Here is a 60,813-nt window from a genome sequence, read left to right on the forward strand (position 1 = left end):
GACACTGGGCATCTCCATTTTGGCAAAACTTTGAAGTTTATATGACCAATTTTTTAAATTTTTTAAAATTTTTCGATTTTTTTATGTTTTTTAATTATTTCAAAAACTTGGAAAAATCACCCTACCCCCTCAAAAAATCCCGTGTTGTCCTCAACACGATGTAAGAGCAATTCGCGACCCGAACTTCCCCACACTTGTTTCGAACACGGACTTCGAGGAACTATGGCAATTATGCACTATACAAACAAAACAAAACTACTATGTACACTATCACCAAACCTGGGCCTCTTACGATTGTTCCTCCTCAACCGGGCGTAGGATGTAGCCCGCTTTGTCAAGCTCCAAGTTGTTGATGTCATTGCCATCCAAATACGGCTTTAACCGGTGACCGTTCACCGTTTGTTGTTTCAATGTTCGCTCGTCTTGAATGTCAACATCTCCGAACCTTCCCACTCGTCGGACAACATAAGGGCCCATCCACTTGCTCTTTAGTTTCCCCGCGAACATTTTCAACCTTGAATTGTATAACCACACTTTTTGACCCACTTCAAAGTTCTTCTTCTTTATCTTCGCATCATGAACCTTTTTCAATTTGTCTTTGTATGCGGATGCACACTCATACGCTTGGTCCCTTATCTCTTCAATTTCATTCAGTTGAAGCTTCCTCGCCCGACCCGCTTCATCATAGTCCGCATTCACTGTTTTAATTGCCCAATATGCCCTATGTGCCAACTCCATAGGCAAATGACATCCTTTCCCGTAAACCATTCGATACGGAGTGGTATCAAGTGGGGTTTTGAAAGCCGTGCGATATGCCCACAATGCATCATCAAGCTTGCTTGACCAATCTTTCCTATCCGTTCTAACCGTTTTCATTAGAATTTCTTTGATTTGCCGGTTAGATACCTCCACTTGACCACTTGTTTGTGGGTGGTACGGTGTAGCCACACGGTGATTCACACTATATCTCTTCAACAACTTTCCAAAATTGAAATTTTTAAAATGTGAACCACCATCACTTATTATCACCCGAGGTACACCGAAACGAGAAAAAATGTTGGATTGCACAAACTTACATACAACGGAATGATCGTTGGTCCTTGTGGCAATAGCTTCAATCCATTTCGACACATAATCAACCGCAACCAATATGTATAAAAACCCATTTGAGTTTGGGAAAGGACCCATGAAGTCTATTCCCCAAACATCAAATACCTCCACTACCAAAATTGGTTGCAACGGCATTTCATCACGTTTCGAAATGCTTCCCATTCTTTGACAATTGATGCAATTTCGGGCATACTCACGAGCATCCTTGAAAATCGTGGGCCAATAAAACCCACTCGATAACACCCGATAGCCTGTCTTATTCCCACTAAAATGGCCCCCACATGCGGATGAATGAGCATGGGTCAATATCTCTAAAACTTCGGTTTCGGGAACACATCTTCTTATCACTTGATCAGCCCCGATTTTGAACAAGTCGGGTTCGTCCCATATATATTGCTTCACTTGACTAGAAAACTGTTGTCGTCTCTTCTTAGTCCAATGATTTGGAATCGCACCCTTGGCCAAATAGTTAACATAATGAGCATACCAAGGGGCAACATAAGTAGAAACGGCCAACAATTGTTCATCGGGGAACCGTTCATTGATTTCACTTGCATCATCTACACCTTCCAACGGGATTCGGGACAAATGATCCGCGACAACATTCTCACATCCCTTTTTGTCTCGGATCTCAAGATCAAACTCTTGTAACAATAAGACCCACCGAATCAACCGCGGCTTTGCATCCTTTTTCTCCATCAAGTACCGAACCGCACTATGATCCGAGTAAACCACTACCTTGCTTCCCCAAATATACGAGCGAAACTTATCCAAAGCATACACCACTGCTAGTAACTCCTTCTCGGTTGTGGTGTAGTTAAGTTGCGCTTCGGATAAAGTTTTGCTTGCATAGTAGATAACCACCGGCTTCTTGTCAACCCGTTGACCCAAAACTGCACCAATAGTGGTATCACTGGCATCACACATTATCTCGAACGGCTTTGACCAATCAGGTGGTTGCAAGATAGGCGCCTTGACCAAATGTTCCTTCAAAACAGTAAACGCTTGCATACATTCATTAGTAAAGTCAAACGGGACATCTTTTAATAACAAATTGCATAAGGGTTTGGTGATAACACTAAAACCCTTAATGAAACGTCGATAAAAACCCACGTGTCCCAAGAATGACCGTACACCCTTAACATTTTTAGGAGGTGGCAATGATGAAATTACCCGTATCTTTGCCTTATCCACCTCCATCCCCCTTTCCGAAATCACGTGTCCCAACACAATGCCCTCTTGCACCATGAAGTGACTTTTCTCCCAACTTAGCACCAAATTTTTCTCAACACACCTTTTTAAAACCTTTTCCAATTCGTTGAGACAAGCATCAAAAGTGGTGCCAAAAATGGAAAAATCATCCATGAACACTTCAAGCGACTCTCCAACCATGTCCGAGAAAATACTCATCATACATCGTTGAAAAGTTGCTGGAGCATTACACAACCCAAACGGCATTCGCCTAAAGGCAAAAGTGCCGTATGGGCATGTGAAGGTGGTCTTGTGTTGGTCATCCGGGTGTATGGCAATTTGATTATAACCCGAATACCCATCTAAGAAGCAATAATATTTTTGACCCGACAATTTTTCAATAATTTGGTCAATAAAAGGTAGCGGGAAATGGTCCTTAGAAGTGGCGGCATTCAGTTTTCTGTAATCAATACACACCCGCCATCCGGTAACCGGTCGGGTGGCAATTTGTTCACCACTTTCGTCCTTGACTACTTGAATGCCGGCCTTCTTAGGCACAACTTGGGTGGGACTCACCCAAGCACTATCCGAAATCGGATAGATGATTCCCGCATCCAACCATTTAATTACCTCCTTTTTTACTACCTCCCTTAGGTTCGGGTTCAACCGCCTTTGAGCTTCTCGTGTCGGTTTGGCATCTTCGGTTGTGATAATCTTGTGCATGACGATGGATGGACTAATTCCTTTAAGATCGGCAATCGTCCATCCAATAGCACCCTTGTTCGCTTTTAACACCTCCATCAAGGCTTGCTCTTGTGCCACTTCCAAATTAGAGGCAATAATGACCGGCAAAGTGTCATTATCCCCTAAAAATACATACTTCAAGTGGCCCGGCAAGTCCTTAAGCTCTAACTTTGGTGGTTCCTCCAACGATGGTTTTGTACCCGAATCGATTTCCACCGGTAGACCCTCGAATTGATGAGTCCATGGTGGTCTACCTTCTTTCATCGCCATCACATCTTGTGCCTCCTCTTCAACCCGTAGTGCATAAGCATGTACCTGTTCAGAAAAGTCGCACAGGCAAATATCCAAACCATCCTCCTCATACTCATGCGGGTTGCATCCATCTACTATGTCTGCCATAAAACACTCATCAACACCATTAGCATTAGAATTGTTAGTGAAAACATTCAAACGCATTTTTCGATTTCCGAATGCCATATCAACCGTACCAAATCTACAGTCGATAATAGCATGTGCGGTGCTTAAAAATGGCCGACCCAAAATTATGTTCTGTTGTTGTTTAGGGTCCGCCGATGAGTAGTCCAAAACCAAAAAGTCCACCGGGTAGTAAAACTCATCAATTTTAACAATAACATTTTGAACCATACCCCGGGGCAACTTATGAGACAAATCGGCCAAAACAACCGTCGTCTCCACCCTTGCTAATGGACCAAAGTCATATTGGTCGTATAATCCCCCCGGTAAAATGCTAACTCCGGCTCCGAGATCTAGCAACGCCTTAGCCATTTGAAAATTACCAACTTGTACATTAATCAATGGCGTGCCCGGATCTTGGAGCTTAGGAGGAAGCTCCCCATTCAACACCGCACTCACTTGCCCGGTCAAATCTACCCGCTTAGGCACTTTTTTCTTGTTTTGCCTCTTTTGTGTGCATAATTCTTTTAAAAATTTTGCATAAGCGGGAACTTGTTTTATTGCATCAAGAAGTGGGAGATTTATTTTAACTTGTTTGAACATATCCCACATTTCCTCTTTTTGAGGACCCCTTGACACAATAACATTTTTCTTTCCCGGGTCAAGTAAAGCCGATGGGAATGGAACTTCACTCGGTTCACCCTCTATTTTTTCATTCTTTTCATTTTTACTTTTTTCACTCTCACCCAACCCCGGTTTTTTAATAGTTGTTTCTTTTGGTTTAACCGGTGCAAGTTCATCATCACTTTCCATTCCCGTGATGTCCTCAACCACCCCCTCGACCAATTCGGGTGACAAATTGGCCTTAAACTCTTTCCCACTTCTTAACACACTAACATGGTTAATATTAACATTACCTCGTGATGAACCATGTGAAGGGTTTACCTTTGTATCGCTTGGAAGTTGACCCTTACCTTTCTTTAGTTCCGCCACATCGGTTGCTAATTGCCCCATTTGAGTCGTTAGTGACTGGATGCTTTTATCGCGAACCTCATCTTTTTGCATCCGCACTTCATCAAGTTGATTCCGCTTTTGCATTTCCAATTGCATGCTTTTAAGCATCTCCATCACCTCATTTCCACCCGAAGATCCCCTTTGATCTTGACCCGTTTGGTATTGTTTTTGATACCCTTGGTTATTTCCGCCCCGGTACCCACCTTGGTTATTATAGGATGGCCGTGAACCAAAATTACCTTGGCTACCTTGAAAATTTGGGTTCGCTTGATTTGACGGGTTCCCATATCTAAAGTTCGGGTGATTCCTCAACCCGGGATGGTAGGTATTAGAATTCATGTTGTTGTAGTTCCTACCACCTCCTCCTTGGCCTTGACCTTGGACCGCATGAACTTCCTCGTATTGCCCTTCCAACATTCCTTGGCAATTTTCAGCCGCGTGACCTATTTCATTACACAAAGCACACACATCATAAATTTGATTAGTAGTTTGAACATTACCTTCATCTATGGCATGCACTTGTGGTCGGTTAGTTGTTGGTCGAGCTCTCCTCGAAGCTTGGGCTTTCCTTTTTGATGTAGTTGCCATACTCTCCAAAAACTCCCAATCTTCATTCTCATAATTCGTTCCAAATGTCCCTCCGGTGATAGACATTAAATCCCGTGCATCTTCGGCACTTAACCCCTCATGAAAAGCGTTCATTAACTCCCATAACTCAATCCCATGATGAGGGCAGTTTTTAATCATCATGTTAAAACGCTCGAACGCCTCATGGAACATCTCACCGTGTTGTTGTTGAAAGCTTCTCAACCCCTTCCGCGCATCATTAGTCTTTTGGGCGGTGTAGAATTCATCCAAAAAGGTTTGTTGCATCTCCCCCCATGTATAAATTGATGCTGAAGGTAATGTATAGAACCATTTCTTAGCTTTCTCTTCCAACGAAAACTGAAATAAGACTAACTTGACTTCATCGGCCGAAAAACCTTGACTCCCAAAAGTGTTGCAAATTGAGTCATAGGCCTCTAGATGAAAGTACGGCTCCTCCGTTGCTAACCCTTTATACTTCGGTAAACTTTGCAACGAGTTTGTTCTTACTTCAAAAGTTCTCCCTTGGTTGTTGTGAGGGATAACCACCGGTGAGGGGTTTTGAGTAATGATTGGCCTGAAATGTGCCTCTATTCCCCTTGCTTGTTCTCTAAGATGTCTTCGTGGCACACCATACCTACCTCTCGGAATAATCGGCCCATTCGGTCTTGGTACTTGCCCTTGTGGTGCGATCGGTTGTTGAAACTGTTGTGGTCGCATCGGTGGGCGCTGAGGCGGTCTTTGAAATGGTTGTTGGTGTACATGTTGTGGCCGGACCTGTTGCAATGGAATCGGTTGTGGCATTGGTGGCCCTTGTGGTCTTGGCCGAATATGTTGTGGTATAAGTTGTTGATGTTGCATTCCACCAACACTCGCCATCCCTTGAGATTGACTTTGAACGTACCCAAAATCCCCTTGATCACCATAATCTCCATAACCGTACCCATCATCTTCATACCCCTCAAAGTCTTCAAATCCCTCATCATAATCACCCCCTTGCATTCCCGAGGTTTGCCCAAATGGAATGTTTGAATACTGAAAACCCGATTGTTGTGGTCTAAAGGATGGGGTAGTATGCACAATAGTTGAATTGGGTGCAATTGTGAAGGTAGATGATGATTGACCCGTAGTTGGGGGAAAGAAGTGAGATAATGGTGGGATTGTGGTGGATGGATCGTAAGTGATAGTAGGCTCATTTTGAGTGGTGATTGGTTGAGTGGAATTGGTTGGTGTAAATCCAGCGGTGGTATTAGGTAATGTAGTGTTTGGTGATGGTTGGGTGGAAGTAGGTATAAAGGATGGGGTTGCTTGACTGGTTGTAGGTGGTATCTGAGAATCAGCCATGATGTTTCTCGGTGTAATGGGTGAAGTAGGTGAACCAATGATTTTGTTTTCTCGCACTAAAACTCGGTTTTGTCGTAACGTTCTTTCAATTTCCGGATCAAACGATAGCGGTGATGACCTGTGAGAGCCTCTAGTATGCATACACCTCAAGTACCTGCACACTAAACACAACCGGCGTAAACCCGAAAATAACAAACAAAACTATGAAATTAACACACGTTGCGCACTACTCCCCGGCAACGGCGCCAAAATTTGACGTGATGTCGTGGGTCACGCAAATTTAATCCCTAAACAACTGTAGTTAGTGGTAGTAGGGTATCGAACTCAGGGAGTATGTGGAAAATGTGTTGATTGTGTAGCTTTGTATTTATACTAAAATTAAACTAAATTGCAGAAAATTAAAATTCAAGATTGTGGATTGTGGTTTTATAAAACTAAATTAAGGACTAATTCAAATCAAAGTAGGTTGTAAACAATTAGGAGAGAACAATGATCACCCTAGGTTTCAGTTTCTTTAAACAATTGTGTGCAATTTCACTAGAAAGAGTTACATAGACATAACTCGTGTATGTGTGATTGAAGTGATAAAAGGGAACAAAGTACTCGGATTAGATAATGCGAGGTTGTTTCCCGATGACCTATTAACCAATAACCAACCCTAACCCTTCCCGTGATATCTCGGTTGCCAACGGCACCAAGAACGTACGATCAAGACTAGAAATTGTGATATAGATTAACGCACTACAAACAATCAAACATACACCATGACATTCAAGCAACGCAAAATATCATTCTAGAAATGCAGAAATTAACACACAAAAGTCTTAGAAACATTCACCTAGGATGATCACCGAAGAGTTTAGCCGGACATGGCTCGGTGAATCATCATCAACATCAATCTAGTGTTCATACGAATTAAAAACACAAACCGAATGTTTTGAAATGTTCACAACGCAAGCAAGTTCTCCAAATTCGCCCCCAAAGTGTCCAAGAACCGTCAATGATGAGATAATACCAAAAGACACCCCAAAAACGACTATATTGTGGCAGTTACACATTTCACGTTCAGGTTCCACCGTAAATTACGGCTCCACCGTAATTTACGGTGGCCATCAAAGTGTTACGGTGAGATGAGTCTGATTTACGGTGCAACAGAATTGAGAAAATGGGTCACCGTAAATTACGGTGATACCGTAATTTACGGTACCAAGCAGCCTTCACTTCTTTGTTTTGTCTTGTGTTCTTCTCTCGACCCGTTTTCACCAAAGCATCCATAAGCTGCCTTTTTATCCATCGCTTATCTCCTAATTTGTACCTGAAACATAAGCATCGTAGTTATCTAATTCAAGATAATTACACGGCTAAATGGAGGATTATTTCATGTTTTATCACACTTAAGGGTTGTCCAAAGGACCACCCGTCAGACATCTGAACTTCCTGTTTGCAAACTCCTCAAGGATCCTGGCATCTGGAAGGATCCCTGAAACTGGGATGATCCTGGAACAAAGGAGGGTCCTTGAACCTGGGATGATCCTGGAACAAAGGAGGATCCTTGAACCTGGGATGATCCTGGAACAAAGGAGGATCCTTGAACCTGGGATGATCCTGGAACAAAGGAGGATCCTTGAACCTGGGATGATCCTGGAACAAAGGAGGATCCTTGAACCTGGGATGATCCTGGAACAAAGGAGGATCCTTGAACCTGGGATTATCCTGGAACAAAGGAGGATCCTTGAACCTGCTGCGCTCCTGAGTAGGCTCCTGAACTCATGAAGGATCCCATATGCTGAGGATAGGATCCTGCTGGCTGGAAATATGAACCTGATGCCTGAGTCATTATTGTCGATCCGTAGTGCACTCCTTTTGGTCCACCCACATACTGAACATCTTGAATCACCGAAGGCTGAGAAGTAATCGCCGGAGTATCAAAATTCAAAGATCTGGGCACCAGTGGGGAATGATCCTCTGCCACTTTCTTTTGTTTCTTAAGATCTCCGATTTCTTTGAGGATCCTGTCATTGGTCTTATCCTGTTGCTGTATATGTTCCTTCATCTGCAAAATCAAAGTAAACATGTCACTAGTAATGGGAGTGTAAGGAGCAGAAGAAGTTGGAGGTTTAGAGAATATGGGAGTTGGTTTCTTCTCAGCATTTTTCTGAGATCCAGCAGGTGGTGGAGGCAAAGGTGGAATGCCCTGAGACGAATTGACTGCAGACATTGCAGTGGAGGTATTCTTCACTGATGAAGCCATGTATTCGTATGCAATGAACCGGAATGATCACCAACAGAAAACTTTCTTATGAATGAAGCACCAATTGCCCCACGGTGGGCGCCAAACTGTTTTGGTTAAAAATCACGCTAGGATAATGCAACCAAACTCCAAGTCACGGGGAATGATGCTTGAAATGAAGAATTATGATGAGGATCACTATGACATAAATTGCACGAACAACACAAGGATTTATACGAGGAAAAAGCCCTTGATCAATGAATGATCTCCGGCATAAAAAACCTCGGGTGATGGAAACTACCGATCACCAAGCTCAAATAAATCAATTAAAGTTTACAACTTCGGATAGTGACGAGCTAAGTACAAGGATCACTATGCTTAAACGTGTAAAAATGTGAGAAATGCTAAGTGTTTGCTGAGAGCTTTATGACTGCAATTGTACGAGAGTGTGTGTAAGCAAAAATGGCTAAGTGTTCTAATTTTAGCTCGTCACCCCTTTAAATATGAAAGCTAAACTAAGCTAACTAACTGCCCGACTTTCATGCCATTCTCCCACGTTCTCCACAACGTCCATTTTCGTTCAAATGAGTGCGAAATACTTGGGGAATATTCCATAGTAACATTGCCAAGACCAAGTCAAGTTCAATACTCCTGCAAAATAATACGAAATACAAACAGCCAATCGTTAGTATGAGGATCCTTAAGGTGATCCATGATCCTGATCCTGAAGCTCTTCTGAGGATCACTATCTGTCACAGAAGCAAGGATCACTTGTCAGGATAATAAGCAAGGATCACTAATTGTTAGAAAATCCTCCCCTAACAACGACCGCAACAGAAACATCGTCCATCCGTCCTTGGCTCATAATAAGCATCCTCATCCCGATCCCATTCGTCAGAGTAATAACCATCCTCCACCGTTGTATCATAATCATAAAAATATGGTGGAGGGGAAGGATTATCATAGCAAGGCATCAATGGTTCTGCCAATTTCGCTCTTTCCCGTCTTAATTGGGCCTCGTGGCAACCGATACACGGGTGAAGTGGTTCCCTACACAAAATGCATCTAGAAGAGCCGCAGAATATTGTAAGATCTTTCATCCTGCATAAACACAAAAACACAAGCACCACGCATAAATCTGAACAAAACAAAACAAAACAAAACAGACACTATTTTTGGATTTTTTTTTAAACCAAAACTTAACACTAAACACCTTGCGCACGCCTCCCCGGCAACGGCGCCATTTTGATGTCTGTCGTTAGGGACATGCAAAAACCAACTAAACTATGTAGATAGGATAAGTCGGATATCGAACCAGAGGAGGATTGTGGAAAGTGTGTAATGCTCAGTTTTGATTAACTACTATTGAAAAAATAAAACTCAGTTGTTGGATTTGATTGATTATCTAAAAATTATGAACGAAAAGTGAGGTTTAAATCAATAGAGAGAACAATGGTTCCTCCGGATTTCAGGTTTTATAGCTAGATTCAATTATGTGTTTAATCGAAACACTCACATAGACATAAGTGTTTAACCTAATTCATCAATTGTGATAACTAACGACTAAGTACTCCGGTCAATACATAACGGGAGGTTATCGAATGATTATCAATTACAATTACAAACCCTAACCCCATGTCAAATATATCCCAATTACTAGAACTCTCGGGAACTGAATGCTTAGAAATTAAGGTTTAAATAAATGCAATTGTTTACAACCAATAAATCAAATCAAGGTGAAAAGCATCGAATGCTTAGATCACCGAGTTATACGATTGTCACAAATACATAAAATTATCCAACTTACAAAACCCTTCATCCGGAGGAAACCATAAAAGACTAGCCGCTCATGGTTGTCTTCACAGCATCGGTTGTCATCCCGAACTGATTAGATATCGAAGACTGACTTGAGAGATGTGATATATGTTACGGCTGTGTATTGTGTATCCCCAAACTGTGTGCGTGGGGCCCAGAGTCCAAAAAAGAACCCCCTCCAAATTGAGATTGTTTCTTTCAATGTTTCTCCAAACCTCTACCAAGCCCACATGTGCGTCTCCCACTAAGCCCAAAACAATCAGCCCATCAGATGGCAGCCTCTTTTCTTGTTCCACGTGATGATTGGCTGCCCAATAATCCTCCTAATTCACATTCGGTGGCTGCCTCAATTTGTTTGTGATGATGATTTATATGATGATAATGATGGATGATGTTTGACTTTCAAGTTCACGAAAGTCTGCCACCAAAATAAATCTCCTCTACAATGATGGTGTTGGATGTTGTTCACGTGAGTTGATGATGATTTTGATGTTGTTGTCTCCACTATTCACCAACTCCACGTGTATATGCCTTGATGTATGCGTGTATATATCCCAAGACTTGTCCACCAGGAGCCCAATCATGTGCATATACGGCCCAATCAATATTCACATGTATGTGAGCCCAATTCCTTTTTCCTTCTTTTCGAAGTCTCATGTGATGTTGCTGCTTGTCACGTGATATTCTACCTCTTTAATAGGAATGATAATCTTCATAAAAAATCAAAACCCTCTAGTGTATATGTGCATATGTGGGCCCAAGTGTGCAGCCTTCACGTGATGTAGCCAATCTCTATCAAAGAATCATGTTGATGATCTTTTTTTATGGACTATAATAATCCCCTCCAAAGTTCACACTCTCTTTGTTCCTTTCTTTTTGTCGGCCCAGCCCATGATGTATGATGAGAGTTTTGTAAAAACCCCATTTAATTCTTTTCCGCAAAATAAAACATCACATGCGCTTTCAACCTTCAGCTACGTTACAAAACGTAGGTTACGAAAGAAACATTCTATTTCTTTGTATCTATTGCCACCGTAAGTTACGCTTTTTGATCCGTAGCCTACACCACAAATATTAGTTCCATCTTTTGACTTGGTTACAACTTTCATTTAATTACCGTACAGCCCCTAGACTTCGTTACTTTCACGTTTCTTGTATATTCAAGCCATCTCTCGAACCAAACAAATCCCGAATGATGTAATATGTCTCAGTTATCACCCATGGTCGTTCCACTTCATCACTAAACCCTCCAACTTTACCAGTTTAAGCCGATTAACCTGTAAAACCACACACTTGCGTAGTTATCACATTCGCAATATATAACCGCATAAAACGCACTAAGAACATAATATTTAAACACTTTAACACCCGGGTTTCACACTCTCTATCACCATAACGGGAATCATGGCCTTATTTTCGTCTTCAAAGATGACCACTCCCACAAGTAAGTGTCTCTAACTTGGTATCTATATTTACATCATGATTGAATAAACATAATTAGGGTTCTATGCTTTTAACCCATGTTGAAAGATATAATCAACAAAATGTCCACAATGAAACTAAAACCTTTAATCCCTCGGAGAAAAGCACCTTTATAATTTGTTTGATTTCACTTGACTATAATTACTATATGATAATTTACAAACAGTATTTCATTCAGTGATTTTTTTAATTATTTAATTATTATGTGGTTTTTTTTATATTGGAGCAATACCTTATATTCATTTATTAGACTATGAGGTATGAGGCGAGGGTTGAGGCATGGTTTGGGTACAAATGCTCAAGTCACCACCCCAGGTGAGTTTGAGTTTCGGCGTGGCCCCTTGGGCGGGAGTTTCAGCCCGGGCGTTGGGCATACCTAGCGGTCCTCCGTGACCGGCTCTCATTGGCTGGGTTGGCTAGGCCATAGCGGCTAGGTTTAAATTTTAAAAAATAACCGTTTGGCCAAGCCAAACGGTTCACCCAAGTCGCTATAAAACCCCCCAACCCCACCGCCTGTCCACATCGCTACCCCAACCCTTCACTCCATCTACCCGAACCCGCTACCCACACTTGATACCGGCACAACGCGATGAAGGGCCGCCAACCCGGTGAGACCCGTTACTGGCCGGAAGCTTTCGCTAGCTACCGGCACAACGTGGGGAACGACCGGCAAAATTTAAACGCGTGCCAACACAAGTGGCGTGAGCTACGACCGAAGCTCGACCGTTTTAAAGCCTACTACGATAGCGTCCCGGGTGGTGATATAAGTCACGAAAACCGGGTGGCGGTGTCCAACATCGAGTTCCGGGGCAAGGAGCGGAAGCCGTTTGACAAGCTCGCCCTGTTCGAAATCTACCTAACCTTTAGGCTTTTTTTTTCTTAACCGACCCAACACGTCACTCATCAGCGGGGAGGCTCGAAGTCCACGTGTCAACCCATGCCCCAAACATGAATCCTGTAATTTTTACGGTTATTAAGTGGTGAAACAAGAGTTAGGGTCTACGTTCAGTCTTTGCAAGAAGTGAAACAGTTAAAACAAGAGTTGCAGGATGATGTTGATCGAAAACACCAATGCCTTTCACGCAACGCACGTCATTGAAAAACACTAGTTCTTTTAATGTTTAAAATGTTCCATTAGCCTTTCAGATTGCAAATATTTTTACGAAGACTCAGTCAACATTTCAGTTTCGTTTCTTGTATGACAAACTTTCAATGCTTGTTAGCATAATATTGTGAGTTTGAGGGGAATGTTTATATAATAAAGTTACCGGGGATGATTTTTTATTAGGGTTATCATTTAGGCTATTCAACTATTAGATGACCTAATTAAATTATCTGTTTATTTGCATTTCTTTGTTTTCATTGTATGCACTTTTCAATACAATAAAATCTAGCCATTTTCCTCTCTTTCTCTTCGTACATATTTATCTATTAACAATCATAAGATTTGAATTTCTTTTAAAAAATGGACGATTTTCTCGATGCACTCCATTTCATCCAATTTTGAAACACAATTAATCTCCTTCACTTTTTCAGTTAGTGGTGATGGTCTGCTTTTTTTTTTTTTCATTTTTTGAAAGGTGAAAATATATTAGCACAAAGAACAAAACACTAGCCAGAGCTGGATACAAAGAAAAGAAAGAACACACACTCATGCTAACTTGTGTATTGGGACTTTATACCTTGAGGTTGATCTTGTATAAACGGTTTATTGTGATCATTACATGTTCTTCCTTATGCTGGAATCCCTTTCTTTTAAACTCTTGAACATTATACCTTGGACTTTAAATTTTGGGTTTAATAGTTGAACTTTGATCTTTGAGTAGATTTTGACTTGTACTTGGCTTATCATCTTTCAGTCCAATGATTTATACATCCTGACCTACAAGATTCTTCCTTCCAATTATGCTAGCTTGTGTACCAGGACTTACTATCTTGGTCGTTGTCACATTCATTATAAGTTTACATACATCATCATGATTTGTTAGCAAATCGTGTTTCATGTGAATGTTGTTGCATCCACTTTCCGTTACTTGACACAGACTTATAATTTTGTTTTGTAGACTCGGTATGTGGTAAACATTGGTGAACAAGCGTTACTCACCCTTTTTCATTCAAGTAATATCAACCCCTTTACATGTATGTCAATTCTAGATTCATCTCTGAATTTCACCTTTCGAGTGACCCGTTAATTAAGTTCAAAGAAATAAGCTTGATACCCGTCATGTGTTTCGATGTTATGTTGTCGATATACCAAGTGGCTTTCTCTGTTGTCTTAGTCTCAAAACGCTTTGAATTAATCACCCGTTCTTCATTTTTAGTAATGAATAAAGGTGGATCCACATCATTCGTTTCAACTAAGTTAGCTTCTTTATTTTTTCATACACTTTGGACAAACTGATACGAAGTGACTGAATTTATCAATATGATAACACTGACCCTGTGATCTATCCTTTGCGATCATTGGTTCTCCTTTGATCCAACTTTTTTAATCCATAATCTTGACCATCATCTCGATATTGACTTCCATCTTGGTTCTCATCATCTCGGCCCTAACCTTCAACTCGGTTTCTGCCTTGCCCTTTATATGAATGCCGGTTCCAATTATTAGTAGAAGACTCTACTTTACTAAACATCAGGTTACCTTGGTTGCCATCATGAGTCTCATCGTATTTTATCCGTTCTTCATACGCTTTTAGTCACCCTATAACATCATTCATCCCGATGGATTTCATGTCCATAACTTGTTCAACTGATGCCACCGTGTGAAAAAATCATCTCGGTAACCCGTTATGGAATCATTTAACAAGTTTTGGTACTTCATTTACCGAACCAAAGTAAGTTAATTTTGAAGCAATATCGAAAAAGCTTATCTAGAAAGTCATCAACTGACCATTGAGCTTTAAATTTTTAAACACTAGCATTAGACTTTAAACTCTTGCTTCTCTAACAAGATCAACCCCTAGACGTCCGACTTTGATTGCATCCGACATCTCCTTAGCTGTCATTATATCACCAACTTGTAAAATGTGTTCCCCATATATAGACTAAAATAACAAGGTGATTGCCAAATTATTTTTCTTGGCATCCACTCCCGTGTCAGGTTCCACAGCCTCCCATACCCCATGAATGTTAAAAGTACCCTCATCCTCATTGCCCACATTGTGTAAATTCGTCTTGGACAACAATAGGCATTGTAGTGTAGTTGCATTTTGCTTTAAGGTAACACCGACATGGTATCCTATTTTAACACCCATTCCATTGAGTCTTTCGGATTCTTCGATCATGTCTGGTTAAATCAAACCCAACGCATTCAACCTGAATATAAATCAAACCATGAACTATACCGATCTGTCCAACCCTAGAAAAATCTAGGTAATAAATGGTCAAACCACAGTTGTTTAACACAATGTTTCTAACATCGCAAGAATTGTAATTAGAATGGAAATGGATAATCTTCGCAAACTCTCTATTTATCATTTTATTTTGCTTTATTTTATAATATCTTTCGATAAATATCATTCTAAACCATCATCGCAAGAATTGTACATTTGGCGGTTTGGTTCAAAATTTCACGTTTAAAAAAAATAAAGAAAAAAAAACTTAACAATTTCAGATGATGACACATTTGACACGTGGCTCTTGCGATCCGCCCACAAGCTTCTTTACAATGCCACGTCATACATATGAGACTTCATATGTATGGGCCCACTTTCTGTTTCTTAACATCCATGTGGGTCCCACTTCGATTCCTCTTCAGCGGGGCGACAAGAATCCGCCTGATCATATGTACGCATGGCTTCTCTTCTCTTCCACGTGTATCACAATTTCTCTCTCTAGACTCATACTCTCTCTCTCGAATCGAGAGTACGAAACCCGACTATTAAAGGGTTTTATTCGATTTGAATCTGGGGTTTGATGCTGTAAATCTATAACATATAACACACATATTTATACACAAATGATTCAGCGGCTGGTTGACAACTTTCTTGCTGTCACAAAAGAGTGAGTTTCTTTCTTTTCTTTATCTGTCCATTAAATTTTATAAATTTTGTATGTGGGTATAGAGTCTTGATCTATATAATAGTTAGATATTTCTTTATCTAGATTGTATCTTGAATCTTTGAATGAAAAATTTGTTGTTATGTAGGATTAGTTTTCAAATAATTGGCTTAATTTGTCTATGCATGAAGAATTTTGTAAAACTTTTTGAGGTTATATGTATGAATTCTTTTAGTTTTGTAGCCAAACCAATCTAAATATAAAGTTTTAGGATATGCTTGTTAGGATGAGTTGCAAAAACACACAAATAAACTGCAGAAAAGCAAAGAACACGAGGATCTACGTGGTTCGGTCTACGCTGATCTAGGTCTACAACTGCAACTAGGATATATTGTTTCCATAAGGCTCCATTGCACCACCTCATCACCACGTATGTGTGCCACGTAGACATGGAGCTCCATTGCCTCTTCTCAAAAACAACCATGCAATGGAATAAAGCCCTCTTATTAAAAAAAACAAAGAAAAAACCTGATTGGTCAAGCACATGGGGCCCACCACCTTGACTCCGTTGTTGCTCGTTGTCGTGGTGGCGAGTGATCAATGGCGCCTAGGCAACGGGGCGAGGGGGGCCTAGAGAGGGATTTGGGGGGGGGGGGGGGGGTGTGGTTGTAACCCCATACTCTCCAGCCTTATAATTTCGGTTTATAATTTCAGTTTAGGATTTATAACTTATTTCCAAAGAAAACAAGTAAATGAGCTATAATTAATGAAACCAGTCTGTCTCCAGTCTTTAATTTAATTAGTCTGCCACTTTTGTGTCTTCTAAACCAAGCCCAATTAACTAATTAAGTCTCCATAAACCCAACAATGCTGAGACTGGTTATGAGTAATCATAGGAAACATGAAATACATTGTAGGATGGTAATCACTGGGTGTCCCAAAGTTATGATTTTAAACTGTAAAAAAAGGTGAAAAATTTGGCTTCTTGATGTGTGAAGTTGTATGTTGGAAATTTGTGAAGATCATGAAGGCCTCTTGTGTTGTGTAGGTCGGTGAAAACGATTACTTATGAGTCGTTAAATATCATTTTGAGGCTGATAAATGGATCATCAGCATTGTTGTTGGCTGTATTGCCTTACAAGGCTAACATGCTTGAAGGTATTCAAGGTTGGGAGCTCAGACCGTCTTTTCGTGGTCCGCGGTTTCCTCGCTGGATGGAGAAGTAAGGTTCCTTAATTTGTTTGCCTATATTTGTTCGTTCTTGCAAGCTATTGTTTTGAGCTTTTTTTTTTCTTATTGACATGCATTCCATATTTTTTGGTAGCAGTGTTTCTTCCTTTAACCAGTTTGTTCATGAACTCGCGATGGACTCTGATTCAGCATCTAGCGTAGATTATTCTTCTGGAGAAGAAGTAGATTGTGATGGTAATGACGACGATGATGATGATTACACATCTCCCTCATCTCCAACATCACAAGGTTCTCAATTCTCTAGGGCAAGCAGCTACAACAAGCATGAGAAGAACCAGACACAATGGATTTTTTCCATTTTCTTGTGGCTTCTGCTTCCTGCAAGGCTAACACTTGGTATGCCATTTTATATGTATAGCATATTTTTGGGTAGAGCCTTAAAGGGGACCGCTCATACCCATGGAAGATTCCGGACTTCACATGTCCACGCTGTCAGGAAATCATTGGATCATGTTGTTGAACGAACTACTGACAGAAGGCGTGGAGTTATAGAGGTTTGCTTGTATTTTAAAGCTTATGTATAGATAGAGGCGACAATACAAATACGATTACGAAAGTTATATTAACTCACTAATAATCGTATTATGTATATATATTTTTTTCAGGATATGCATTTTGGTATGGAGATTTTTATAGAATCCATATTTGAAGGTATTCACAAGATAGCGGCTTGTGTTCTCTCTCCGGTGGACTCTTTAAGGGTGTTAATGAGGTGGTCTTATGTGGCCGATGATTCAACCGCCTATGTTACCACCGCCACACTCGCTGAGAACATCCCTACTCCAATAGAAAGGAAAATTAGATTGAATAATTCCTTGAATACGGATTCTCGAACATGTCAAGATGTCATTACAGAGCTTGGGTAAGTTTTATTTTTAACTTTTTAGGATAATAAATGGAAACGAATTGAAACAATGTTCTGCATAGTTTAAGTAACGTATATTTCGTGTTAGTTAACTTTCAAAAATTTATATTGGGTCAGTGGAAGCATCATTAGTAATATTTTTTTGAAAAATTTGAACACCATTCACACATCTAAAAACATTACTTTTTAGGTATCCTTATGAAGCGATCAATGTGGTTACTGCCGATGGATATGTTATTGTTTTGGAACGGATTCCGAGGTAGAAGTTGTATTTGTATTCACTTTGTAAATTCACTTGTTGTATTTTGAGGTTTGCTCTAAACGTTATTTTAATGATTTTGTATCATTGTTGTAGGCGTGATGCAAGAAAGACGGTTTATTTGCAACACGGAGTCTTTGATTCATCTATGGGGTAGGTAGTATCTTCTTGTTACTTATTGGTGATAATGAGAGCCTGTTACCAGGAAACTCACTCATTGGACCCACCACCAATATCCTGTTAACCAATGGGATCAGGTAAAACGTAGCTTGTGCTAGACAGGTGGCCTTCAAGGGGGTTAAAAGCAGGAAACTAGTGAAAGTTGGATTCAAACTAGTGCTTACCACTCTGTCATCCCCTTGGAAGGTTTCTTGGTTAAGTTACTTTATACATAAGTGTGACAACGACCCTTCTTATATCAAGGTCATATGTAACTAACTCCAAACATGTTTAGTTGATGCTAATGGAAGTGATTAAACAAGATTTATACATGAAACCTTGTGTCTTAACACGACACTTGATAAAAATCTTAAAACACTCAACTCATGTACACTTAACTAATCTAGAGTTGGTATTGGATTGAATTAAGTTTTAAAACCTGGTCAAATAAGTTACGACTAGGGTCGACCCGTAGAATTTGAACATAATGTTTGTGTGTTCTTTTATGTTGACTGTATTTTCCTTATTCCCCCACCAGTTGGGTATCTAATGGATTTGTCGGCTCTCCTGCATTTGCTGCTTTTGATCAAGGTTTGCCATTTTGTTCTTTCACCAGCAGGCACATTTTTATGTCGTACGATAATTTCATTTCCTCTTTTAGGCTATGATGTGTTCCTCGGTAATTTCCGCGGTCTAGTTTCAAGAGAACACATCAACAAGAATATATCTTCACGAGAGTAAGTTCCTTCAAGCTACAACTTTTATATCTTTAGAAGCGTATTTTATTTGGATTGAGTAAATTACGTTTTTGTCCCCTGTGGTTATATCACTTTTATTATATTAGCCCAAAATAAGAATTTCTAACATACCTGCCCCCATGGTTTCTATAACTAACCATTTTGGCCCCTAAGTCTAGAGATCATGGGGGCCAAAATGGTTAGTTATAGAGACCATGGGGGCAGATGGGCTAATATAGTAAAAGTGATATAACCACAGGGGCCAAAAACGTAATTTACTCTATTTGATTAATGCATGCGGGTCCCACAATCTATTCCTTAAATAGGTACTGGGGTTACTCGATCAACGAGCATGGGATCGAAGACATACCAGCCATGATAGAAAAAATTCACCAAGTGAAAACTTCAGAATTAAAATCTCTTTCAGAACCTGATACAGAAGAAACGAACACCGAGCAACCTTATAAACTTTGTGCCATCTGTCACAGCTTAGGTGGAGCTGCAATACTTATGTATATCATAACACGCCGTGTGGAACAAAAGCCGCACCGGTTATCAAGACTGATCCTTTTATCACCAGCTGGATTTCATCACGACTCGTCAATTGGCTTCAAAGTACTCGAATGCTTACTCCTTTGGCTCGCACCCGTTGTACAACCTCTAGTGCCCGGTTTCTACATACCCACGAGGTTTTTCCGCATGTTGGTTAACAAACTAGCCCGGGATTTCCATAACTACCCTGCGGTTGGTGGGGTGGTTCAAACCTTGATCGGTTATCTACTGGGTGGTGATAGTTCGAACTGGATCGGAGTGATGGGTTTACCCCACTACAACATGAATGACATGCCCGGGGTTTCTTATGGCATTGCACTCCATTTAGCTCAAATGAAACACGCTCAGAAGTTCAGGATGTTCGATTACGGGAGTCCTGCGGCTAACATGCGAGTGTATGGTTTACCAGAACCGTTGGATCTGGGAGAATATTACGGGTTCATCGACATCCCTGTGGACCTTGTTGCGGGGAAGAAAGACAAGGTGGTCCGTCCATCGATGGTGAGAAAGCATTATGGGTTAATGCGAGAGGCGGGTGTGGATGCGTCTTATGATGAGTTTGAATATGCTCATTTGGATTTTGTGTTTTCTCTCCACCGCGAAGAACTTATGGGTTATTTGATGTCTCGTTTGCTTCTTGAAGAGGAAAGATGGAGAAGCGATTGGTAAGCAAGATGTTGGTTCTTGATCATGTTTTAACGGTCCGCTAACATCTTGTCGTGTAATAAGGTTAGATCAATAATGTGCTAAGTTGTAGTTTTTATGTATCTAGAAACCAGTTTTATAGCCTATTACTCATTTGTGATTCTAGTTCATCTCTTTAGTCATATACTCATTTGTGATTCTAGTTCATCACTTTGATCACATTTTGCCATTGTGATTCAAGTAATTACTCACCAACCCTATTGAGTTTTCATCTATTTGATCATAATGCACCTTTGTAATTATATTCTATTACTTTTATCTCTAGTTTCAACACACCATACTAACATGTTCTTTTTGTTTAGCATATCATCACAAATTTATGTTGAAATACAACATTAACACACAATCATGCATCGTATGCTGTAAAAACTGATATCAGATGAGTCATATGACAAGACAAAAATTAGTTATATGGGCCATATGAGTTTGTCGGTAGTCAAATGTCATTTATGTGCAGTCAAAAATATCATACGAGTTGGATGGTTTGACAAATACGTACCACCTCATAGGGCCCGTCAGTGATGTTTGGATAAATATGAGTTACTTACATGGCGTATATAGGGAAAGGTTAACATACAAAAAGCCTTATCGTACTTCATGTACGCGACGTGTGTAACCATCGGATCAGGGCAAAAATCACGCATGGAACAGTTAATCACGCATGGGAGCCAGTTAATCACGTATGGGAGCAGTTAATCACGCATGGGATCAGTTAGTTTTTGGAGATAATCACGCATGGAAGTATAATTACGCAAGTTAAGTTGATCAAAAAATGTGATAATCACGCATGGGACAATAATTACGCACGTTCTATTTTGGTCGCGTACATCAATATACGTTAAGCCCTGAAGTACATTATACTTTCTCTCCTAAAATTACACCTATAATCTTTACTTTTCTAAAATTATATCCATACTTTGTAGTGTTCATAAGTGGGTAACACTGGTACCTTACTCTAAAAGTTTGGGTAAATCAATGTAAATCGGAATACTTACCCTTCATTATATATAAAAAAAGAAACTAAAAAAATAAACAAATAGAATACCCATGGTCCATGACCCGTGATCATTTCCGTTTGATTAAATTGTAGTAGGGATGAACATTTAGTATCAAATACCGATCCCGTCTCGTACCGATCCTGATCCTGAAAATACTGTATCGAAATTTTTCGGTACCAGAAACGGTATCCACTTTTGGGTATTTTCGGTATCGTATTTTCAGGATCGAGACGATACCGGTAAAATACTGAATTTTACCTTGATATACCGCTACCGTACCGATACCATATGTACCGACATATTTCGGTATCGGTACCCAGTTTTAGCGAAATTCGGGATCGGGATTTTCGAGATCTGGACGGTATCGAGACGGGATCGGGATTTGCTCCTCCCTAAATTGTAGTTTACGTCACTGAGGTTTGTGTCAATTAGTAGGTTCACTCCACATTAACACATTGAGTCCCTACGTTTATTCTTCTAACATAAACCTAACGACTTTTGTTTTTTTCGTTGTCTTTTATTCTTTTAACACAAACCGTTCCTCACCCTAACTGTCACACCCCGATTTCCACATATTTCACCGGTGGGCCCGGTGGGGGACTCTTGTGACGTAGTTGGCAACAATACAGTCAAACAACACAATATTTAAATGCACAGCGGAAGCAAAAGATAGATGTATTTCAACTTTAATAAATTGTAATTTCAAGTATCACAAGAGTCGAAATTAATCCACAGGGGATCCAAAATAAATAGGAAGCATGTTCAACAGTTTGACATCCAAGCTTGCGGGACTTATTGTGGACGCTAGGAGAAAGCCAACCTAGTTCGCATAGTACCTGCACTTAACCTTTTTGGGAAAATACGTTAGTTTACACTGGTAAATACATTCAACCGACACTTTTGAAAAGGTTTAATAACTTGGGATAATTATTTTAATATAATACTTGTAAGCGAATTACATGTTTCTCATGCGTTCAGTAGCCCGTTCCGTAGACCGGGTTAAAGATCAATAGACACACCACATCATATATTCATTTATGCACTGACTGGTGTACACCTACACCCCGTGCTCAGGTCGTGGCCATCTCGTAAGATGATGCCAGGGATATCCGGGACATGGTCATTAACCCCCCAAAGGTTTTAAGCAAACAAAACATTTCAAAACAGAGCATATCAATGATTTAACCACTAATCGATTAAAGATTCAATGCTGGACCAAGCGGTATTTTATATACTGTATCCCAAGCCCGTATAGGGAAATAAGTAAAAAGTATTTACCTTTGCAAGTATAATTCACAAACGGCAAGTGCAAGTAGCTTTTACCGGGTCTCCTATTCTGGAACGAAGGTTTATAATAACCTATTAGAATCCAAACGGGTCTTTGATTAAGCTTAAACTTAGACCGGTTAGTTTTAACGAAAGATACGGTTCGAACGCACGATTAAGCGAAGACCGGAATAAAATGTGATTTAGACCCGACAAGTTTTAGGACTTGTTTAATATGGGTAATCCAATCACATTCTGGATTTTGAGATCAAAACAACAAGGTTTGACCCGTTCGGCTAATTTATGTAAACTAGTTACATAAACCGAACCGAATGCGTAAATGGCGTAACGGGTAACCGTATGAGTCCTACACAGGTTTCCTAAGTCAATATGTCCTTTCACATATCCAAATTTCTCGTTTTAAGGTCAAAAGGGCATTATGGTCAACTTTTAAGCATATAACGGAAATGTGCAAATGACTCGGACAAACATCGAACCAGCCACAGAGGGTTATACCATCATGTAACCTGGTCCTAAGGGAGTCCTAAGGCATTTCTAAGTCATACTAAATCGGGTCAGAACTGAAGTCAAAGCAAAAGTCAAAGTTTTGCGACTTTCGGTTCCGAACCGGGTCAAAATAGTAAATGGTCGGATCAAACAAGCTTAGACCAGTTCTTATACTTATTATCAAGTTATATGAGTGATAAAACAGGTTAAATGCCATCTACATTGTTAATTATGCGTTAAATCGGAAATTAGCATTCTGTTGACTTTTTCCTAAGCAATTTTGACCCGACATTAGGACTAGTTAGAGTGGGAATCAGAGGGTGCCCTTTTAAGGGTTTAATGCCCACATAATTACCAACATATAACTACCTTTGATTCGACTAATCACTGGACCATTTGCGATTAATCGCTAAGACAATCGTTAATTACGACGGATTGACTCTTAAGCAAAAACTAAGCAAAAACTTAACTAAGAAGGGTTAAGCACACTTACTGAAGTCCTATGCACAACCAGAGATGCTTAGTGAAGACACTTGAGCTCCAGAAATGATCAGAAGTGTTGAATGAAGGTGTGGTTACAATGGTTGCATCTCATGGCCTTTTATAGTGATCATGGATGCATTAGATCATGACACACAAGTCTACAAGTGTAACCAGATCATCAACAAGTGTCTCTGAGGCCTAGGGGTCGTTTAGGGGGCGCCCATGCTGTTGCAATAATGTTTAAAGTCGGTTAAAACACCAAACAGTGCTGCTGCCCACGTATTCTGCATCTGGGAGTCTGACGTGGCCCGCGTAAGGTTCTTCTAATCTTTACGCGGCCCGCCTGAACCCTGCTGTCAGATTTCGAATCTTTACGCTATTGACGCGGCCCGCGTAAGCCCTTGCTATATCTTACGCGGCGCGCCTGAGACCTGCTGTAAGATTTTTCAAATCTTTTACATTATTGCAGTTGGCTCTTGGCTCTTCGGAGGGGTAACTTTGCATTATGAACCCTTTTTATTTACGTATAAGGGCCTCGTGACTTTTAGCCGTCTTGTTAAGTCCTCGGTTACTTTATTACTACCTGAAAAGTCTTAACTTTCAACGTTGACGCTTTCAACCCCTCATGTACGAATTCGATCATAACTTTCTCATTTGATAACGAAACTTTATGAAATTTATATCGTGCATTCTAGTGAGCATAAATTACCATTACAAAGCCTCGGGTTTGATAAAGGGTCACTCAGAGGTATAACTTAAACATGTTGACACATTTAACCCCTGTAGTTTGTAATTCCTCACTTTCTTCCACATTTAGTTCCGTATGATTGATGATTCATTCGTTTGAATGTACGAGCATCATGTAGGGTTACCGTAAAGTATATTTATCCCTTGTTGACATTTTGAACCCTTGAATTCACATACTCTCTATGTTTTGTCAACTTTAGTCCCTCTATAGTATTTATTAACACGTTCCAGCTTATGACACGTGTCAATACATTATAGGACATGAATTTTCGAGGTGTTACATCACGTGTCACACCCCGATTTCCACACGTTTCACCGGTGGGCCCGGTGGGGGACTATCGTGACGTAGTTGGTAACATTACAGTCAAACAACACAATATTTAAATGCATAGGGAAGCAAAAGATAGATATATTTCAAATTTAATAAATTGTAATTTCAAGTATCACAAGAGTCGAAATTAATCCACAGGGGATCCAAAATAAATAGGAAGCATGTTCAACAGTTTGACATCCAAGCTTGCGGGACTTATTGTGGACGCTAGGAGAAAGCCAGCCTAGTTCGCATAGTACCTGCACTTAACCTTTTTGAGAAAATACGCCAGTTTACACTGGTAAATACATTCAACCGACACTTTTGAAAAGGTTTAATAAAATTGATTTGAGTGCACGCGGCACAAACTTTTATAACTTGGGATAATTATTTTAATATAATACTTGTAAACGAATTTCATGTTTCTCATGCGTTCAGTAGCCCGTTCCGTAGACTGGGTTAAAGATCAATAGACACACCACATCATATATTCATTTATGCACTGACTGGTGTACGCCTACACCCCGTGCTCAGGTCGTGGCCATCTCGTAAGATGATGCCAGGGATATCCGGGACATGGTCATTAACCCCCCAAAGGCTTTAAGCAAACAAAACATTTCAAAACAGAGCATATCAATGATTTAACCACTAATCGATTAAAGATTCAATGTTGGACCAAGCGGTATTTTATATACCGTATCCCAAGCCCGTATAGGGAAATAAGTTAAAAGTATTTACCTTTGCAAGTATAATTCACAAACGGCAAGTGAAAGTAGCTTTCACCGGGTCTCCTATTCTGGAACGAAGGTTTATAATAACCTATTTCAATCCTAACGGGTCTTTGATTAAGCTTAAACTTAGACCGGTTAGTTTTAACGAAAGATACGGTTCGAACGCACGATTAAGCGAAGACCGGAATAAAATGTGATTTAGACCCGACAAGTTTGAAGACTTGTTTAATATGGGTAATCCAATCACATTCTGGATTTTGAGATCAAAACAACAAGGTTTGACCCGTTCGGCTAATTTATGTAAACTAGTTACATAAACCGAACCGAATGCGTAAATGGCGTAACGGATAACCGTATGAGTCCTACACAGGTTTCCTAAGTCAATATTCTCTAAAGAGGTTGTGATATCAGTAGGATACCTTTCATTATGCCCATAACGAGTTTAATCCCAATTTACGCCCCGTAGGGGTATTTTGGTCATTTTTAAGATTATAAAAGAGATTTCCGGGTTATACAGAAAATCTGAGTTTTCTGACCAGGTTATAAAGTTCGAAAATACTTTATTTATTATATGAAATCAGTAGCAATTGGTTTCGGGTCAAAATACCATGTAGATCTCATTTTAGGTCCGAAAAGGGTATATTCGGTATTTACCGAATCAACGCCATAACCGCAGGTTATGAGCAGGTTAAAAATAATTAAAAATCTTTAAAAAGCCCAAAGTATTATTTTACATCAGTGTGTAAAAGGTTTGGTGTCGAAATTTGAGTCTAGATAGGCTTTATGCTAATTGCGCTATTTAATTACTAAAGTTTCCTTAATTGCGCTTTTTAGCATAACTCCTATTCTGAACCTCGGATTGACATGAAATTTTTGGGTCATGTTTAGAAATCAGTAACTAAGGTTATTGTCCTTTCACATATCCAAAATTCTCGTTTTAAGGTCAAAAGGGCATTATGGTCCACTTTTAAGCATATAACGGAAATGTGCAAATGACTCGGACAAACATCGAACCAGCCACAGAGGGTTATACCATCATGTAACCTGGTCCTAAGGGAGTCCTAAGGCATTTCTAAGTCATATTAATCGGGTCAGAACTGAAGTCAAAGCAAAAGTCAAAGTTTTGCGACTTTCGGTTCCGAACCGGGTCAAAATAGTAAATGGTCGGATCAAACAAGCTTAGACCAGTTCTTATACTTATTATCAAGTTATATGAGTGATAAAATAGGTTACATGCCATCTACATTGTTAATTATGCGTTAAATCAGAAATTAGCATTCTGTTGACTTTTTCCTAAACAACTTTGACCCGACATTAGGACTAGTTAGAGTGGGAATCAGAGGGTGCCCTTTTAAGGGTTTAATGCCCACATAATTACCAACATATAACTACCTTTGATTCGACTAATCACTGGACCATTTGCGATTAATCGCTAAGACAATCGTTAATTACGACGGATTGACTCGTAAGCTAAAACTAAGCAAAAACTTAACTAAGAAGGGTTAAGCACACTTACTGAAGTCCTATGCACGACCAGAGATGCTTAGTGAAGACACTTGAGCTCCAGAAATGATCAGAAGTGTTGAATGAAGGTGTGGTTACAATGGTTGCATCTCATGGCCTTTTATAGTGATCATGGATGCATTAGATCATGACACACAAGTCTACAAGTGTAACCAGATCATCAACAAGTGTCTCTGAGGCCTAGGGGTCGTTTAGGGGGCGCCCATGCTGTTGCAATAATGTTTAAAGTCGGTTAAAACACCAAACAGTGCTGCTGCCCAGGTATTCTGCATCTGGGAGTCTGACGCGGCCCGCGTAAGGTTCTTCTAATCTTTAGGCGGCCCGCCTGAACCCTGCTATCAGATTTCGAATCTTTACGCTATTGACGCGGCTCGCGTAATCCCTTGCTATATCTTACGCGGCCCGCCTGAGACCTGCTGTAAGATTTTTCAAATCTTTTACATTATTGCAGTTGGCTCTTGGCTCTTCGGAGGGGTAACTTTGCATTATGAAACCTTTTTATTTACGTATAAGGGACTCGTTACTTTTACCCATCTTGTTAAGTCCTCGGTTACTTTATTACTACCCGAAAAGTCTTAACTTTCAACGTTGACGCTTTCAACCCCTCATGTACAAATTCAATCATAACTTTCTCATTTGATAACGAAACTTTATGAAATTTATATCGTGCACTCTAGTGAGCATAAATTACCATTACAAAGCCTCGGGTTTGATAAAGGGTCACTCAGAGGTATAACTTAAACATGTTGACACATTTAACCCCTGTAGTTTGTAATTCCTCACTTTCTTCCACATTTAGTTCCGTATAATCCATGATTCATTCGTTTGAAGGTACGAGCATCATGTAGGGTTACCGTAAAGTATATTTATACCTTGTTGACATTTTGAACCCTTGAATTCACTTACTTTCTATATTTTGTCAACTTTAGTCCCTCTATAGTATTTATTAACATGTTGCAGCTTATGACACGTGTCAATACATTATAGGATGTGAATTTTCGAGGTCTAACACTAAGGAGTGTTATTTTTTCGAATTTTTTGCAAAAGTAAGTGGTTTGAACCCCAAAAGAGTGCCATTAGGTGGTCTGGAATATTGTTTACATCTTTAGGTAGGTTGCCAATTCAATTAGCGACCTTGTAACACCTTTTCTGCAAAAACCTGAATGTTCTGCAAAAGCTGTAGAAAATTTTGAAGGTCGATGTATGATATAACAACCTTCTGAAAGTCGCTGAATGATCAAACAACCTTTTGAAAGTCGCTGAATGATGTAACAACCTTGTTTAAAGTCGCCAAATCATATATCCATCTTGTTGAAAGTCGCTGTTTGGTACTGCTTTCTTGCTGAAAGTCACTGAATGATCATATTTCTTGCTGAAAGTCGCTGTTTGATATTACAATCTTTATGAAAGTCGCCAATTCATATGACATTCTTGTTAATGGTCGCTGATTGATATAACAATCTTTTTAATGGTCGCTGATTCATATAACATACATAACATGGGTTCTGAAATTTGAAATGTTCTGTTTTATAATCCAACTATATTACATAACATAACAGATGCACAACAATTCGTATGTAACAACATACTGTGTTTGTTAAAAAAAATATAATGTTGAATTTTCAATTGTGTCTGTATGATGTTCTTTATAAAAGATGTTCGTTGGTTGATATTTCTGTCGATAGGAAAATTTGGTCAATGTATGATGATGCTCTTGGATCATTCGGGACCTCATTCATCATGATATTTTTCTCAGTTTTAATTTTCGTATACCAAGTGGGAAGATCTTGTGTGGAGGAGAAAGATTATTCTCATCTACCATCTCCTCCCGTAAGGTGTACGAGGATAATAAAATCTGCTGCTGTGGATGCATCTACGTCTGCTATTGAGTCTTATGAAAGATTTAGCAGACGCTGAGGCATTTCTCATCTACCACCTCCTCCCGTAAATTATTCTGCAACTTCTGGTGGGGGCATCAGCCCCATTTTCGGTATGAGATTTAGATCCTATTGTAATGTTGTTCGCGAACATCACCGAGGTTGCAGAATTCTCAGCATCCTTAACCTTAGATCTCTCATTTCCTTTCGCAAAAGAGTTGCGTTAGGAAGCTCAACTTGAACGGATGCTATGTATCTTCTATCATGCGACGGACCCAATTCTTGCGGGCCCGTATCACTAGTTTTAGGTTTTGTTATTTTTAACAAAGCAGCCTCGTCTGCATGTAATTAAAATAGTACTGCATTTATGTAATTTGCGAGTTTGATAGATCCTATTGTAATGTTGTAATGTTGTTGAATTACCTAATAAATAACCTTGTTAACTTTTGTGTTGTAACATGCCTTGTTGTTGCGAACCCGTTGTAAACCTAATTTCAATGATGGTTCAAACGAAAAAATTAGAACCACTTCAAACGAATAATAAAATCCGATTAACTGACTAGTTGAAACGAACGGTGCCGTATATGTATTTAAAGTTGTTTTAAGAGAACTTACATTTTTACTTTTTGGAATATTAAAAAATAATTATTATATGTATATTAACCCAGAAGATGGTGGGCTCCACCAACTATCTTGTTACTCCAACACTATAAATACTGTCACACCCCGATTTCCACGTGTCTCACCGGTGGGCCCGGTGGGGGATTACCGTGACGATGTTGGCAACAATATAGTCAAACCACACAATTATATAATGCACAGCGGAAGCATAAGATAAATATATAAACTTCAACCTCTGATTGTAATATCAAAATGTATTACAGGGGTTGAATATATCCACAGCGGATCGTAAATAAACATAAAGTATTGTTCCATCAGATATTGCAATCAAGCTTGCGAGACTTATCCCGACGCTAGGGAGCTAATACCAGCCAATTTACGTTTAGGTACCTGCACTTAATCTTTTTGGGGAAAATACGTCAGTTTACACTGGTAAATACATTCAACTGACACATTTGAAAATGTTTATTAAAATTGATTTGAATGCACAAGGCACAAACTCTTTTATAACTTGGGAAAATTCATAATGATCTTGTGAACGTTTTACATGTTCTTTTATGCGTTCAGTAGCCCGGGTCGTGCCGGGTTAAAGATTTATAGACACACCACGTGTGCGTAAAACCGTAGTATAAAAACCAACGGCTACGTCTTTTAATTTTAGTGTCGACACTTTATACCGGGTGTACGCCTACACCGGGATGTCGATGGTCGTGGCCATTTCGTAAAATGATGCCAAGGATATCCGGGACAACGGTCATTAAACCCCCCAAAGGCTTATAAGCAACAAAACTGTTTAAATGAGCCGATCATATTTAATCAATTAACCACCTAAGCGATGGAATTATATAATGCTCAATCAAGCGGTATTAATATACCGTAACCCAAGCCCATATAGGGGAAATAAGTTAAAGTATTTACCTTTGCAAGTATATTTCCTTATTTGGATTAAATCACCGATAGCTTTTACTGGGGCTCCTAATCTGGAACGAAGGTTTTAATTAACCTCTTGGAATCCTAACGAGTCGTTAAAATGGCCGTAGCCTAGACCGGTTGGTTCCGATATATATAGATATGGTTTAATCGCGTGAAAGGCGAAAACCGAGAATGGAGTGTGATTCTGACCCAACAAGTTCAGAGACTTGTTTTATATGGGTTAATGGTTCACACTCTGGATTTTGGGGTTCAAATGATATTATTTGACCCGTATCGGCTAAATTATGAAAACTAGTTTCATAAGCCGAACCGTGCGCGCAATAGGCGAAACGGTTAACTATGAGAGTCGTACGCTTATTTCCTAAGTCAATATGCCTTAAATGGGTTGTGGTATCAGTAGGATACCTTCCGTGACGCCCGTAACGAGTTTAAGTTAATATTATGGCCCGTAGGGGCTTTTCGGTCATTTTAAAGACTTTAAAAGGGCTTTTCGAGTTCTACAGGAAATCTGAGTTTCCCGAGCAGCTTATAAAGCTTAAAATACTTTATTTATTATTTAAAACCAGTAGCAACTGGAATCGGGTCAAAAGACCTTGTAGAACTCATGTTTTGGCCGAAAAGGGCATATTCGGTATTAACCGAACCGTAGCCATAACCGCAGGTTATGAGCAAGGTAAAAATTATTAAAAATCTTTAAAATTCCCAAAATATTATTTTAATACAGTGGGTAAAAGTTTTGATGACGAAATCTTGGTTTAGATAGGTGTTATGCTAATTGCGCCGTTAATTACTAAAGTTTTCTTTAGTTGCGCTTTTTAGCATAACTCTCATTCTAGACCTCGGATTGACGCGAAACTTTAAGGACATGCTTATAATTTAATAAGCAAGGTTTTGGTCCATTCACGTGTCCGAAATACTCGTTTTAATTTTAAAAGGCCGTTACGGTCAACTTTTAGGCGAATGACGGAAATACGTAAAAGACTCGGATAACTCATGAACCGACCACAGAGGTTTATACCAACATGTGACCTGATCCTAAGAGAGTCCTAAGGTATATTTATACCTCAATAAAACGGGTCAGAACTGAAGTCAAAGCAAAAGTCAAACTTTTGCGACATTCGGCTCCGAACCGGTTCAATATAGCAAATGATCGATTCAAACGAGCGCAAACAAGTTTATTTACTTATTATCATGTTTTATGATTATCAAAACAGGTTCCATAACATATACATTACAGATTATGCATAAATCGCTAAAATAGCTTTCTGTTGACTTTTTAACCGCACGTTTGACTCGACATTTGACATAGTTAGAGTGGTAATCAGAGGGAACCCTTTTAGGGGTTTATTACCTCCATTGATACCAACTTATAACCACCTTTGATTCGTCACAAGACAGAACCATCATGGACATAATTTAAAGTCAAACCGTTTTTACGACGGTTTGGTTTTTTAGCTAAATACTAAGCATAAACTGAACTACGGATGATCAAGGTAACTTACAGAAGTTAGAACTTGAATATGGAGCAGAGAAGGATGCTTATTAGCTCTTCAGATGACCAGAGAATGTGTTTTTGAGTGTGATGAATGTTATGAACTTACTAGTGCTATTTATAGCAAATGTCATGGCTCAAGATCATTACACACAACTCTACAAGTGCCCTTGGATGAATGGCAGGTGTATTAGAGGGTTATGGGTCGAGTAGGGGGCACCCATGCCTCATTGATTGGTGTTTGGTCGTTCAAATGGTCCAAAGGTCAAGTAGTTACAATGTTTCTGCATCTGGGCGTCCCACGCGGCCCGCATGGGAGTTCCATGCCATTTTAATGCGGGCCGCCTGAGTTTAAGAACTCAGACGCGTAATTGAGGTGGCTCGCGGCCCGCCTCAACTTAAGTCTAAACCTCACGCGGGCCGCCTGAGGTTTATAATTCAGAAATTTTAAATCTTTTGTCATGATTACAGAATCTGGTAATTAATAACGAAATCTTTCGTAATGATTTACCTGACCTTTCGGGTTTGAAGGGGTAACTTTGCGGTTTGGCCCTCGGTTATTTACCGATAGGGGCCTCGTGTTATTTACCCGCGTTATAAAGTCCCCGGTTTATTTATAAATTATTTGGAAAGCCTTAACTTTCACTGTTGACGCTTTTAACCCTTCTTATACGAATTTGAGTATAACTCTTTCGTTTTAAGACGGAACTTCGCGGAATTTATACAGTATATTCTAGTGAGCGTATAATACTGTTACGAAGTCTTGGGAACGTTAAAGGGTCACTCAGAGGTAATATTAAACATGTTGACACAGTTAACCCCTGTAGTTCGTAATCTCTCACTTTCTTCCGCGTTTCGCTTCCGTACGATTTATGATTTATTCGTTTGAAGGTACAAGCATTTATTTAGGGTTACTATACAGTATTTTTACCCTTGTTGACGTTTACAACCCTCGAATTTATATACTTTCAAGGTTTGTCAAAATTAGTCCTTTATTTATTATAGATGCCACGTGTAAACAAACGACACGTGTTAACACATCATTGGACACAAAAATTCGAGGTGTTACATCCTCACCCCCTTAAAATAAATCTCGACCCGAGATTTACTCAAATAAATAGGGGTACTTTTCTTTCATTGTAGCTTCGACTTCCCACGTATATTCAGGACCTCTACGAGCATCCCATTTGACTTTTACGATCGGTACGTGTTTTCTGCGAAGCTTCTTCACCTGTCGATCTTCAATCGACAAAGGTTTTTCTATAAATTTTAAGCTCTCATCTATATGCACATCTGTGTGTGGAATCACCAATGATTCATCGGCGAAGCACTTTTTGAGATTGCAGATGTGGAACACATTGTGAATTCCATTGAGCTCTTCAGGCAAGTTCAGTTTATAGGCAACTGATCCGACTCGTTCAATGACCTCGAAAGGTCCTATGTATCTCGGACTCAGTTTGCCTTTCTTGCCGAAACGCATCACCCCCTTCCAGGGTGACACCTTAAGTAATACCTTTTCACCTACTTCGAAGTGAAAATCCTTACGCTTTGGATCAGCGTAGCTCTTCTGCCTATCGCGGGCAGCCTTGAGACGTTCCCGGATCTGGACGATTTTGTCCGTCGTCTGGAAAACTATCTCTTGTCCTGTTAATTGGACCTCTCCTACTTCCGCCCAACAAACGGGCGATCTGCATTTCCTACCATATAATGCCTCAAAAGGCGCAGCCTTTATGCTGGTGTGGTAGCTATTATTGTAGGAGAATTCGATCAGGGGTAGGTTTTTATCCCAGTTACCACCTAAATCGATCGCACATGCACGAAGCATGTCTTCTAGCGTTTGGATAGTACGCTCACTTTGACCGTCCGTCTGTGGATGGTAAGCCGTACTAAAGTTTAAACGCGTGCCCAAAGATTGCTGGAAACTTTTCCAGAAATGGGATGTGTATCTAGTATCCCTGTCGGAGATAATAGACACAGGTATGCCGTGTAAGGCTACAATTTTATCAACATAAAGTTGGGCTAACATATCGGAGCTATACGTCTCCTTGATGGGTAGAAAATGAGCTGATTTAGTCAGCCTATCGACTATGACCCATATTGTATCGTTTCCTTTCCTGGTCTTGGGTAACTTGGTTATGAAGTCCATAGTTACACATTCCCACTTCCACTCGGGAAGTTCAGGCTGTTGTAGCAAGCCAGACGGCTTTTGGTGCTCGGCTTTGACTTGAGCACAAGTCAAGCACTTTGCTACATGGGCGGCTACAGACTTTTTCAAGCCTATCCACCAATAATTTGCCTTTAAGTCTTGGTACATCTTGTCAGCACCAGGATGGACTGAGTATTTGGAACTATGGGCTTCCTGGAGAACAACATCTCGTAGTCCTCCATATATCGGAACCCATATACGTCCGTTCAGTCTAAGGATTCCATCCTTGCTAAGAGTCAACTGCTCCTCAGTTACTCCTAGCTTTTCATTTGGATAGTTAGCTTCCAACACAGCCTCTCGCTGTGCCGCCAAAATCCTTTCTATTAAATTGTTCTTGACCTCAATGCTCTTGGCATTGATTCGAATAGGTTTTACCCTTTCTTTTCTGCTCAAGGCATCGGCGACTACATTCGCCTTGCCGGGATGGTACCTGATCTCGCAATCATAGTCATTCAGGGTCTCCATCCAACGGCGCTGCCTCATGTTCAATTCTTTCTGGTTGAACAAGTGCTGGAGGCTTTTGTGATCAGAATAAATCACAAATTTAATGCCATAAAGGTAGTGCCTCCACAACTTTAGTGCAAATACAACGGCACCCAACTCCAAATCATGGGTGGTGTAATTCTTTTCATGCACCTTTAATTGCCTTGAAGCATAGGCAATCACCTTGCCCTTCTGCATAAGCACACACCCCATGCCCGTGTGCGATGCATCGCAGTAAACTACGAATTCATCTGTACCCTCAGGTAAGGTCAACACAGGTGCGTTGCTTAGCTTCTGCTTCAGTATTTCAAAGGACTCTTGCTGCTTTGGACCCCAAATGTACTTTTCTTTCTTCTTGGTCAAGGAAGTCAAGGGCGCAGCAATCCTTGAAAAGTTCTCAATAAACCTTCGGTAGTATCCTGCCAATCCCAGGAAACTACGAATTTCGGTAGGCGTCTTTGGCTCTTGCCAGTTCATGACTGCCTCTACCTTAGCGGGATCTACTTGGATACCACGCTCACTCACAACGTGTCCTAAAAACTGAACTTCTCGTAGCCAGAATTCACATTTCGAGAATTTGGCGTAGAGTTTCTCACGCTGCAGTAATTCGAGAATGCAACGGAGGTGCTTCTCGTGGTCAGCTTGATTCTTTGAATAGATAAGGATATCGTCGATGAAGACTATGACGAATTTGTCCAAGTACGGCTTGCAAACGCGATTCATGAGATCCATGAACGCAGCCGGTGCATTTGTGAGCCCGAAAGGCATCACTAGGAACTCGTAATGACCATAGTGAGTCCTAAATGCTGTCTTATGTACATCTTCATCTCTGACCCTTAGCTGATGATAACCTGATCTCAAGTCGATCTTGGAGAAGTAGCTCGCTCCTTGCAGCTGATCGAATAGATCATCGATCCTTGGTAAAGGATATCTATTCTTTATGGTAACTTTATTTAGTTCTCTATAGTCGATGCACAACCGCATCGATCCGTCCTTCTTCTTTACAAACAGGACTGGTGCTCCCCAGGGAGATGAACTAGGTCCTCAGTTCTTTCATTTCCGTTGGAGCTAGCCTGTAAGGTGCTCTTGCTATCGGAGCTGCTCCAGGAATGATGTCAATTCTGAACTCCACTTGTCTATCTGGTGGCAAACCAGGTAGTTCTTCAGGAAAAACCTCGGGGTATTCAGAAATGACAGGAAGATCCTCGATCTTCGGCTTTGGTTCTTCAATTATCACCTGAGCCATGTAAATTACACAGCCTCTGTTCAAACACCTTGAAGCTTTCAGCATAGATACGTCTTCGGGCAATCCGTAATGCGTATCCCCTCGAATGGTAAGAGATTCACCACTCGGAGTCTTTAAAACTATCTGTCTTTTGCCGCAAATGATTTGGGCCTGATTATGGGATAACCAGTCCATGCCTAGCACGATGTCAAAACCCGCCAATTTGAAAGGAAGTAGAGATAAAGGAAAAGAATGGTTCCTAATGGACATTTCACATCCTTCTAGAACAGTAGAGACGGTTTCTATCGTGCCGTCTGCTAACTCTACTTCGTATTTCACGTCAAGGGTTTTGATTGGCATATTTAGCAGTTGGCAAAATTTCTGGTCTACAAAGGATTTATCAGCGCCAGAATCGAATAGTACTCTTGCAAATATATTATTTACGAGAAAAGTACCTGTAAGCACATTGTCGTCCTTAACCGCTTCCTTTGCATCCATGCGAAAAACTCTCGCATTTGACTTCTTAGTCTCTTCCGCCTTCTTGGCATACTTTGGGCAATTACTCTTTATGTGCCCCTTTTCGTTACAACCATAGCAGGTTGCATCCTTTATCTTTTTGCACTCCACGGTCTTGTGCTCCTTGGACTTGCATAGCCCACAGGATGGAGTCTTTTGTTGCGACTGTGAACCAGACGCAAACCTACACTTCCCGGAGTGAGGTTTCTTGCAGACCTTGCAGTGAGGTCTTCCATCAGCTTGCCCCTCCTTCTTTGCTTCCGACCCTTTCTTGCTCTCACCGTTTCCACGGTGCTTTTTCCCAGACTTTCGTGAGGTATCATCCTCACGTTTTCGCTTTTCAGCCTCCTTGCTCCTTTGTGCCCTCAGACGGACAGCATCAAGTGTAAGAGACAAGGAGAGGTCAGTAACTGACCTGAAGGTCGTCGGCCTAGAGGCCTTCACACTGGCCTTGATCGCCGGCTCTAAGCCCCCAATGAAGCGGGCAATCCTTCTGGGTTCTGGTGTCACCAGGTATGGAACTAGACGACATGGTATTGAAACTCGTCAAATACGCCTGGCAGTCCAGGTTCATCATCACCAGAGAGACAAAATCAGCCTCTATCTTCTCAACCTCGTGCTGAGGGCAGTAGTTTTCTTTAATGAGAGCAATAAATTCCTCCCATGTCATCTTGTACAAAGCAGACTTACCAGATGCCTGCACCAACGCCCTCCACCATGCCAAGGCCTCGCCCTTAAAAGCTTGGGACACATACTTCACCACATCCCTCGTTGCACACCCGCTGATGTCCACAATCGTGTCCATCTCGTCTAGCCAGGTGATACAGTCAACCGCACCTTTCTCCCCTGTAAATTCCCGGGGCTTACATGATACAAAGTATTTGTAGGTGCAACCCTTAGCACTGGATGCATCAGTATATTCTCTATCGCGATGAACGCTGTGCTCAGTGGACGAGTGTTTGTCGTCTTCTTTCTTGGGTTCAGAGGGTGGTTTGGAGTGTGTCTTTGGTTTAGAGGGTGGTTTTGACACAGTTCTGCCTTGGGACTCAGTATTTTGACGATCAATAGCTGCCTGAACAGCATTGTCAATCAGAGCCATCAGTTGTGCGCCTGTCAAATGCACTGACGCATTGTCATAGTCATCTTCATTTGTGTGGCTGTTCTCTCCATTGGGATCCGCCATTGTAACTTGAATCTGTTACAGAAGATAACAAAATTTTGTTCAGGAGATTATTATAATCGTCGTTTATGACAATTTGTCAACCATGGTACAAAGACCATATTTGGTTAACTTATTATTTCATTATATATTAGGATCTGAATATCTCCTATTTCAACTATATAAATAGTATTGGCGGCATAAAGCCTAATCATGATGATGTTTTATAATATTAGCCGAGATTTCAGAGAATCAAAGGCATAGAGAATTGAACCGTAGTTCTTTTATCTCTTTCTGACAGAGAGTCATAGACTACCACTGCCTTTTGTCTTTATAAGACAATTATTATGGCCCATAGGCACTACACCTCTAATGGATGTTTAAATATAGTTGGCCCGTAGGCACTACATCACTAAATGGATGTTTTATAGTACTGGCCCGTAGGCACTACACCACTAACGGATGTTTTAATAATATTGGCCCGTAGGCACTACATCACTAATGGATGTTTTAATAATACTGGCCCGTAGGCACTGCATCACTAATGGATGTCTTTATAATACTGGCCCGTAGGCACTGCATCACTAACGGATGTTTTAATAATATTGGCCCGTAGGCACTACATCACTAATGGATGTTTTAATAATATTGGCCCGTAGGCACTACATCACTAATGGATGTTTTAATAATACTGGCTCGTAGGCACTGCATCATTAATGGATGTCTTTATAATACTGGCCCGTAGGCACTGCATCACTAACGGATGTTTTAATAATATTGGCCCGTAGGCACTACATCACTAATGGATGTTTTAATAATATTGGCCCGTAGGCACTACATCACTAATGGATGTTTTAATAATACTGATCACCTTCATTGGTGATTTAACCCGCGATTTATAAATCATTTAGTTGGGTTTCGAAATCCTTAAAGGATTATTGTATAAGAATGACGTGCGTGATTTTAACGAATCACATCTGCCATGATTGTTAACATGCGTACAGACACTACAAGAAAATGAAGCTAATGCAACTCTAGTAAAGTGTTACATTAGGCCCTGTAAAGGTTACATTAGGCCTAATGCAACCTTTTAACAAAAGCTGCGTTAGGCGAAGTTGCATTAGACCTAATGCAACTTTTTTGTTAGATAATGCAACCTTTTTTGAAAAGGTTGCATTTAGTATTCAAATGCAACCTTTTTATAATGCAACCTTTTTTACAAGCTAGAGCAACTTTTTTACTTTTAAATGCAACCTTTGATGCGCGAAATGCAACCTTTGCTACACTAAAAGCAACTTTTGTTTCACTCAAATGCAACCTTTTTTTACATCAAATGCAACGCTTTTAAAGATTTTGGTTATAACAAATGCAACCGTTTTTTACAATCAAATACAACTCCATAGCATCATTGTTTAAAGTACTAAAATTTATATTATTATCTCAATTACACCAATACAATAGTAAGAAAAATGCAAAAGATACCCTTATATATTAACATATGTCCAAACTCAATATTACAATGTAATCAAAATAAAAATAAACGGGTCAATTACAATGGAAAAGGCAATATAAGGAATAGGTTGCTGGGTTTGATAATAAAACCTTCCAAACAGCCTTGTGATGCTACTGATTTGTGGGTTTTTTTCTATACTTGGAGCAGTATGAGATATTATTATATATGCCTGATGTTATTTTACATGAACAATTTGGCAGTTTGGTTGCCGGTTGTATTGTCCATTGAACTTTATGTCCTTCCATAAGTCCTCGGGCAGCTTGTGAACAAGAGATTCTTCATTGACTTCCTGTTTTCTTTTGTTCATAGAGTGTCACACCTTCCTTCAGATCTTCAGGAAGCATCTTGTGGGACATCCATACCTCTGCATCCCTCCTTTTTACCCTCATTTCTACTCTTAATGTCATTGAGTGAAGATATCTATGTTGCACCAACCAAAACAATCAAAATAAAATATGTGCATAAATAGTTCAATAACATAATGAGTATGCAAGATATACAAACATTTCCCACTTACATGTTGCCTAGAAGAAGAAACTAGAATAATACCTGTTCAAGAATCCCATAAGTAGGTACTTGTCTTGAGGTTTTGACCAAGCGAGCTAACTGATTGAAAAATAATAAAATGCTTACTACCAGAGAGTTATTTAAGATGGTTGAAGAGGTTTGCAACTTGTGTTAAAAAATGCATAATCCCCCATAATACGGTTTTCACCATAGTATGGAGACGTTATATCACAATTCATGTTATCCTTGCATGTTGCAAGCCAGCAGTCATCAGCCATATCTACAGAGAACAAGCACCAGAAGAATCCAATCAGCTGAAACATCCAAACACTCTTGAAAAGGGAGAAATAGATCCAGCAGAACTCAATGATTAGTCACATGAATCACAGGTAGGGGTGCAAACGAGTATAGCTTAAGCTAGCTCAAGCCCGAGCCCAAGCTTTGCTTATCGAGTTTTAGCCAACTTGTGACTGCTAAAAGAAGTGGAATATAGAAGATACCATGTCTAGCTTGACCAATTGAAATGCTAAAATAAAAAAGGAAGTGCCCAAAGTGTACTTTTAGTGCATAAAACCTCCAAAATCAGTTTATTCATATAGGTGAAGTATAATTGAAATAATATAACTTTATAATCATATCTGACAACTTAATAGGTTACTAAAAACTTTAAAATTATTTTTGAACAACAGTGTTGCGGCCAACCTGACTTTTACAAATAGACATGTTAATAAGACTAAATCTAACTTGGAGTAGGCTTTGAAGCTCCAACAGCCATAATAGCCCCCCTACAACAAATAGACATGTTAATAAGACTAAATCTAACTTGGAAAGAAGAATGTTTTGAAAAAAATCACACTATTTGTTAATAAATGCCTGCCCAGGTGGTAGAATAGCATCAAAGCGATCCACTCCAAACATGCCTAAGTTGGAGAGAGTGAAAGTCCCAGCATCCAGAACCACATAATTCAATACCATTTTGTCCACAAAGTTTTTGTAATGAAACAAGATCCAAATTACTAATTTAACTTAGTTGTTACCTGAGTTGTATTCAAGGGGCTGTAGCTGCTGAGATCGCGCTTTCTCCACAAGCTCCTTCCATCAGAGCGCATTACGTAATTTAAAACCAAGCTTGTGAGCTTAAACAAGCCTAATGTTTATATATATTTTTATTTATATATAAAATATGTATTTAAACAATAATAATTGTTTATTATAAAATTATGAAAAAAATTTAACTAAATTATATATTAAATAATAATTATAACAACTAATTTATAAATAATAAACAAGCCGAGCCCTAGCCGAACTCGAGCTTGAAAAACTACCTACGACCCAAGCTCAAGCTTCAAGGTTTCATAAGTTAAATGAGCTCGAGCTCAAGCCTAGTCAACCACAGACTCAACTCGGGCCAGCTTGTTTGCACCCCGCTTGTTTGCACCCCTAATCAGAGCATAAACAAAAACAACATAGAAAGATTTTATCTTTTACAATCATCAGTTTAACCCCTTATAAATCAATTCCATAGTCGCCAGACCAATCACCGATCACACACGTTATATTTAATCTAATAATACGGTACAAGAACAAGAAAATATAATATGTACCAAGAAACACAAACAGGACAAAAACTGGGGCAAGTTTATCATGTTACTCAATCAGATAGAACATATGAATATTTAGAGACAAACTTAGAATTGGAATGAAGCAATATATTTACATACAGTTGCAAATCAATATGATTACTTCAGATGTAAATGAAAACAAGGAACTTGACCACTTAACATACAAAGATTAAAAAATGGTTGTCATTCAAAAATCCAAGATTTATCAACATTATATTTTCTTTGAGAAAATAAAAAAGCACATAGCATGTCGATGAAGAGTTGATGTCATGAAAAAACATAATGGTTTTGACTTTAACCTTTAATTTAATGGGCAATTCATATAATTAAACCATAATATAGATAATCCGAATACAAAAGTCTTTAAGACTGCGGGGAGTGGAGGGGCTTGGGTTGGGGGCATTGCTCGACACGTGACGAGGGTGGGATCCACAAGCTTATGGTAAAAAATGATGGGTGTGGTGTGGTGTGGCATGGCTTGGTGTGGCGTGGCCAGCCATGTGAATTTTTTTTAATTAAAGTAGCCAACCAAAACCAGCCTTATTGAACCAGCCAACCAAAGCCAGCCAAGTCACCCCGCCCCACCCCACCCCACCCCACGCCAAAGGGGCACCGCCCCAACCAACCCTAACCCAGAATGGCGCAGCTGGCGTTGAAGGGGTTTCCCCGCCCCAACCAACGCCCCACTCCCTGCAGTCTAAGGAAAGTTTTTAAAAAGAAGCCACTATGCTAACTAATGAAAAGAATACTAGACAGATTATTAATTTTAATAGTAACCCCACAATACACTCATCATCTTATGTTTCTTTTACATCTGCAGAAAATACATTCTATGTATAAAATTATGACAATAACAAACATACAAAAATTGTTGGACTCGAATGAAAGGGTAGGTGAATCATACAACTTTCACAATACAATATAATCACTTAAGTTATAAAAGGTAGCAAAATTACAACAACAAACAACATAAAATTGGGAACAAACATGGCATTCAAATTAGCAATAAGAATATCAACGCGACTAAAAATTAAGGGGGTTTATGATGATCCTAGTAAATGTGCAGAAACGAGAAAAGTCTTACAAAATTTGGACCAGGCTGGCAAATCGTATAGGGGCAAGGGCACTGGGACGTCGGATTGCAGCAGCATACGGTGGTTAACAGTCAGCGATGGTGGTGAAGTGGACAAAGGAAGATAGAGAGAGAACGCCGCTGGTGGTGGCCCCCATTGGTGCGATAGTTATGTGCTCCATTAACCTTGGTGGAGATCTGCATAGAGGGAAAATGGATTAGCAATTCTAGAGAGGGAAATTGATTTAGGGTATAGGAGGGAAATTTTGGGAGAGAGGGAAGTTGGAGATTTGTAATTTGGTAGTGACCGGGTAATAGCACAAAAAAACTTGAATTTGGGGGTATTTTTTTTTTAAGGTCGTGAGGATAATAAAATTTATATTTCGTTTTTATATACTAAACATTATAGGTAATAAAATCAATTTGGGGGAAAGCTAAAGTTAACGTTATTATTATTATAATCATTATATATACTTATATATATTATATATTATAATGTATATCGTATGAATTAATATTATGTATTAAAATGTATATCGTATGAAATAATGTGTTTTTAAGCTTTAAATTCACTGTTTATACTAGTTTGATTTTTCTTAACCAATTTGCATTTGTGATGTATTTAGTTTTTCTTTCGATCAGTATATATTTGTTGGAAAAGAAGTTGTATTGAATATTTTTTGGTATCGTAAGTTGTATAACATTTGTCGGTATGGTACTGGTAGCGTGACAAACCGAACCAATGCCGACCCGACATCGGTTTTGGTAATAGTATTTTCGGAATCGGTACTGGTATTTTAGTATATGACTTTTGATCGATGTAAATCATACACATTTAATATCCTTTTGGAAGCGACTTTATTTTTTGAATTTTTATCTTTCATTTGCTATACAAAATGTATTTAACTTCCAACAATACAACCTTTAAAATTAGAGTTGCATATAAATTTTTACAATGCAACCTTTATATCAAAAGTTACAGTTTCAGTAAAATTTGCAACCTTTTAAGAAAAAAGTTGCAATTTTTAGTAAAAATTGCAACTTTTAAATAATAACAAGGTTGCGTTAGATCTTCTAATGCAACCTTTATGTTCAATGAAGTTGTATTAGAGACAAATGCAACTCATTTGAAAAGGGTTGCTTATAAAAAGTTGCATTAGACCTATTTTCTAGTAGTGAGAGGTTAACAGGGAATCAGAATCTTTTCAATTAGGCCGTACCATCTTTACTGGATCTTAAAAGACACCAAGCTAGGTTTCACCTTTTAAGATTCTTTATTTAGGCAGATCAATATAAAAGGAATGGTTTTGATTTATTTTATACATATTAAAACAAAACTCATAACATACATTCCAAAATCTCAAATACCATTACATATTGCCCTAAACGGGTCTTTCAAATAGTACATACCTCCATAGAGGTTTAAAAATAAGTGACAAGTCCACGCAGGGACTAATACAAGATAGGTGTCCATGCAAGGACTAAGGATAAGTCCACGTAGGGACTGAAATACGATAAGTTGTCCACACAGGGACTTATTTTAAAGTAGAAATTACATTCGTACAACTATTAAGGGCTAATGGTCACGTTTCTTCTTTTTGCCCTTTAGTAGATTCGCCAAGCCTTTGAGAAATCCTCGGTGGCTTTTCTTCTCTTCTTCAAACTCTCTCTCCACACGATCTAGTCGATGGAGTATCTCTTCCTGTTCAGGAGGAGAGAATCGTGGTTGTGGCGCTTGATGCGGAACTGGAGGTCGGGGCGGTATTGGATACCCATGAGCTGAGTAGTCCGGTGGTCCCATGTTTCCATGTGCTCCGTCAGGGTAGCGCGCATTATATCTTGCCGACATCACATAGGGGTCGCGCTCATAGCCGTAGTTGTATTGTGCTTGGGACGGTTCGAACGGATTGTAAGCCGTTGGACCCGTATAAGCAGGTATGGGTTGGTCATACCCAAATGGTGGCGAATTTCGTGCAGCTGGTGCGGAGTTCGCCTCCTGTATAGGACTTGAAGGTCCTTCTTCTCGTAGTGGCGGATAGTGGCTACTACTAGAATGTCGAGGAGTGCTGAAGTGGATACCCCCTCCTCCTCGTGTAGACATACGAGCATTTGTCCTCCTACGCCTTGGCGGATCAGGTATTACTGGTTGTGCCGGTGGCGGAGGTGGTGGCGTAACTGCCTCAAAGCGTGAATCCTCAGAGGGATCCTGTGGATGTCTCGGTTGTTGTGATGTCTGTTGAGGTGGCGTGTAGTACCACTCATGTCGGTCAAACAACGCTTGGAAACTGTCTGGTCCTTGATAGGGCGTTCCATGGAAGGATGACCCATCAGAAACTTCTATCGGGTGCGTAGGCGTACCACGCGCTGGTTCAGTAGGATCCTCATCTTCCTCCATGGGATCTTCAGAAAAGTGGTCTTGTGGACCAAGCGGAACAAAACCTGAAGGTTCCTGTATGTAGTCAGCCGGATTAAACTGACCTATGTAGTAGGGAGTAGGGTCGTCATAATTCCGGTGCGAAACCGAACGTTGTAGAGGTATGAAGGAAGGTTGTGGGTTGTTGGGATCATTTTCTGAGTCTGGCCCAAAGGAGTGCCGGTAGGATGGCGTCGAGCTGTGCGAAGTGGAATGCCTCGCGGGTTCGTAAAGATCTCTTCGTCGTTGTGGCTCTTCGCTCCGTGTCATCGAAGGATGTCTTGTACCAGATGGTCCAGCCTCGTTATCGTGATGTGTCACGATTTCTCCTCGGCCTCTTCTTCCCCTTCCTCTTCCTCGGAATATAACAGGTGGCATTTTCCTGCTCCAAAACTTATTAAAAATCGAATCGAAAATAAAGACAAAAAGGAGTAATAATCCGAATTTGTCCTAAGTTCTTGTCTAGACTCAAGTATGTGCAATTGTGTTATTGAGATTAAACACAATAGGATAGTGTTTAATTCACTCAATGTTGGCTCTGATACCAACCTGTCACACCCCGATTTCCACGTGTCTCACCGGTGGGCCCGGTGGGGGATTACCGTGACGATGTTGGCAACAATATAGTCAAACCACACAATTATATAATGCACAGCGGAAGCATAAGATAAATATATAAACTTCAACCTCTGATTGTAATATCAAAATGTATTACAGGGGTTGAATATATCCACAGTGGATCGTAAATAAACATAAAGTATTGTTCCATCAGATACTGCAATCAAGCTTGCGAGACTTATCCCGACGCTAGGGAGCTAATACCAGCCAATTTACGTTTAGGTACCTGCACTTAATCTTTTTGGGGAAAATACGTCAGTTTACACTGGTAAATACATTCAACTGACACATTTGAAAATGTTTATTAAAATTGATTTGAATGCACAAGGCACAAACTCTTTTATAACTTGGGAAAATTCATAATGATCTTGTGAACGTTTTACATGTTCTTTTATGCGTTTAGTAGCCCGGGTCGTGCCGGGTTAAAGATTTATAGACACACCACGTTTGCGTAAAACCGTAGTATAAAAACCAACGGCTACGTCTTTTAATTTTAATGTCGACACTTTATACCGGGTGTACGCCTACACCGGGATGTCGATGGTCGTGGCCATTTCGTAAAATGATGCCAAGGATATCCGGGACAACGGTCATTAAACCCCCCAAAGGCTTATAAGCAACAAAACTGTTTAAATGAGCCGATCATATTTAATCAATTAACCACCTAAGCGATGGAATTATATAATGCTCAATCAAGCGGTATTAATATACCGTAACCCAAGCCCATATAGGGGAAATAAGTTAAAGTATTTACCTTTGCAAGTATATTTCCTTATTTGGATTAAATCACCGATAGCTTTTACTGGGGCTCCTAATCTGGAACGAAGGTTTTAATTAACCTCTTGGAATCCTAGCGAGTCGTTAAAATGGCCGTAGCCTAGACCGGTTGGTTCCGATATATATAGATATGGTTTAATCGCGTGAAAGGCGAAAACCGAGAATGGAGTGTGATTCTGACCCAACAAGTTCAGAGACTTGTTTTATATGGGTTAATGGTTCACACTCTGGATTTTGGGGTTCAAATGATATTATTTGACCCGTATCGGCTAAATTATGAAAACTAGTTTCATAAGCCGAACCGTGCGCGCAATAGGCGAAACGGTTAACTATGAGAGTCGTACGCTTATTTCCTAAGTCAATATGCCTTAAATGGGTTGTGGTATCAGTAGGATACCTTCCGTGACGCCCGTAACGAGTTTAAGTTAATATTATGGCCCGTAGGGGCTTTTCGGTCATTTTAAAGACTTTAAAAGGGCTTTTCGAGTTCTACAGGAAATCTGAGTTTCCCGAGCAGCTTATAAAGCTTAAAATACTTTATTTATTATTTAAAACCAGTAGCAACTGGAATCGGGTCAAAAGACCTTGTAGAACTCATGTTTTGGCCGAAAAGGGCATATTCGGTATTAACCGAACCGTAGCCATAACCTCAGGTTATGAGCAAGGTAAAAATTATTAAAAATCTTTAAAATTCCCAAAATATTATTTTAATACAGTGGGTAAAAGTTTTGATGACAAAATCTTGGTTTAGATAGGTGTTATGCTAATTGCGCCGTTAATTACTAAAGTTTTCTTTAGTTGCGCTTTTTAGCATAACTCTCATTCTAGACCTCGGATTGACGCGAAACTTTAAGGACATGCTTATAATTTAATAAGCAAGGTTTTGGTCCGTTCACGTGTCCGAAATACTCGTTTTAATTTTAAAAGGCCGTTACGGTCAACTTTTAGGCGAATGACGGAAATACGTAAAAGACTCGGATAACTCATGAACCGACCACAGAGGTTTATACCAACATGTGACCTGATCCTAAGAGAGTCCTAAGGTATATTTATACCTCAATAAAACGGGTCAGAACTGAAGTCAAAGCAAAAGTCAAACTTTTGCGACATTCGGCTCCGAACCGGTTCAATATAGCAAATGATCGATTCAAACGAGCGCAAACAAGTTTATTTACTTATTATCATGTTTTATGATTATCAAAACAGGTTCCATAACATATACATTACAGATTATGCATAAATCGCTAAAATAGCTTTCTGTTGACTTTTTAACCGCACGTTTGACTCGACATTTGACATAGTTAGAGTGGTAATCAGAGGGAACCCTTTTAGGGGTTTATTACCTCCATTGATACCAACTTATAACCACCTTTGATTCGTCACAAGACAGAACCATCATGGACATAATTTAAAGTCAAACCGTTTTTACGACGGTTTGGTTTTTTAGCTAAATACTAAGCATAAACTGAACTACGGATGATCAAGGTAACTTACAGAAGTTAGAACTTGAATATGGAGCAGAGAAGGATGCTTATTAGCTCTTCAGATGACCAGAGAATGTGTTTTTGAGTGTGATGAATGTTATGAACTTACTAGTGCTATTTATAGCAAATGTCATGGCTCAAGATCATTACACACAACTCTACAAGTGCCCTTGGATGAATGGCAGGTGTATTAGAGGGTTATGGGTCGAGTAGGGGGCACCCATGCCTCATTGATTGGTGTTTGGTCGTTCAAATGGTCCAAAGGTCAAGTAGTTACAATGTTTCTGCATCTGGGCGTCCCACGCGGCCCGCATGGGAGTTCCATGCCATTTTAATGCGGGCCGCCTGAGTTTAAGAACTCAGACGCGTAATTGAGGTGGCTCGCGGCCCGCCTCAACTTAAGTCTAAACCTCACGCGGGCCGCCTGAGGTTTATAATTCAGAAATTTTAAATCTTTTGTCATGATTACAGAATCTGGTAATTAATAACGAAATCTTTCGTAATGATTTACCTGACCTTTCGGGTTTGAAGGGGTAACTTTGCGGTTTGGCCTCGGTTATTTACCGATAGGGGCCTCGTGTTATTTACCCGCGTTATAAAGTCCCCGGTTTATTTATAAATTATTTGGAAAGCCTTAACTTTCACTGTTGACGCTTTTAACCCTTCTTATACGAATTTGAGTATAACTCTTTCGTTTTAAGACGGAACTTCGCGGAATTTATACAGTATATTCTAGTGAGCGTATAATACTGTTACGAAGTCTTGGGAACGTTAAAGGGTCACTCAGAGGTAATATTAAACATGTTGACACAGTTAACCCCTGTAGTTCGTAATCTCTCACTTTCTTCCGCGTTTCGCTTCCGTACGATTTATGATTTATTCGTTTGAAGGTACAAGCATTTATTTAGGGTTACTATACAGTATTTTTACCCTTGTTGACGTTTACAACCCTCGAATTTATATACTTTCAAGGTTTGTCAAAATTAGTCCTTTATTTATTATAGATGCCACGTGTAAACAAACGACACGTGTTAACACATCATTGGACACAAAAATTCGAGGTGTTACAAATACCAATTGTATTAGGTTATCAACCCACACTAACTTTCCTTAAAACAGATAGATACTAAACGAAATCCAGCTTACACAACCCACTCATCCTTAACATTTCTTAACATTTCACTTTCTTAGTTCATGGATTCTTTTCGGCCATACCTCGTAAGACTATATTGGGGCGGTGTGTTTTCCTTTGTTAACGGGGCTGTTCAGTTTGACCAATCCATGCTAACAACCTCTTTCCTTATGCGACATAAATCGTCATATGACCAATTGGTGGATTCAATTTGTAATCATGTTCAACTACAGAAAGAATCGGTGCGCCTTTCATTGTTACTAGGGTACACGTTTCAGGGCATATCTCAGACAACAAAAATTTTCAACGATGATGGTGTTGAAACGATGAACTAATTAGCAGAAGTATCGGATGGCAACTTCATTGCCGAGATCTATGTTCAGTGGGAGGCAGTCAATCCTGTCCAACACATGAGTTTCACAAACCTTCTGCATGACATTACACAATGTAATGTTGTTGACACCCAAGATTCTGATGAAGATGACGAGGGATACGGGCAAACAACTCAAGAACACCACTTGATGCCTCATGTTGATAACATAGTAGGTCCCTCCTCCCAGTTTCTGGTCGGTGACAACAATAATGACGGTTTTGATGATTCGGAAAGTTGCTGGACCGAAGAAAGTTCTGAAAGTGAAGATGCACCACCATCCGACGATGGCACTTCTGACGACGAGGCTGCAGTCAACCAACACACTGAGTTGACCCTGGCTCAGCTGAGGCCTATCATTCCAGGGACACATGACGACCCAGACGAGGACGAGGAACTTAGGGATTACATGTGTCTGGATTATGAAGATAATCCAATGGACGTATGGAATCTAAAAGTAAAACAGATACGTCTCGGCATGTATTTCAAGTTAAAACAGGAGGTGGACCTTGCTATCCGAGAATGGAACATTCGCCGTGGAAGGGAAATTTTTGTGATGGATAGCAAACCAACTTTATACAAAGTTAAATGCTACACCAGAAACAAAAATTTTAAAAACCCTTTCCCTCATACTCGTTTGTGTGAATGGCGTGCAACGGCATCAAAACAGAAACACCAACACCTGTGGCAAATTACCAACTGGGAGCCTGACCACAGTTGTTATTCCACGGTGGTACGCAACAACAACAGGTGCCTTAGATCTAAGGATATCGCTGCACACATCCTGCCACAAATTCGTATAGACATTGCGTTGAAGGTGAAACACATCAGGACGCATACACTTGAAAGGAGGGTACCGTGGTAACTTGTTGGTTGCGGTAACCAAAAACGCCAACAACTACATAATGTCAGTGGCGTACGCTCTAGTTGACGAAGAGACGGTTCATAGTTGGTGTTGGTTTTTCCAAAATTTGAGAGAATACATCACCAAAGACTGTAACAGTAGAATTTGTGTTCTATCAGACCGTCATGTCGGGATAATTAATGCGATGGTGAACCTTCTGGATTGGAGGGAACCAAACGCCTACCACCGTTATTGTCTTCGGCATGTCAGAAGCAATTTTAGTGGTAGGTTCAAGACCAAATCTCTTTGGAAGCTGTGTTGGATGATCGGGAGCACAAGTCAACGAAGAAAATATGTTTGGGTTGTGAGGGAAATGCAGATGTTAAATCAGGGTGCTTGGAACTACCTGAACGACATCGACAAAAGCAAGTGGACTATTGTTCATGATCGCGGAAACCGTCGTTGGGGTAACCTTACGACGAACATATCCGAGTCTATGAATAATGTCTGACGTGAAGCAAGACTCCTGCCAGTAAAAGCCTTGATTCATTATACGTTCACCAAGGACGTATCAGAGTATGCTCGCCACGCGCAGATGGCCCAAAGCTGCAATACCCCTCTACCCCCTCGAATTTGGTCCAGGTTTAACAAGTTGCATTTCGTAGCCATGCAACATGAAGTGTCCGTCTACGATGTCAGAGAAGGTCACTACGCGGTAGTTTCAAGGGAAGAAACCAATGATGACGGTGGAAACGAGTACACCGTTGAATACAGACGCAGCCGGTGCTCATGCGGGAAATGGCAAATGCTTAGATTCCCTTGTTCCCATGCTATCGCCGTTTGCGCTTGGAGGGGTGAGCAACCACATGACTTTACTAACTCCATATTCCACACCACCACCTATCAGGAACAGTACAGTGGTCATTTTTTCACCCTAGGACACAAAGATGAGTGGGAAGAAGCGAACTGGACAATTCAAGGGGACCCTTCGAGGGTCACAACACATCGAGGCAGGGTTCGTTCAAGAAGAATTCAAAATGAGATGGATGTTAACTACCACGATGAACCCCAGGCACGTCGATGCAGCACCGGGCACAACAGGAAGACCTATGGCCGACGTTAAGTTAGTATCTTGTTGTGGTTTTTACTGTTAACTGTTAGGTGTATCCTCCTATGTTTTGTGTTTGGTATTTCTGTTTGAATTGTCAATTGGTGTAATTTAACAATTAAGACATGTGTTCCAAAATTCACTAAGAATCATTAAACACAACAACACATATATTATTGAATTGAAAATACATAAGACAGCAGCTAAGGTAGAATATGGTGGGGTTCAAAAAGATGAATCAGAATCGCTATCATAAGTCTGATACTGCTCCCATGGATTATCACTAACCACTGCGTCATCTGATAACGCGTTTGAGTCTCGATCGCTGTTGGATGGCTCAGTATGCCTACAGTAGTAGTGGTTTCCATCCCTGCATTATGTTGCCAATATGGCTGCCCCCCTTTCCACAACTGAGATGTACGGGCTGCTAGGGTTTTGTGGTGCTGCCATGAAGGATGTTTGATTTTGATTTTGCTGACTATGATGATCTGGACGGTAACGACGTTGTTCTAGTGTTGAAGGTCTGGGAGGGGCATGCAGCTGTTCAGTGGAGGGGAGCACATTGTTAGGGTTTGGTTGTCGAGCAATATGGTTACGATTGGTTTAGGGTTCAAGAAAGTTATGGTTGGGTTGTGGTTGAACAGAGTTACGGTTGGGTTGTGGTTGAACAGAGTTACGGTTGGGTTGTGGTTGAACAGAGTTACGGTTCGGTTGTCGTTCAACATTTGCAGGGTTTGGCTCCCCTTCATGTATATGCAAATGAAAATGAATGTGTAATTCGTTATCACCATCTGCCATCCGAATAACTTGTGAGGTGAGGTGAAGATGTGAAGACATATTGGTGTGATAGGTGGTATTTATAGACAGGAGAAGTATAGGGGTGGGTAGTTATTATAATACTAGTAAAATAACCTACTAATACAATAAAGGATAATAACCTTCTTCCACTAAAGACAAGCCAAATGAGGACATAAAGTGCTGATACAACAAACGACAAAAAACTTTCAAGTAAACACCACTACAACAAACATCATGATAGAAAACGAGCAACCCTATTTCCAATGGCAATCACCTCTAGATGATAGTTCCGAGTCTGACTCTTCTCCAGAATATGGGTTGTGCCAAACACAGGACCAATCTTCTTCTTCTTCCTCATAGTTCCAAGCTTCCTTCAGGACTTCTGGGTCGTAATCCTCCTCCGGGTTAGGGTTGAAATCAAACTGTTAATTGTCATAGGTCCAAACTTTTTTAACAATGGGGATTTCTTCAACCTGTTTATTTCTTCCACGAACGTCCTTCTGTTTCGCCAGTTGCTGATTCACAACAGCACCGGAAGACGATCCTCCTTCCTCGACAGGTTCCGATTTTTTTGATTTCTTTCCTTCCTCCAGATCCGTAACCTTTGGGGGTAGTTCCCATTCCAAACAAGCTTTGATGTCTTCTTCATTCATGCAATTGTTTTGAAAGTGGGAGAAAGGAGGTAACCGTTTCTTACCATTGTGCTTATCCATTACTACGAAATGGTATTGCAAAGAAGAGTGATGAGGTGGTACCAATGGAGGGGTGTTTTCCAAGGGCCTTTTTATAGATGAAAGAACGACCTACTAGAAGATCTTTGTATGAAACAGCGACCTAGTATAACATCTCTGAATGAAACAACGACCTAGTATAACATCTCTGGATGAAACAGCGACCTAGTAAAACATCTCTGGATGAAACAACGGCCTACTAGAAGATCTCTGGATGAAACAGCGACCTAGTATAACATCTCTGGATGAAACAGCGACCTAGTATAACATCTCTAGATGAAACAGCGACCTAGTATAACATCTCTGGATGAAACAGCGGCCTACTAGAAGATCTCTGGATGAAACAGCGGCCTAGTATAACATCTCTGGATGAAACAGCGACCTCCTAGAAGATCTCTGGATGAAACAGCTACTTTACTACTTTGATTGTTCAAACATAAATAGTCACTCATACCCCCATCTCGAATTGCACCAACGACACACAATAAATGGGTGACCCGGAAGACTCGTTATTGGAGCTGGAGGAAGTTCCCGATACCCCCCTGAAAAGATCCCCAGAAAGACACGCTGGTATTATTACCCAACAGAAGAGTCTAGATCGTGGTAAAAAATGTAATGGCGTTCTATCATAACGGAGATTCTTCTTTCTGTTATAGCGGATTCCTTGGAAGGAGACAACTCGGGTCCGAGTTTTGGGGTGCCCTACTTGGATACGAGAACTACGGTTACTTGTCGCCACTGGTAAGGAGTATAAATATAGGTTCTCCGAAAATTTAGTTTTATTCTTATGTTATAAAACTTTCACCGTTGTAGCATGTGTGTGGGTGGGTGACGAGAATGATGAGGTTCAGATGGATTTTAATAAAAAAAAAATCCAGAAGACCAGAACAACTGTTTCCATGGACGATTCTTCCACCGCAATTTCTGGACCTTTTGGATGAGAATCCTAACCATCGTGCGTTACCTTTTGCCATTGGATTAAAGGAACATTACCCTCCATTTTGGGACATCGATATGGTAACACTTACATCCCCCACTGTTTATTTTAAACCAAATATGTTGAACTTATTTATTTTTGTCTCAGGTCTATATTCCAATCTGTGTTGACCTTCAAGACTGGTTCATGGTTCGTGTTGATATGCGGACACTTCACCTTACTTTGTATTTTACTAGGACGTGTACTTCAAGTGTTTCTGATGGTTCAAGCTTGATTCAAGTTAGGGTATACCCAACCCTAATAAAATTTGAATCGTTATTCAAAACATTTTTGGAACAAATCGCATACTGGGAACATTCTGGACGCCCACATGTGGAAAAGACAATGGTGACACATACTGAAGTTTGCCAACATCAGAAGGAAAACCCAGGACCTGATTCAGGGGTGTTAGTTTGTATGTTGTTAAGTAAACTGGTTAATGACGAGGAGGTCGGGATTGGGGGAGATCTTGTCGAGGCTTGCGCGAAATACAGACGAGAGATGGCGGATGAGTTTTATGCAGCTCGTTTTTCACCCCCAAACATGTAATAAAACGTGCAATTGTTTATCGTACTTGTATTAAATTATTAAATATCATGTTCCAGCACTTTTTTTGTCAAAAAGCCAAAAATGGCTTTTAAGCCGTTTTGCCCCCCCCCCCCAACGAGATGAAACGACCTCCAGCGAGACGACACCACTGCCCCAAGTCCTTATTCACCCTAGCATAGGACACGGAGAAACCTGGTGACGGTGAACTGCGACGCATCCGTGAGATAATAGACCCAGAAAACGCAAGGTTGGCCCTTTTTGTCAAAAAGTCAAAAATGGCTTTTAGGCCGTTTTGCCCCCCCCCCCCCAAACGAGATGAAACGACCTCCGGCGAGGCGACGCCACTGCCCCAAGTCCTTATTCACCCTAGCATAGGACACGGAGAAACCCGGTGACGGTGAACTGCGACGCACTAGTGAGATAACAGACCCAGAAAACGCAAGGTTGGCCCTTTTTGTCAAAAAGCCAAAAATGGCTTTTAGGCCGTTTTGCCCCCCCCCCCAAACGAGAGGAAACGACCTCCGGCGAGACGACGCCACTCCCCAAGTCCTTATTCACCCTAGCATAGGACACAGAGAAACCCGGTGACGGCGAACTGCGACGCACCGGTGAGATAACAGACCCAGAAAACGCAAGGTTGGCCCTTTTTGTCAAAAAGGCAAAAATGTCAGAATATGACGAAACATTAAATTTTTATTATAAAGAAAGTACGAAAGCACAATTCATAAACAAAAACAACATTCATCCTACATACAACGCCATCTATAAAGCTCGTTAGCCATGTGGCGATGGTAGTTGATACAAGTCTCTTCTACGTCACTTTCATCAATGAGCGACTTGCCTCTTACAAGGTTCTCCATCATCATACAGACAAGCACCCCTGAATTAGCAATGTTACCATTGTCCTGAGGCACACCATCTTGAACAAAACCAAATGAAACTTTTTTCTTTGTGCAGTATCTCGAGTTTCGCCAATAGTGGATTTGGTCAAGAAAATGCTTGAAGAAAATTGGAAAAATGTCCATCACGTTTTCAACCACTCGTCGTTTTTCATTTCCCCATCTTTTATCAGCCTAATATTGTGTTATTTCCATGTTAAACATATCAACACGAAATATTAACCAGTCCTCCGGCTTAATCCATATCGGAATATACAAATAATCAACCTCCCAAAATGGAGGGTACGGTTCCTTCCTTCCCGCCATGTCTACCACTCTTAAACAATCCTTCGTATAACACACGTCTTCATAAAATTGCGGAGGTAAAACCGTCCAACGCAATTTCCTTGACGGGTCTTTTAAAAGTTTAGACTGTCGTAGCCGCATCAGCCTTAACGTCCACGCTTGAACATGCTGCCATAAAAATATTGTATCTAATCAGTGATTTGTATAATCAAAATTAATATTGGTAGGATTGGAATTACAATGTCATTTAGGCATGCATTAGATTCGTAGCCTAGTAGGCTACCCCAAAAGCTTCTAGGTAGCTGTATTTCCCCTAAAAAGCGAGAATAACAAAAAGGGGAATCCCCGTTTAGGTAAAAATCAACAGCATCCCTTGACCAGTTTTCGGACTTTTCGGTTGGAAATGCAAAATTTTTTCTTTCTGCAGGGCTGCCACCAGGTTTACTCGACTAAGCGGACGACCCGGGGTTATTTAGGACGACCCGGGTTGGCTTTGGAAAAGACGAAGTGCTAGAACGACCGGTTGGACGCCTTAATTTGTTTAGAATCAAAAACGAGTTTCTCTGGAGCACATGCGAATTGTTTTGCTGATCAGCTACTTGATTGTCACCTTGGTTTGCCATAAAGGTGGTTGTGGTTTTTGTGGACTTCTCATTCCCTATGGTGGGGGTATTTATAGTGGGTGGAAATTCTATTAAAAATCATTTTTCTTTTTGACAAAAATGCATATTGGTTAAAAATTGTGAAATGTCCTTTATAGCCTTAATGATAAACAAATATAAATACATCATTCCTTAAATCAATTCAACGATTTACTTCTCTTCTTTTGTGGCTCCCTGATTTCATACGAACCCTAATTCCCAAATTCATACAACTTGAAGATGTCTAAAAAATCCGCTGCAAGCTCCAACAAGAAATCATCTCAGGGCGGGGAACCTTCTCAATTCTTCTGTTCATGTGGTGCAGCGACTTGGTACAAGATTTCAAAGACTGAAGCTAATCCAAATCGCCGCTTCTTATGCTGTGTAAGTTAAAATGATAGTTGAACTGAAGTTAATTAAATGACTATTTCCTTATTGTTGTGTTTTTACAGAAGAAAGATTGTGGTTTTATACGGTGGGCTGATACACCTTCATCTCCACCTTCATCTCCAACTTCATATTCATGCCCTGGTTGTGAGAAGGTAATACCAGCACTGTTAAGGAGCATGGAAAACAAAGATGATTTGGCAATCAAGAAAGCTAAGGAAGTGATGTTTTTAAAGATGTGTTTATTGTTTACTTGGTTCATGATTGTGGTGGTTTATGTGTATTTTTAGTTTAAGTTTTAGAAGTTCAGTATCAGTTTACTCTGAACCAGTTATTGATGTGTTTTTTTGGTTAATGTAATGAACTTTTTAATGTTATGAAATTTGTTCAGTATCAGTTTCTTTGAACAATAAAATAATAATAAAATATATTGCACAAATAACAACAACAAAAAACACAATATATTAATTTGATAATGTATTACACTCTTAAACCAGTTAACTATGGGTCATTAGGTGGTGGAAACAGGTTCAAGTCGAGAAGCCAGTCTAAGGGGTTTGGTTCAACATTTTGATAACGGTTCCGGTGATCTTCGTTACTTTGGTTTGGGGCCCAGTACTGATAGTCTGTTTGGGTCTCCGGCATAAATGTGATCATCTGTGACGCGGGGGTAACAAACCCTGCCTGACTTATGTTGGGGTCTATCATATGTGGCGAGGGGCTAAGAAACCCTGCCTGACTTATGTTTGGGTCTACAAACTGATTGTTGTTACCCATATCATTTTCTTGGAGGTCCAATAAGTCATCGACGTCATAACTACTGGAGATGCATGCCGTAGCCAACATTGACTGCCATGATCCACCCATATCAGTATTATCATTGTTTGCCGCTAGATTAGCGTCCGCAAACATAGTGCCAAAGTTTTGTGACCCACCAAAGTTTCCCGCAAAATTTTCATTTTCGTTAACATCGGATCCTGATCCCCCCTGTTTCGAAGTTTGTGCCCCAATTTGATGTCCCGGCCTCTTGAACGTTCCTACCACCACGACCACGACGTCGGGGCCTCCCTAACCTCTGAGTACGAGGATATGAAACAAGGTCCACCGGCTCCTGTGTCAGATGAGTCGGATATTATGTGTATTCTGGAACATTAGACATCTCAAGGGCCCGATACGCCGCACCATGAATAACGTCCACATCTTGAGATCGGTGAATTAGACCCATCGTCTCCGACTGCAAAAAAAATAATTAATAATTAATTTTTATACTAACAATAATAAAGGTAACTTTCAATAATTTTAAACTTGTATATACCATCATTTGGACCCTTGCTCCTTCGTCTTGAAAACCGCTCGTAGGGCCAGCTGGCAACTGTGGGTTCGACACATATAACACGGTATGTTGCATGTACCACGACATGTAATCATTGGCAACGGAAACAGATGTGATGAGTTCCCCGGTGACCAAGTTTTGATGACGTGCCTCCCACCCACGAACATACGCTCCATGACGACTTAACCAGTTCCACACGGTTTTCCCGCTCCGGTTCATGGAATGAAGCCTGGCATGCTCAGTATTATCTATGGAAATTGGGTTAGGTATATACTGGAACATCCCAAACTGTCTTATCACTCGTTGAGGATAGTGATGCTCCACAACCGAGTAGTATAGCAAAGGGCAACAACTCCGCCAAATTCCCATACCACTCCAACATATATCGGGGAGTCTACCCACAATGTCATCGTATTGTCTCCAATTAAACTGAAACAAAAAAAAATCAATCTTTAGAAACGTGTTCAAACAAACTTAAATTTTATATGTCAACAACAACTAACAACCATACCGTTGCCTCCGTCATAAATTGCAGCTGAGATCTATATGTTCTCAGGCAATGTGTGGGAACCTCTGTACAGGTTAAGCTTCCCTTCCACCTACAAAAATAAATAATAAATTAACATGGTCTTATATACATACCAAAAAATATATTTAATAATTTCCAATTCAGACTACCGAGCAGCTAACAGGGCATTGTAGTGGAACTCGGCAATAGCAGGAGCAAAACAACGAAACCTCTCCCAAACCCACACTTGTAGAAGCGTAACTGGGCCAGTAATGGCTATAGCATTATGTCACGGCCCTCGGCCCGGTTTGACCCGGTTCAAGAACCGCGGGGCAGGAATCCCGTGGTATTTATTTTAGGTGACAGCGAAAGTCTTTTAATACAGGATCTTTTAATATTAAAAATGCCCGTTTAATATATTATATAAAGTTTTAGGGATAAAATCTCATAATTTACAATAAGATGATTTTACAAGGAAATCTTTATTTTCTTAAAACATGTTTCTTTTATTTATTCACAGTGAGCCACTTCTCTGAGCTTGTAGTGCTTCGCGGCACTTTTCTTGGATTACAATAGATCACCTGAAACATGTTTAAAAAAGGTTTTGTCAGCGGGGAAATACTGAGTGAGTTCATTCAGGTTTTATACAAAAACATTTTCGTTATAATTTACAGTATTAAGAGCGATTACAATGTTTCTGATATCAACCAACTACCCACAGTATTTGTCACTCGACCCATTGGCCCTCCCGTTGTCCAATGGTGTCTGTGACTATGGTCATATCACCCAATGGCTAACTCGTTGTCCAATGGTGAAGATTATCAAGTAATGTATATAAAACCCCACATACCGGCTGTAATATGGTGATTACAAAGACTTAATCCCTGTAATTATAACTATGAAAATAATTTGGAGTTTTGTAAAACAGTTGATAAAAAGAGAATGACTCACATTGCAGATTTAACGAGCAAGATATAAGCCTACTGATTAGCGTTGATAAAACCTAATTTAACACAATGCACACACAAACGGGTTAGTAACTAATACAGCAGTTACATCAATTCATGAGATTCAACCCTCACAACGATTAACAAGTGCAATACTTAACAATTCAATCGGATTCACAACGAATAACAGAGCATAGTCCGAATTCGAACAGTACTCAAATATTCAAGTCGAAATCACGATGAATAATCAAAGTATAAGCTCAATTTGAGCAGCACTCGGACAATCGTTGGATAGTTATAATCGATCGGACGTTGAATCGTAATAGCGATTGAGTTATTACCCTGATTGCGGCAGCACTTCGTGAATTAGTGTGTGTTGTGAACTGTTTTGCTTATAACTTGACGTACACAGAAGGTTTGTGCGTCGTTTTAACAACAGAATTCAAGTGCCAAGGTCGGCTATTTATACTGATTTTTGGATAGGCTTACGGACCGTAAGCAACTTCCCTTACGGTCCGTAAGGGAAGCAGTCTAATTATAGGCTGCCTAGGCTTGGGACTAGCTTGGCTGAATCAACAAATTTAACAAATAAGATTTAACCAACGGGTTCTGTGGATAATCGTCCAACTAGGGTTTACCCCCCTTGAGTTTTAGGGGCCCTGATCCTGATTCCGATGGTTCCGGAAATTTTAGGGTTTATGCCAAATCACTTGGGTGTCTTAATTAGGGTTTTCTTAATAGATAATTTTTATCCTAATTACGTATTTTAGTGAGAGTTGTTACATCCTCCATACCTTAAGAAAAATCTCGTCCTCGAGATTTACTGAAATAAATGAGGATATTTGCGCTTCATTTCTGATTCCAGCTCCCAAGTGTATTCTGGTCCTCTCTTTGAATTCCATTTGACCTTAACTAGCACTAGTCGTTTATGCTTGAGAAACATGACTTTTCTATCTTCGATTTGTAATGGTTTTTCTATGAATTTTAGTTTTTCGTTTACCTCTATATCTTGAAGGGGTACTACCAGGGATTCGTCTGATAAACATTTCTTGAGATTGGATACATGAAATATATCATGTACTCCAGCTAGTTCTTCTGGTAGTTGTAAGCGATAAGCAACTGGTCCTATTCGTTGTATCACTGGGAATGGTCCGACATATCTTGGACTCAGTTTTCCTTTCTTACCAAATCGTACTACTCCTTTCCAAGGGGAAACTTTCAATAGTACTTTGTCTCCGACTTGAAATTCTAATGGCTTGCGGAGATTATCTGCATAGCTTTTCTGGCGATCTCTAGCCATTTTCAATCTTTCTTTGATTTGTGTTATCTTGTCAGTGGTTTCTTGTACGATTTCTGGACCTGATAATTGACTTTCTCCTATTTCTGCCCAACATACTGGAGTTCTGCACTTACGTCCATATAATGCCTCGAATGGAGCAGTTTCAATGCTGGAATGATAACTATTGTTATAGGAGAATTCAATTAAAGGTAAATGGTTATCCCAATTACCACCAAAATCTATTACACATGCTCGGAGCATGTCTTCCAAAGTTTGTATCGTCCTTTCACTTTGTCCGTCGGTTTGTGGATGATATGTAGTACTCAGATTTAGTCGGGTTCCCATCGCTTTCTGGAAACTTGTCCAGAAATGGGAAGTGAAACGACTATCCCTGTCTGATACAATGGAGAGTGGGACTCCATGTAAAGATACTACTTCATCTATGTACAATTTGGCTAGCTTTTCCATGCTAAAGGTTTCTTT

General features: G+C 40.1%; 1 protein-coding gene, 1 long non-coding RNA gene and 1 other non-coding gene across 3 annotated transcripts; 2 read left to right on the forward strand and 1 right to left on the reverse strand.

Annotated features, from left to right (window-relative positions):
* Positions 1-5,191: 5,191 nt before the first annotated feature.
* Positions 5,192-5,297, forward strand: LOC118488687. The gene has a single exon (XR_004885231.1). It is a non-coding gene; the product is annotated as a small nucleolar RNA R71 (small nucleolar RNA).
* Positions 5,298-16,985: 11,688 nt separating this feature from the next.
* Positions 16,986-20,570, forward strand: LOC110917874 (lipase member N). Its single transcript, XM_022162324.2, has 8 exons — positions 16,986-17,153; positions 17,259-17,676; positions 17,788-18,044; positions 18,238-18,306; positions 18,403-18,459; positions 19,004-19,056; positions 19,127-19,202; positions 19,529-20,570. The coding sequence occupies exons 1-8, from the start codon at positions 17,080-17,082 to the stop codon at positions 20,421-20,423; spliced, it is 1,899 nt and encodes a 632-aa protein (XP_022018016.2). The 5' UTR covers positions 16,986-17,079; the 3' UTR covers positions 20,424-20,570.
* Positions 20,571-38,995: 18,425 nt separating this feature from the next.
* On the reverse strand, positions 38,996-40,179 carry LOC110917495. Its single transcript, XR_002580603.2, has 2 exons — positions 39,568-40,179; positions 38,996-39,470 (listed from the first exon to the last, which is right to left on the reverse strand). It is a non-coding gene; the product is annotated as an uncharacterized LOC110917495 (long non-coding RNA).
* Positions 40,180-60,813: the final 20,634 nt, after the last annotated feature.

Source organism: Helianthus annuus, chromosome 16, assembly GCF_002127325.2.
Source record: "Helianthus annuus cultivar XRQ/B chromosome 16, HanXRQr2.0-SUNRISE, whole genome shotgun sequence".
In the NCBI taxonomy this organism is placed as follows: domain Eukaryota; kingdom Viridiplantae; phylum Streptophyta; class Magnoliopsida; order Asterales; family Asteraceae; genus Helianthus; species Helianthus annuus.

Bases quoted from the DNA above. Each gene is read 5' to 3' on its own strand.
- LOC110917874 (XM_022162324.2), top strand. From the start codon at position 17,080: ATGCTTGAAGGTATTCAAGGTTGGGAGCTCAGACCGTCTTTTCGTGGT. The intron at 18,045-18,237 runs GTAAGTTTTATT...ATTACTTTTTAG, and splicing joins GATGTCATTACAGAGCTTGG to GTATCCTTATGAAGCGATCA. The intron at 19,203-19,528 runs GTAAGTTCCTTC...TTCCTTAAATAG, and splicing joins AAGAATATATCTTCACGAGA to GTACTGGGGTTACTCGATCA.